We start from the raw sequence: 72,089 nt of genomic DNA, 5'->3' as shown, positions 1-72,089 counted from the left end.
ACAACCGCCTATGAAAATTTGTTTAAAAGCGGTTCGAGACCGCAGGAGGCTCCTACCAACAGCTCAGCCGGTTTGTCATGTGAGCCGTCTGTAGAAAGCTACCATAAAAAATAGTTTTTTTATAGTGCAAGGAAGATAAGCCATATAGCACGGATTTATGTTGAATCAAATTGGACAAGCCCCTCTAGAAAATAGGTTAGGTACAATACGATGCGGTCACCTTACACTACGGTTAATGGAGCTAGAATACAATAGAGTTTTCCAAAGTCATCATATAATATGATGGGGTGACCATACAATACGATGAACACCGTGCATGTAATGCCCTGAAAAAAAATGTAAACATACTTAGCTCATGTTAATTACTCAAGTGTTATATCGATGGTTTCTAATAGCATAGTCATATTTTCTCTAATACATGCATCAATTTGTTCACTAAAACATTGCTTTGGCTACCCAGCATTATTTATTATTATTATTATTATTATTATTATTATTATTATTATTATTATATATGCATGCATGTGTGTGTTCAAACCTGTTAGTGTGAACGTTTACTACCACTATAAAAAACTATTTTTCAAGATACTTAGACTAACTTTTTACAGGTGGTTTTTCAAATAAACCGTCTGAATAATTGGCGAGGGCTTCCTACAGTTACGGACCGCCTGTGGAAATATATTTTCACAGGCGGTTCACATAAATAACCGCCTGTATAATAGATTATTATCACAAGCGGTTCATATAAGGAATCGCCTGTAAAAATGGTCATTTCCACAGGCGGTTCCTTATGTGAACCGTCTCTGGAAATGACTATCCATTAAAAAATTCATAACTTTTGTATATGAAGTTGGATGAGGAAAATATCTATATAAAAATTGTAGCTCTCGATGAGATCTACAACTTTGTAGTTGACATTTTTTTTATTTGAAGTCATTTAGATGCCCGAATAATTATTTGAAATTTAAAACAATTATTTAGGCATCTAAATGACATCAAATGAAAAACTTTTCAACCACAAAGTTGTAGATCTCGTTGAGGGCTACAATTTTCATATAAACTTTATCCTCATCCGACTTTGTATGAAAGAGTTATTAACTTTTGAAAATAAACTGTCACTTATTTTCACAGACAGTTTCTTATGTGAACCGCATGTAGAAATAACCATATTATTACAGGAACCGCCTGTAGAAATAAGTGACAGTTTATCTTCAAAAATTCATAACTATTTCATACGAAGTTGAATGGGGATAAAGTATATATGAAAATTGTAGCCCTCGACGAGATCTACAACTTTGTAGTTGAAAAGTTTTTCATTTAAAGTCATTTAGATGCCCAAATAATCATTTGAAGTTTCGGATTGTAGATATCAAAAGAATTACGTACGCTCATTTGTTCAGAAATCATTCTCTAGTGTGATGGTAGGGAGGGTTCGCGCGACCCTACAGGTTTCGAGTTCGAGTGCCAAAAATCGCGTAGCGCGTGTATTTCACGCGAAAAAACATGTGACTTGTGACTTCACGACCACGTGGGGTTTTTGGTCGGTCAAAATTTTTTTTTTGCTTTTTTCGGTTAAAAAAATATCGATTGATGGACCGATTATCGCAGGCGGTCCGCTTAAAGAACCACCTGTGAAAATCAATTTCCACAGGCGGTCCGCTTAAGGCACCGCCTTTTCACAGGCGGTTCCTTAAGCGGATCGCCTGTGGTAATAGATTTCTACAGGCGATCACTTTTGCGCCTGTATAAATCATTCATTTCTACAGACCTTTGATCGCAGACAGATGCACTAAACGCCTATAAAAATGAATTACCACCCATCTTTAAAAATATTTTTTTTAGTAGTGAACAAAGTCGTAGCTAGCCTGATACATACATATTGCTTAGCAGCTGACAACTGCAAGCATGCTAGCTGTCCTACGTTTCCCGCTGCAACAGAGTGCTTGCAAGGAAATCGGTAGACAACAATTAGTACGGTAAGGTTAAAAAAATTAGTGAATAAATGAACGGATAATATAGACCCTGGTCGACGCTCCCACGCATTTCTACACTGTTCTCAGCAGGGAGACATGGCATCGTCTGGCCCACTAGTCCAACGTTTCACTGCCCGTAGAGCCCTAAAGCACTGGAGCGACCGCCTTCGACACACTATAAATAGCGCTGGTCCGCCAGTGAGCCGTACACTCGAGCAAGCAACAACAAGGAGCACTAGACGGTGCTGCGGCTGGTGGCTCGTATTGCAGAGAGAATATTGATAGGAAATCAATCGAAGTTTGCGGGTTGCTCGTGATAAATAATAAGGCAAGCGAGCTATATGCTGCTATTGGCATGCCTTTTCTTTTAAGTTGTTGTATTGCTTATTTTTTACATATATTTTGCGTGCATTTTACTTTCAACAGCAGTGTTACTTACATTTCGCGTGCATTTTACTTTCAAGCGTGGGTGTTGCTTACATTCTGTGTGCATACTTTTTAAGAAGTATTGTTATCTGCATTCTGCGTGTGTTTTACTTTACAGTCGTGAGGTTGCCTACATTTCATGTGCGTCTTATATTTAATATTGTTATGCCACTTACATTCTGCATGCATTTCTATTTTCGGAAGTCATTGTATTGTCTCCATATTATTTTTAAACTGGTGTTACAATGACAACAATATTGTATCAGTCACGGTTCAATTATGGAACTGTCGGAGCTCTCCACCAGGAATGGCTCTTATTCTGAATAGGATAATGGGTGATGGATCTATAGGAACGACCAGTTGTAGCGAATATGACCATTTAGGGTATGTATGTGATTTTAGTGATTAGTGATAACATAGTCAATGGGACTAACATGTTTATCAAGTATATGCTTTAGTAGGCCTCACAGATACAATACGTCAAGAATACATTGGAGGTCTCACAGGAGGATTCTCCAGAAGGTTTTCAGAGGTGTGAAAAGTTATACGCACCAGATGATCCAATGATCAGAGAGGCTATACACACCATACCAATTGAATAGTAAGAAGTGGCTCGGTCAGACTCAAGCATACACATCGGATGGTCCGGTGATGGAGTTGAAGGTTACACCAGAATATCCAGTGTTCACAAATATATTTGAGTGGGGTTCTAAAGGCTAGTTTGTACTACTGTATACACCGAATGGTCCGGTGTTGGTACTGCTATTGACACCAGATCATCCGGTGTTCACAGTTTGTTTGAGCCATTAGGGCAACAGCTACTTCGCAGAATTGAGGCTATAAATACCCTCCACTCAACCATTTGAGTGTGCTAGAGTTCAAAGAAGCTCATATACACTTGAGAAGACATCTAAGCTACCAAAGTGCTTAAAGTGATCATCCAAGGCAATTAAGCACAACATTACTAAGTGATTAGTGCTATTATGCCTAGACAGAGTTGTTGCTAGGTGTTGCTGTTTAGAGAGTGGATCAAGAAGTGATCCTACATTGTACCAAGTGATACACCGACACCTTGGAGTCTTGGTGACTCTTCGGCACCATAAGCCTTGGTGGCTCATGCTTGTTGACCCTCCGACTTAGTGTGGAGTGGCGACAAGATGCTTGTACAAAGGCGCGGAGACCCTTGCCTTGCTGGCTCAAGCTCCAAAGTGATCAAGATAGCAAGTAACTGGAAGAGAGGCTTATGGTGAGCCTTACCTTTGTGGCTTGGTGGCTCAAGAGTCGTGATTGGGTGCCATCCAGGAGCAAGAGTTTTGATGGCTGCTCTAACATGGACTAGAGATGGAGTTTATATCATCGATACCACGAGATAAAAATCCCTTATACCGAGTTTGCTCTCTTTACCTCATTTACGTTTCCACATTTACATACTTGCAATCTACATTTGTGTATTTACCTTCCTAGAGTAGTTTGTTAGTATTGGCTATAGGTTGCAAACCTTTTGAACGGTAGAGTAGACACACTAAATAAACCAAGAGCACATTTAGATAGAAATTTACATAGATTTATCTTGTGAAGTTTTTAGAGCTAATTAGTTTTAAGTGTCCTAATTCACCCTCCCTCCTCTTAAGACGTCACCGATCCCTACAAGTAGTATCAGAGTCGGGGCTCATACCTTTCACAAGGATACACCAATTCAAGTGGTATTTAAGCCGTGTTCTCATTTTGATTGTTTAGGCTTCACCGCCTAGTGAGTTGTGTTGTTCAGGGTTGGGACGGATATGTAGTGCTCCACGTTTCGATGGCACTCACTTTTTCCTGTTGGAAAATTCTAATGACTTGTTATTTACAAAGTCAAAGGTTTAGATGTTTGGAGAGTCACCGAGGAGGGGATGAAGGAACGCGTCACAAACAAGGAGAGGCAAGTCAATGCTTTGGCGAAGAGTATCCTTTTATCATCTCTAAGCATTGATGCATTCAATTGAGTATATTCTCTCACTAATGCACATGATATTTGGACTAGTCTCATTGAAATAAATGAAGGCACAAAGGATGAGTGCAATGAGAAATATCATGTGCTAGTTATTAATCTCAATGGCATTAAACAACTTGCCCATAAAAATGCTAATGACATGTACTCACGTTTGAATATTATTGTCAATGAGATCAATGCACTAGATTTGATGCCAATCGGAGGTGATCAAGTGGTGAGAAGAATACTTCAAGATCTTCTTTCAAAGTATAAGTTGATAGTCTCCATTATCTACGACAACAATGACATTTTCAAGATGACTCTAAGTCAAGTTCTTGGCAAGATCATCGCCCATGAGATGACCATGAACATGGAGGTTGAAGATTCCTCCTCATTCGGTGCCAAGGACCTTACCCTCACAAGCAAGCAAGCTCCTTGCCACACTTGAAAGAGAACATGAGAAGGCAAAAACAAGAGTCGAGCTCAAATGAAGATGATAATGATAAAGATGAAGAGAGTGATGAAGAAGATGAGAAAAGCACATCAAGTGATGAAGAAATGGATCCCAAGATCACCAAGATGATCTCAAGATTGAAGAAGGACCTCAAGAGGATCAATGACAAGATTAATCACCCAATCTCTATGAAAGACTTGGTCAACACAATTGATCATATTAAGATTGAGAATAAGACCAAGAACAAGAACAAGAGGGAGACATGGGGAAGAGACAAAGTGTTTGCAAGCATAGGAAAATGGGTGAGTGAAGATGAAGATTCAAGCTCAAGTGATGAGAGCTTCACCATCCACTCCTCCAAAAGAAGCTCTTCCTCAAGGTCGTCATCACGCAAGTCATCATCACATAAGTACCTTATGGCAAAAGGTATAGAAAGAGATATAAGTGATGATGAATCCGTTGACGATTCACCCTCTCAAGAAGAACTTCTTAAAATGATCAACGAGCAACAAAGAGCCTTAAAGAAATAATCTAACGAACTTAAGAAATTCAATGTTCTTAATGACATTCATGCTTCCTTTGATTCTAATTATAAATAATTGTTGAGCAAATTCAAATTACTAAACAAGGAGCATGAAGAGCTTAAGGCAAAACTTGAGGGCATTGAATCTCAACCTAATGTTCCTTTAAAGTAATCTACCTCTCTTTGATTTTAATCCTAAGATAGATGCTTTCACTTATTGTGATGATGTGATTGATCTATCTAGCTCGCCACTTTGCAATGTGACATGTGTTAAGAATATTGTTGTAGAATCATATAATGATCTCATTGCACAAGAGAATGATGAGCTCAATAAACAAGTGGAGAAGCTCAAGAAGGACTTAGCAAGATTAAAGGGCAAGAATCATATCCAATCTCCTCAAAATAACCATGACATCATGGTGAACAAGCTTACAGAGGGGTCCACCATGGTATGCTTTAAGTGTCATCAAGAAAACCACAAGTTCTTCCAATGTAAGAAAGTCAAGAAGGAGGCAAATGAGAAGAAGAAGGTGATGAATCTCCTAAACAAGACCTCTAACATCAACATCAAGCCCAACTACAAGATCAAGACCAAGAACAAACACTACAAGCTTAAGAAGAAGGACAATAACAAGGTGATTGCATGGTTAGAGAAAAGGATCGGGGGTGGAACCAACCCATTTGGGTGCCCAAAGAAGTCATCACCAACATGAAGGGGCCCCAATCAGTTTGGGTTCCAAAGAAGACTTGAAGTGCATGGGTCGGCTCGAGGAATTTGGAGACTTGGCATACAAGATGAAGTGAAAGTTCAAGCAAAAAAGCCAAGTGAACAAGATTAGGCGTATTGATGAAGACCTTGATCATCATATACCCAAATTCTCCATCCAAAAGTAAAAGAGGTAATGGGTAGCTAGATTTTTGTTCTTATTTTTTTGTTTTGCATCTAATACCTTTGTCTTGTCTTGGATTGCATGTGCATATTTCATTTCTTTGCAATGCCTAGTGTTGGTTTTCATACGGTAAGTTGCTTGTGTTTCTCTTTAACACATGAGCAATCTACATGATTTATTAGTTGTAGATTTTTTTCATGGTATATTTCTACAATTGGTATCCTTATGTGCCATGAGTCCAATCTATAGGATAAATTCTCCATTGTTATCAATGACAAGTGCATGTCTCTCACAAGTATTCGACACTTGTATGTATACATTTAGGGGGAGTATATCCTATGTGTTGTGATTTTAAGACTAACATGTGTTTCAAGTGATATATTTTGTAGTCTCATGGAGTAATCTACAAGTCCTCAGAGGTATGCAATGCTTATTCGTCAATTAGTATTATAGTCCATTCATTTGATCATTTAAGCTACCTTCATACATAATATGGTTTAAACTTTCTATCTCTACATATTATTTAGTTGTGTATATATTGCTACATACCTACAAGTGATTCATCACAAGTGGACCTTATCATATGTGTGCACACATATAGGGGGAGTTTAGATCATATTATGTGATTTTCATGAATTGTGGTCCATGTGTTTACATTTCAAATGGTATCCACACAGCTCATATTGCATTTCTATAGTTGGTATCATACCTTTCAATTGAATTCCTACAAGTGGTATCATTTTATTGGATCATGGTTTATGAATATCTCTCCCATGTGCTCTAACACTTTTCCTTGAATTCAACATGTGTTTTAGTCTTTTTGAGATTGTTGACAAATGGGAAGAATTTTGACAATCAAAGCAAGATGGCATGCTTAGGGGAGAATAAACAAGGAAGTAAGATATCTAGGGATGCCAAGGTTGAGAAATAGGGACAAGATGATGCAAGAAGCGCGCAAGGATTTCAAGACATCCACAAGTGGTATCAAGGCCATAAGTAGTATCAAGGCTATACATGTGGTATCAAGAGTGCGTAAATCAAGGAGCTCTTGCATAGGTCGATCAAGTGAGATAGTGGCGATGGAGAAAGGAGGAGAAATGTTTCCATGGTAGCCACAACAAAAACGGGACAAAGTGAAGGTAAGAATAATGTATGACAAAGATGTGATCTTTCCCTTATAATTGGTATCATTTGTTGTTCTTACCATGCATCCAAGCAAGTAGGTAAGGTCTTGTGCCATTTACATTTGGCTTTCAATTGGTATATTCTAGTATTTGCCTCTTGCTTTGGTTGTGTTGTCACCAATCACTAAAAAGGGGGAGATTGTAGCGAACATGGCCATTTTACACCATGTATGTGATTTTAGTTATTAATGACAATATAGTTAATGAGACTAACATGTTTGTCAACTATATGCTTTAGTAGGTCTCATGGATGCAATATGAAGAATACACTGGAGGCCTCAATGGAGGATAGGTGTGAAAAGTTGTACACATCGGATGGTCTGGTGATCAGAGGGGTTATACACACCGGACAAAATGAAAAGTAAGAAGTGGCTCGGTCAGGCTCAAGTATACACACCCGATAGTCCGATGATAGAGTTGAAGGTTACATCAGAATATCTGGTGTTCACAAATGTGTTTTAGTGGGGTTCTAACGGCTAGTTTGTATTATTGTACATACCGGACCATCCGGTGTTGGTACTTCTGTAAACACCGAATCATTCGGTGTTCACAGTCTGTTTGAGCCGTTGGGGCAACAACTAGTTCACGAGGTTGAGGCTATAAATACCCCACATTCGGCCATTTGAGTATGCTGGAGTCCAGAAAAGCTCATATACACTTGAGAAGACATCCAAACTACCAAAATGCTTAAAGTGATCATTCAAGGTAATTAAGCACAAGATTAGTGAGTGATTAGTGCTATTAGATCTAGAGAGAGTTGTTGCTAGGTGTTGCTGCCTAGAGAATGGATTAAGGAGTGATCCTACATTGTACCAAATGGTACACCGACACCTTAGAGTCTTAGTGACTCGCTGACACCATGAGCCTTGGTGGCTCATGCTTGTTGACCATCCAACTTGGTGTGAAGCGACAGCAAGACGCTTGTACAGGGACATGGAGACACTTGCCTTGGTGACTCAAGCTCCGAAGTGATCACGACGGCAAGTGATCGGAAGAGAGGCTTACGGTAAGCTTTTTCTTTGTGGCTTGGGGTGTGATTAGTTGCCTGCAAAGGGGCACTCTGGCCCAGCGGATGCGTATAATCTCAGAGAGAAGCGTGTTTGGTTGCCCGCATGCACTATTCTAGCATAGTCGAGCGGATGCAAATGTATGCCCGCAACCTGGCTCGGGAGGCGAGCTTCCCTCCGCAGCCTGACCCAGTGGATGAAGAGCTTGTATGCGCTCATGCAGGCAGCCCCACTTATCAGTGTTACAAAATTATTTGCGTACGGGTAACCAATCACAGTCTCAACTCTTGCATCCGCTCATGTGGCCTCATATTCGGTCAACCAAACAGAATCTCTACTCAGCTTATCCAAACAGATACAACTAACAAAACACTCTTCTTCTCAACAAATATAACTCCACTCGATCTGCTTCCCCTCAACCTACATATACGGTCCATGCGGGCTACACCCATGCGGGCAACCAATCACACCATTGATGGCTCAAGAGTCGTGACCGAGCGTTGTCTGAGAGCAAGAGCCTTGGTGGTTGCTTCAATGTGGACTAAGGGTGGCATTTATGCCATCAATACCACGGGATAAAAATCCTTTGTGCTTAGTCTGCTCTCTCTACCTTATTTACGTTTCTGCATTTACATATTTGTAGTCTACCTTTGTGTATTAACTTCCTAGAGTAGTTTGCTAGGATATTCTATTGGTTGGAAACATATTCAATGGTAGAGTAGACACACTAGATAAATCTAGAACACATTTAGATAGAAATTGATATAGATTTATCTTGTGAAGTTTTTGGAGCCAATCAGTTTTAAGTGTCCTAATGCTCCGAAAATATAAATAAAGGAAAATTTTGGTTGTGATCCACTTCTCATCTGTGTTTAATTTAGCCTTACACGGTTATAAGTTAACGCTTAACTGTGTGGCGACTGTTGCGTCTGGGCCCTGGTCGGGGCGTGACAGTACAATTTTACAAAGAGTGTGTCAAATGGTGCCTCATCAGATTAGTCACCAAACAATAAGGTGAAGGTCACCGTACAATACGGAGAATACAAAGAAGACTCCAACAGTCGATTTTTTCACTGTTGGAAAAGGGTCACCATACCATACGGTGCTAACCATCATGCAATATGATGCCAATCACCATACAATGCGATGACTAGGAATTCTAGATAGATTTCTCCCAACGGCAAGATTTTGGGTAAGGCTACAAATACCCCTTGACCAGCTATTTGAATGTGCTGAAACTCTAGGGAAGACACAAACTCATCTTGGAGAATTTCGTAGCCACCTTTTGGTTGAAGTTAAAGATCAACACATTTAGCACAAGATTAAATACTTGACTAGTGCTAGTTTAGGCCTAGTGCGCATCTAGGTAGCCGAATAGCATAGAATTAGATATGGTTCTATATATATATATATATATATATATATATATATATATATATATATATATATATATATATATATATATATATATATATATATATGTTCATGTCAATGTGTGTGCGCATAAAAGTTTGTTCACAGTACTGACTATATGAATTCCTACCAAAAAATCCGTGAATTTTGTGATTTCCAAATGTACGAATGTTGTTTATTTACAAAAATAAAATTAAAGCACATGGTTTTTTTGTGCAGAACAGAAATTTTATTTTTGAATATAAAGTACAATGTGTGTGGTTGGAAAAGGTACACGTTCATTTGTACAAAGGAATACGAGAGTGTACATCTCAAAAAACAGGATGGTCATACTTCAATCTTCTTCAGAAAAAAATATGGTTTTAAAAAGCAGCCGACTATACCCATGAAAATTGAAAACAGTCAGATCGAGTACTGGTAGTGTGAGACTGGGGCGATCGATCAAACGCATCAATTGGTGCGAGTTCCTCAGACTTGTTGTGTCAATGCTGGCTATAAAATATAGACCTTTGGTCTGAACCCCTCCATTGAATGGATTGTCGTACTGAGGTCTGAGCTTGCCTCATTGCTGGTGCGGTTTGCTTGCTTGTCATCGGCAGCATATTGATAATCATATAATTGTCTATACTCTTATCGACCTGCCTCTCCGGCACGACCGTGGCAACCACCTTTTCCCACTAGTAAAAAATAGTCATAGATAACGGGTCATACACGTTATGGGTGATAGGTCCCGTACCCGTCACCCTAAACACATCACTGATGACTAGTTATTGGTGACGGAATCGGTGACTAGTCATAACCTTGACCCGTCACCTTTGAGTGTGTCCCATGTGCTTTGGTGATGGACATAAGTGACGAGTAATATTTTCACCCATCACTTATGTCCTAATATAAGTGATGGGTAACCTATGTCTGTCACCCATGTGCTGGGAGGAATACATAAGTGACAAGTAACCTGGGTTACCCTTCACTGATGTGTATATTGCCTGGCAGAAATATATTGCTTCCAGGCTGCATCCTGGAGCGTAGCCAGAATTTGGTAGCCATCTTTTCTCTGTAAACAACAACAATATATCCAAATCCATATCGACAAACACAGTTATATTAGAACTTGCTTCATCACAGAATCACAAAGGTTACAAAGTTCCAATCAATTCATTATAGAATCACAAATGTTACAAGTTCCGATCAACTCATATTACAAAAGAGCTAACAACCTAGGGGTTCTATAATAGAACTCGCCATGTGGATTCATGAATTCAGACACCAAGAACTCGACGATCCATCGTCAAATCTCTGGGAGTGTACCATCGTTGAAAAAAATAGCGTTAAATTTCTGCATAATTTGACGTGTAAGCAATATCATGTTATCATGAAATTAAACTAATTACTGAAATTAGTTATGAATAATCTTATATTGAACTTACATCGGGGGATTCAATATCTTTTGCTCGGATTGTGAGGATCATGTTCCACGCAACATAGAATCCGCATTAGATGCCCGGTGGTTGGTGGTGGCACTGCTAGAAAGAAAATTTAATGCTAGATCAAAAGGAAAAAAAATAACAACATAGAGTATTTAGTAATCTGTTTGGTAGCACTTACTGCGAAGCTGGTCTTGTGTGTCAGTCTGCGGTCGTCTTTCTCGTTGTAGTCAGGTTGAGCTCGAATGTACTTGTCAAAAGCCCTGCATAAATATGGATCGATTAGGGAGTATTTAAATGTTAGAAAAGTTAAATATGTAAACTAAATCAGGCAGAATTTACACGTCAAGGGGTCCTTTTACAGCGATGTAATCACGCTCTCCAAGTTTTCCTTTTCATCCTACGGGTCTTGACGAGTTGAGGTACCACACCAAGTTCCACTTGAGGAAAATGACCAGTAAGATCCAATGGCCACAGGTGTTGTAGGCACCCATCAGGTACTGTATTTTGGAATGTTGTTGCATTGCCCTAGTCACATAGTCCATAGCGTAGTCAATGTGAAGTTGGATGACCAATATTGAAATGGCCTCAGGTCAAGAAATGTGATGGGCTCCTCATTCTTCTTTGTTTCTTTCATCATGTGTCTACAGATAAGAACATAGTTAGATTCAAGACTTAGTGGTATTAATTAATGAATATTCAATTTCAAGGGACTTACAATGTCGCCCCTCTTTCACTAGATCCTTTGACGAAGCGCTTCACCCAGAGATGTGACTTCATCATTGGGTGGGAGCTCCAACACATGATTGGTGGTATTGTTATGTACCATGTCCACCGTAACCACGGCATAGCCTGTACGTATCGGGATTATATGTAAGATAGAGACTCCTGGAAGCACCTGGCCCCTTACAACCTCGATGTGATACCCACCATGCCTAATTACAAGGCTGCAGGGCGTGGGCCCTTCTAGCAGGTCAATCGTATCTGGCTCAGTCATGGCAGTAGCTACTTGTTGCTCGACCTCCTTGGAGGCGCAGCTACTCTTTCCTACAGCTTAAGGGTTAGCTTCCGCTGGCATGGAAATTTTTATTCCCTGTGATGTAAGCTGCTCCATGATGTTTTGTGTAAACTTTTCGAGTGATGTCCTTTGTTAATGCATCCACGTCCACTGCAGACCTCTTCCTCTTCTTGTACATCCCGAGGTCTTCGGGGAAGTCATATTTCCAGCCTTGAGAACTTGATACACCCCGCACTTGACCTAGCTACTCTGGGTTTCCTAGCGTGATGAGCTCATGGCTTCTTCGAGTACGATCAATACCGCCAATAATCCTCAAACCATACAAGGTCCAATTACAAGAGCACGTGCACAAAAATTAGACCACCAGGTGAACTCATTTCTCGCTGTTCGTGTTTCCTTGACTGATTACTACTAAATTCTTGTGATATTTTATTGCTTAGGAACGTGGGAGAAGCACTACAACCTTACCCAAACGTCACCCCTCGAAGGCCAAGTCTATTTGGACTCGAGGCTGAGCTCTAGTCAAAGTTGTGGTCGTGGTCGAGTCTCAATACAACACGTCACGCGTCGGTAAAACGGGCATAACTCTCTCATACGAAGTCCGTTTTAGGCGTTCTTGGACTTGCTGGAAATCTTATGTCGAGCCATTCCCAATGGATCTATGATAGACTAAATATTCCTTATAGTTTAGTTAGAATAGAAGGAATAAGGTGTTGCGTCACCATTTGTAACCCTTTCGGGTCTTGTAATCGTGTCGGAGTCAGAGTCCAGGTTGAGCACACCTCTTTCCATGGCTGCACAACCCTAGGTCAACCTCCTCACGTCCCCCATATAAATATACGGTAGCCATCAAAGTTTAGACTCAGGTTTAGCTTAGATTATTCTATTTTAGACAGCTTCGCCGTTTATCGGTTTGTTAAACCCCAACTCGAGCACTTCCTTGGTAATTTGCAATATTCAGATTCCATCTACCTGTTCTTGCTTGTGTTCTCAATTCGCTTGCAGGAAAAGCCTTCTTGGTGAGGTCAACTGCGTCTTTGCACGGTTGATAACCATGGAGTAGTGGTGTAGTGGTTGCGAGGGTTCTCGATCTGTTCTGGACAGGAGCCTTTGGATCATCAACGTCGAAACTCCACCAATCAACTTATCACATTAACTTTCGGAAGATTAGGCAAACACGCATCACAGCGCCGCTGAGAGAACATCATGTTCCCTAACCCCAGTGAAAGAACATTGGCTGGCTTTGGCTGCCTTTTCTTTAACTTTTTCTGCGACTACCTAGGTTTCGCTGTTTCTGAATGTGATTTCCCCGCTTTTGGAAAGCTCACCTCTTGCACGCAAATATGACCATGATCGTCCCGGGAATTGCAACCAAGGATTCTCGCGGCCTTCTCTAGCTAATTTTCCGTCCTCTGCTTGCCATTTTGGCCTTTTCCCAACATACCCGGTTGCGCTGGTCCTATGGTTGTGCTTGTTCCTACCCCGAAGCTGCTTCTTCTCCTCGCTCTCCTCTTTGAACTACTCTGATTTCTTCATCTGTACAAAAGCATCACAATCTTCCTCTTTCAAGTGCTTATAGCTCTCGAAGGGTGCCACCCCCTTTAGCCAAGTACCGATTCACAAGCTTGCTCTTAAAGCTTTGGTGAAGTTTCGCGATGGCTTTCATTACTGCATTAACCATGGTGATCGTTTGACGCTCGCTCATGTTGCCAGGGTACTATAGATACTCCTTGACGATATTATCGAACAACTCCCTCTTTGCTTCGTCACTGAGGTCATCGAACTTAGTCGTTATCGGCACCCTTTCCCGAGCAATGAGCCATGCGATCCTCCAAAATCTATTCAGAGCCTTTTCATCTGTAGGCAACCCATCAGCATCGATTCTTGTGACGGTAACCTTGTCTATCAGCCACTGTGTTTGTAACCTTGCCTTTCGAGCTCGTGCACCACTACCAGCTGTCTGGCTTGGAGACTGCACTTCCGCCATTTAGAGAGAAAACAAGGGGAGTTGACATAAATTTAATATTCCTCCATTCAACAAGTATAAAATGCATCGACTCATATAAATACCTCTCTGGCGGGATTGTACTCTTCGTCACTTGCTCAATGTCGGTTCTCCTGCATCGGTGACGGGTTAGGGTTAGGGCTGCGATACTGGCTTTCGCTGTTGCCGAAGGAAGATGATGCGTGCAGGCTTGGGCTCCTATCTGGCCCATCTTGTATTGGGACGGCTTCTAGTGCTAGCATCCTTTATGCTTTTGATTTCTCAGAAGTGGTAGTCCTCTTCTTCCCCATGGAAATCAAGTGTAGTATATTCTGTTCTCAATAGATGAAAGAAAAGGAATCAACGTTAAGAAATATATATTGAAATGAGTGTTCTCTAGATAGTGGTAGATGTGATAACCTACTAAAATAAACAGACCAATCTGCTCATGTTACTACAAACTCTCCGGACAGCCCACCTTCCGATTTCACATACTAAAGGTGGCAATGAGTCCAAGTATGCCAAAGAAAAGTGTTCTCAAACTCTGCATCTCCTTCAAGATAAGAAAAGTGTGTATATTCAAGTGCTTCAGGATTTGTGTAACTCCTGTTTAAGGCATAGAGCCACTAATTCCTTTTACATATGCTTCGAGGTCAATAGTTTTGTTCATTATCTTTGGTTAGTTCAAGAACAAGTGTATGAACAAGCATGCATACACCTCACAGGTTAGTTCAAGAACAAGTGTATGAATAAGCATTTCCCAAGTAATGATGCATACTTCAACTATAGTCCATTCAATACAGATAAATCCAATTTGAGACATATCACAAATAGCTTTTGACCAAAAGTTTATGACTGACCTCGTGGGGAAGGGAAGAAGGACAGGAGGAGCTGGCGGCGGCGTTGCCTTGTCTTGGGCTCGGACTCGGGCTTTGGAAGGAGCTACACGTCAACAACGGCCGAGTGCTCAGAGAGGGCTCGTGGCAATGGCGGCTGGGTGCTCAGAGAAGGCTCGTGGCAACAGCGGTGGGCTCAGAGGCGACGGCGGTGCTCCAAGTGCGGTGAGCCTTCGACGGGGGCGGAGAGGTCGTCGTTGGTGGGGGCAGCGACGGGCTAGGGGCGATGGTGGCGACAACGATGGGCGACGGGGCGACAGAGACGGGTCGGGGGCGACGGCTTGTGGCGACGGTGATGGGTGGAGGGCGACGGTGGGTGGGTGGAGGGTTCATAGCGATGGCACGTGGTGGTGGGTGGAGGGTGACGGCGACGGCGAACCCTAGCGCGCGCAGGCAAAAAGACTTAGGCAAAATGAGAGTGCGCACGTGCGGGGACTAGCTAGGGTTATATACAAACAAGTCATAGGTGACGGGTTATAAATTTCACCCATCACTTATTGTAAGTAATAGGTGACGGGTTAAGAATATCACCCGTCACCTTTTACTTCGACTCGGCCCTTACATATAAGTCATAGGTGACTGGTTAAGAATATCACCCGTCACCTTTTTACTTTGACTCGGCCCTTACGTATAAGTCATAGGTGACGGGTTAAGAATATAACCCGTCACCTTTTACTTCGACTCAGCCCTTACATATAAGTAAGGGCGACAGCAACGGTGAACCCTAGCATGCGCAAGCAAAAGGACTTAGGCAAAACGACAGTGCACACATGTGGGAACTATCTAGGGTTATATACAAACAAGTCATAGGTGACGGGTTATAAATGTCACCCGTCACTTATTGTAAGTAATAGGTGATAGGTTAAGAATATCACCCGTCACCTTTTACTTCAACTCAGCCCTTACGTATAAGTCAAAGGTGACGGGTTAAAGAATATCACATGTCACCTTTCACTTTGACTCGGCCCTTACGTATAAGTCATAGGTGACGGGTTAAGAATATTACCCGTCACTTTTTACTTCGACTCGGCCCTTACATATAAGTCATAGGTGACGGGTTATGTTATTTAGCCGTCACCTATTAGTTATAGAAGTGACGGGTTAATAATATCACCCGTCACAATTTATAAATTCAAATAACTTGAAACCTAAAATCAAATTTTAAATTAATATTACAAATTCAAATAACTTGAAACCAAAAATTCAAATTTGGCATTAATATTCAAAATTTCAAATTACTTGAGACCAAACATTCAAATTTGACATTAATATTTCACATTAAAATTCAAATTCGATGTTTTCGTGCTTTCTTGACATGGATCCCTTCATTATGGTCGAAGCGCAGGTATGGAGTTTTCTCGATTAGCGAAAGGCGTGGCACGATTGCAGTAGCAAAAGGGGGATTTCATCGAATTAATTGAACTCCTGCTCATCAATGAAGTTTGCAACTCCAACGATGCGTCTTTTCCCAGTGAGAACCACATGGCGTTTCTTCTTTGTTGTGTCAGTCACATAAAAGACTTGGCAAACATCTTTAGCGAGTATGAAGGGTTCAGACTTGTATCCGAGATGTTTGAGATCAATGCTAGTGAATCCATACTTGTCATTAGTGACGCCCTTTGCCCCTATGTACCCAACGGCACTGAAATAGGGCTACCTTGAATCCCAAGTAGTTCAACTCCCAGATCTCCTCTATTTGACCGTAGTATGTGCCCCTCTACATGTCGTTGTCATAAGTATCTATACGGATACCACTGTTCTGGTATATACTCTTCTCATCTTGGGCAACCGTGTAAAAAGTATATCCCTTTGTATCGTATCCTTGATATGTCATAATTATGTATATAGAATCCGATGCCAGTTTTTTTATCAGAGCACTTGTAGGAGTACTCGGTTGTTTGATTCAATCTCGGAACCAAGTCATGAACCTTTGCATATGTTGCCTTGCAACATAAGCTTTGATCTTACCTGGATTCTCTTCAAGTAGAATCTGCTTGTGCTCATCGACATATGGGCACACTTCGCTCAATTGTTGCAATACGAGGAAATGATCTTGGTCGTATGCCTTCTGATCAGGAGTTATTGCCATCTTCCCCAAGACCCCTACACCTGCGAGCCTCCCCTCATGGTGAGACTTAGGCACGCCTCCTTTGTCGCGTAACCTTGCACGATGCAACCCTCGGGAAAGGCTCGATTCCTTAGGTACGACTTGAGAACGCCCATATATCTCTCATATGGAAACATGTGATGCAGGAACACGGAACCAAGGTAGTGTATCTCCTTCACAAGGTGAGCAGTGAGATATACCATGATATCGAAAGGATGGTGAGAAATATACCTTAAGAATACATAGAGTCTCAAAGTGTCTTTTTTCTAGCTCCTCCAGTGAGTCTGGATCGAGCACCTTTTGTTCAATTGCATTCAAGAAAAAGCACCGGCTCAGGAGAGTCTTGCAAACCTTAATTGGGAGGATGTTCCTAATAGCTACCACAAGCAGTGACGTCATCATTACATGGCAATCATGAGACTTCATCAAGGCGAAATTCATTTTCAGCTCTTTCACCGAAACAAGTCTTGCGATATTGGATGAGTAACTAGATGGAACTTTTACACTGTGCAAGAACTCGTAGAATTCTTTTTTATCCTTCTTGGAGAGAGTGATAGATTCTGAGGGTAGGTGTTTTCCTTTGTCCGTATCATGTGTATGGAGCTTCGATCTTAAGCCTATTTCTTCAAGGTCAGCTCATGCGTTCTCATGATCCTTTCCTTTTCCCTTCATTTGGAGTAATGTACCGATTAGACTCTCACAGATATTCTTCTTTACATGCATGTTGTCGATAGAGTGGCAAACATCTAATTTTTCCCAATACTCTAGCTCAAATAGTATTGATTTCTTGTTCCATATTCCTAATTGTTCAAAATCCTTGGAGGATTGTTTTCGCTTGCCAAGGACATATTGATATTCTTAACCTGATTGTGGACATCTTTCCCGCTGAAATGCCTCGGAGGTAACGCTTTCTCCCTTGTTCCATCGAACTGCTTGTCCATGTTTCGGTACAGGTGCTTCCTCGGAAGGAAACGTCGATGTTGTATGTACACTATTTTCGTTGAGTTGTTCAACCTCAAACTGCATGTGTTGTCTAAGCAATGTGTGCAAGATTCACCTTTTCTTTTGCTCTGACCTGACAAGTTACGAAGTGCTGATAGATCATTGATGGTGATGAGCAACATGGCATGCAAGGTAAAGTACTCTTGCTTGTCCTAATCCCAAACCTCGACGCCTTCTGACCAGAGTTTCTTAAGATCATCGGTTAAAGACCTGAGGTACACATCGATATCGTTGCCAGGTTATTTTGGTCCTGATATCAAGATCAACAACATAATGTATTTCCGCTTCTTACAAAGCCAGGATGGAAGGTTGTAGATCGACAATACAACCTACCAAGTGATATGTGAGGTACTCATATTACCGAATGGATTCATGTCATCTGTGCTCATAGCAACCTAATATTTTTCAATTCTTCAGCAAACCAACCAAATGTGGAATCAATGATTTTCCACTGAGCAAAATCCGCCGGGTGTCGTATCATTGCATCATTCTTATGACCTTCCTTATGCCAACGCACCAATTGTGCTTCATTTCTGTTGGCAAACAGACGCTTCAGACGGGTAATTATAGAAAAATATCACACCACCTTCCTAGGACCACCTTTACTTTTCTTCCCTCCATCCTCGTCACCACCGTCATTTCTACGCTTATATCGATGGGTTCCACAAATGGGGCATTGATCCAGCTCGGCATACTCTCCACGAAATAAGATACAATCTTGCTTACATGCATGTATTTTTTCTATTTCCAATCCTAAAGGACAAATTATCTTCTTTGCGTCATAGACGCCCTCGGGCACCAAGTTCCCCTCCGGTAGCATATCCCTTAGCAGATCCAGCAATACTTCGAAACTCTTATCAGTCCAACCATGGGTTGCCTTCAACTATAAAAGCTTTAGGTTCCCAAATATCAGCGTGTACTTCTCCTTACAGTTGGGATAAAAGGACGTCTTTTTTTCCCGCACAAAGTCCTAGAATTTAGAAAACTCACCATTGTTATACTCGTCGTGCCGCTCGACATCCCGCACCAGATGGTCCACATTCTCCACAAAATTCTCAAGATCATTATCATTGAAACCTAATATGTCATCATCCCTAAGATCATGATCCATTGCACCGGGTGTAAGTCCTTGATCCACACTGTCAGCATGGAGGATCCGATCCAACTCTCCCTCGTTAAGGCCTTTCTCACCATGATTGTTCCAACATGTATAATTCTCTTTAAATCCACGCATGATCAAGTGTGCATGGATATTGTCTGATTTTCGAAACTTTTTATCATTCTTGCAGTCGCAACATGGATAATACATTGCCGTTTTACCACGATCTTTCATATCTGCTAAGGCAACACTCATGAAATGCTTCACCCCGCTCAGGTAATCCGAATAAGTCCAGGTCTCAAGGTACATTCAACTTCTGTCCGTCATCTACAATTAATATAAAAATATTCATTCTTCACTAACAATTACCTTAATTTCATGGTTAGGTATGCGATTAAAAATTCCATACAAATACACTAGATCTGTGACATCTCGTGGTAGATCGGGCAAATCTAGTATCAAATCTAACATAAATACAACTCACTTGTACTAAGATTTTGGATAAAGATACAAAATAGCCGATTACAACTCAAAGCGCAACAAATCTACCAAATAGGGATTAGAGAAGGAAAGGATGAGAAAAGGGGAGATGCAAACCTTGAAAGACCTCACACCAATTCAAACTTCAAATCAACAAAATATTAGAAAATCTCTACCAGAGCCGGTGAAAATTGCCAACACTGTGCGGGCGGAACTGATGAGTAACTGTTCGCCCACACAGTGGCTAACCAACTCTTTAAACAAAGCTAAGTAATATGTGACGGGTGATAATATTACCCATCACTTATTAGTTGTTATAAGTAATGGATCATGTTACGACCCGTCATTTATAATTGGCTCAGAGAGACCCGTCACCTTTGCCAAGTCATAGGTGACGGATCATAACATAACATGTCACTTATGACTGGTACAGGATGATCCATCACTTATGACTGGGTTTAGTTATTACCTGTCACTCATGTTATAGGTGATGGGTAGTATTACGACTCATCACCTATTATTTGTTATCTGTAACGGAGAAATATCTGGTTCTAACCTGATACGATATAAGTGACGGGTCTTTGTCCGTTTTCCATGTAATGTCCAGTGCTCACAGCTTGCTTAGATCCGGTCAATGTAGACATGCTGCTGGCTCTTCGTTCGAATGTTTGTATTTCATGCCCCTCTGGTGAAAACCAAGATGAAATTTGGATAAAATTCAAGTTAATGTTGAGGGCATGTTGGTGTTTATCCATCAGTCAATGTTCTTTGATTTCACAGGGACAAAACCCAAGCAGGCTTTTGTATTTCGACAGCAACAGACCAATAAACCAAAAAAAATATGGCAAAGTTCAATAGAGTTTGGGAAGTGATGGCATAGAACCAATAAGCGACAGGGGCACAACTGAGGAGCTAACGATGGAAGCATTCGCGGCTAGGGATAGTTTGCTGCTAGCAGTGGCGCTTGGCTACAGCACAACATCCTTCTCGAGTTGGATTGGATACTCTTTCTCTGGCAAACCTCCTCCAATCGGATGATTTCTTTGTATACTGTGTGTTTTGTAGTAGATCAACGATCGCGATAATTTGGCAAAGAAAAGGGGAAGCCGGCAAGCAATTGTGGTGCGGACAACTATTGCATGCGGCCACAAGGAGACCTTGACTTCACTGTCCTCGGGATTGTAAAAAAGTCGCACATATCCTTTCATCTCCTATGGCTGGACATGCAGCGAATCAGGTGTGGACTTGGTGTACTGAAACAATACGTTCCATAAAATATATAGCAGATCCGGAAGGAAAGGAAAATGGAAGGAGAAACGGGTAGTGAGAGCACAGTCTCCAGACACATGTCCTCTTCCAGCTTTCACACAACCAGCATGATGCGTGCGGAGAAACATAGTGCATCCTCGAATAAGAAGTATAGTGCAACACAGACGTGAAGGCAATCGGAAATAGCTTCTCTACTCCTATAGTAACCGATCTAAGGGTATAGATATATATCTAGACAAGTTTTTTTATAGTACATGGTAAAGGATCCGTAAGGAATTTTTTTTTTAAGTAGGATAGGATTAATTTTTATTTTATCTCTAGAATTATTTAAGACGTAAGCTATCATATATTTTACGTGAGGGAAGTGTTAAAGTATAAGTGAATTACCTATTTTTTTTCATCACCTTAGACTTTTAGGTGAGCTGATTGGTGCATCTAACTCAATATAGTATCAAAGCCAGAGGTCTGGAGTTCGAGTCCTGGTGAACGCAATTAAACAAAAAATATAGTCAACACCTATTTCCACATCTAAAGCCTAAGAAAGCCTCCAATGAGGAGAGTGTTGAAATATAATCATTACTACAGTTTGTCTTATATGCTATCCCATCACTGTCAGTTTCTTACGAGCCAGCAGTGATGGAGTATTACTATTGGTTCGTATCAAGGACCGGCACTAAAAGTCCATTTAAAAAAATCCAGTAGTGATAATTGACTATCACTACCGGTTCTAACGACGAATCGACTGCAAAACTATCACTGTCGGTCTTTCTTATAAACTAGCAATGAAACTTGACTATCACTGTCGGTTCTAGCTACGAACTGGTAGTGATAATGGATAATAATTTATCTTAACTTATTCATACAAATTTGAATGGGGGATAAACTTTATATAAAAATTGTAGCTCTTGACGAGATCTACAACTTTATAGTTGAAAACTTTTTAATTTGAGATCATTTAAATACTTAAATAATTATAACAAAGTTTTAGAAAATAAAGATCAAAAGGAAAGTATATCTTATTATTATCACTGATACTTATATAGTGGGATGGTAAAGACGTATCGCGCGAGCTAAGAGGTTCTTGGGTTCGAGTGCTATGAAAAATCTTGTGACGTGACAGTGTGGCCGTGAGGGGTGCCTGGTCGGTTCAAAATATATTTTTTTTCGCGTCAAAAAATATTGATTCGGGGACTGATTATCATTATCGGCTGAAGCTTTCAGCCAGGAGTGATAACCCCCTTCACTGTCGGTCCCTAGACTGACAGTGATAGTCCCTTAGACTGACAGTGATAATTGGGGACTATCACTGTCCACTACCGACTCTGAAACCAACAATGAATATGGTTTTGAGAGCCGACAGTGAAAGCAGTTTCTGTAATAGTATAAATGAATTGCTTATATTTTCTCATTAGCTTAGGTTTTTGTTGAACTGGTTAATGTATGCCGCTCTAAAGTTCATATTTTGTTGTTTGATATTAAAAAAAAGCTGCCTAGTTCCTCCTTAGGTTACTATAGTAGGGTTTTTTTTTTCTAGATCTCTACGTTTTCAAATAGTGCCCTTTTTCCAATAATGCCCAAAGAGCATATCAGGGAAATACTATCGCAAAGGAGCTCCTTTCAGAGAATACCGTCGCAAAATGCCTGAGTTAGTAAATACCATCGCAAAAGGAAAGAATATTGGAAAATGCTAACACCATTCAGGTTGCCGTCCACCTGATAATGGCAATTGTGCCCCTGCCTTCGACCAGATGCAACTCCACCAAGAGCAGCCAAGCTCTAGCCGGCGAACCACCGCTTGCCGCCTCCTCCCGGCTCTTCCACTGCCAATCTGCCATTTGGTGCTATGTTTGGTCTTGTGAACCATATGATCTGTTGTATTTTCTTGGCGTTGTGCAAAGAGCTCAATTTGATCAGATGTACAAATTACTTTACTTAAATAGCTCCATCCATGATGTCAAATTATTCCTTACAACACATCTCTGCCCTTTTTGTGTCCCTTACGGGCCAGGCAGAACCGCGTTAGCATTTTCGAACACTCCTCCCATTTACATGGTTTTGCAACGGCATTCTCCAAAAGCTCCTTTGCGATGGCATTCTCCAAACACAGCTCTTTTGCTATGGTATTTTCCTAATTTACTCTACACCGGTCTATATTTTGCCCATATCCTGTAAATAACTACGTGCAACTCCTAAAAACAAATCTGTTACGGCTAAGATATGGACTCAGAAGATCAGAGCTGAACGAGTAGACGAGTGATGGAAGGAATGCCCATTTTGAAGTTCCTAGATTCCAAAACAAGCCCTAAACGAGGCAACTGCAAAGATATATCATGAGAAGCAAAGCAATGAGATAAACAAAACAGCATTCTTACAAGAAAAAAAGGGTTTACAAATCTGCAGCCAATCAAAGTGCAAGAATTCATGAGCTTATTTCTCTCTGGTAGCAACACATCTCAATATCGATTTGTGCAACATGCTACATATGGAAAGGGCAACAAAAAAAAACAGTACTCTAAATGCAAATCCATGGCTTGCAAACAAGCTCAAGGCAAAAATACATTATATTACAAACATGTGCCATTAAAGTGTTCAAGTGAAACAACACTCAGACCTTATTAAGAGTATTAAACTATTTGATAGTTAGCAGTGAGCAAACGAGCCCGCTGTGAAAACTTTGGTGGGTTACTTTCCTTCAGAGGAAGGATTCCACTAACCTGAAAAGTTTGCAATAAACAAAATTAAAAAAAGGATGAATACAGAGATCACAAAATATAATTGGACTCAATCGACAAATATGTGGGAACTAACCTTCAAATCACTGAAAGTATTTGATGCAGAAAATCCAACAGATATGGGGAAAAATGTTGATGGGTCAGCTGGGGGAACAATGAATTCCATGGAACCACTGCAAAGGGTGAAGAAAGAAAGAGTCAGCCACAATAGATCAAACAACAAAATAGAACAAACATGATTTTAAATATTCAAATATTTCATGGACCTGCGGTTCGACTGGTCAATAAGAAGTATGGACCATTCCAATACAGAGTTTCTTGAGTCAAACCTGTATGCACAAGGAAAAGTGAAATAGCTGAGACAACAAACATATGCAACTCAATTCTATAGAAGGAAGAAAGGTGCATCATGCAGTGGTATGAGGAAATGAGACTAATCCAGTAAACACCAAAGCTTTTTCAGTACTATTTAGTGCACTACCATCAAGGTGAGATTTGTGATATGCAAGTTAAGCTCTGCACAACAGGTTGGTATACCAGTTATAACAACAAAAGTCTAGAATTCCATTTATCAAGTTTTATTTGTTAAGACTCATTACATAGGAGGGCCATGCACTCTTGACAAAGAATTTTCACAACATTCTTTTAGTAAAATATAACAGAAGAGTAAGCAGAAGAGGAAAGGAAACATTACTTCCACTCTCCATCTATCTGTTTGACACTTGGAGCCTCCCGAAGTGCTGGTAGAGGTATAGATATGACAACATTGTGCAGATCAAACATCTCAGAAGCTTCATATTCAATATTGACATAGGTTTCATTTCCAGATACCGATGGCCAGCAGTTGACTGCATAGAGCAAAAGCAAGGTAGTTACTCAAAAGTCCAAACTATTAGACAGAAGAAAGTAAAGCGATTTTGCACCTGACAGAGGTAAAGATGACTCATCCATCCCCTGGATTCTCCATTTCACTAGAGGAGTTTCGTTTTGACCACTTGGAAAAGGCCTGTTTGGATCTTTTGCTCCCAAAGTTTGCTGACTGTTAAATAATTCCTTGTTGATATTTGGGTGAGTTTTGAAGCTAAGTCCAGGTATATCTTGGTTTTCAATCTGTAAAACACAATATATTAGAAAAATCAGCTCACAAACAAATTCATATGATTATGTAGTACTGTGTGTTTATTGGCAATAAACACATGGCACAAGGAGAAATGAATGAGAATGTTATAACATAATAATGATTTTTTCCAGGTCAAAAACATTATAATGATTCCATCTTTCCATGGGACAAGAAAAAAGAAATGAGCTGTACAGAAATAATTTTATTTGGAAGGTAACCACAAACAAAGAGGACATTCTACTTAAATTGAATACAATATCATTATAGGTTCACATGGCAAGGCAAATAATAAGTTGTATTTTCTACTGCTTCACAGTTAAAGACTTGAGTTTTCCATACACAAATAGAAACCACAAAAAATTGCTACGAGTTAGGAAAGGACATTACCTGCAACTGGATGAATCCATCAGCATCATTAAGAACCTGAAGAGCAAGGGTTCCTTGAACATCGAAGTTATTAATACCTCCATCTCTTTTAACAATAACATTGAGCTTCTCTTCAATAGTCACTGTGACAGGATCACTTGGTGGAAGAGCTGACGATCTTGAAGGAACTGAACTTGGTTGAACATCCTCCAAAATGACTTCTCCTTCAGCTTTCAATGATTCTAGGAACTGATTTGTTTTCTGTGTCTTGCCTAACTTCATACCAAAACCTTTACCAGGTGCGGTAGCAGCTGCAGACGGACGACCTGTAGAAATCTCACTTGCCGTTAGAATAATGGTAGTACGTCAGCCAGTACTGTCTCTAGAATTTACAACAGGAACAAGGTAATGTAGCTGTGCCAAATCTCCACAAGCAAGGATATTGACATGAGAAACTGTTATCAGAACATTGAGACGAGAGAGATCTGAATAAAACTTAAGTACAGGATGGGAAAAAGAAAATCTAGATTGATCTATCAGTAATAAAAAATGGAACAAACAAACAGGAGATAGGGATGCAAACAAAGTTGTATTTGTTTTTACTATATGACACATCCACTTTTGATTAAAGTGCCTTGAATCCAACCCACTAAATGATTAAATTAAATAACTTCAGATAATAAGATCACAAATAACCATGAACAAGAGACATGGTAATGTGGTAGGTAAGCCGGTTTATATACTATCCATATTCAATATTATTATTAACTCGTCTTTAATTTTTTTTTCTAAAATATAGTAGAGATTAGAGTTAGAGGGATTGATAAGCAACAAGCTAGGAGAATGCATGCTCCCTAGGTATGATGAAAACACAATGATGAAAAAATCGGCCGATTACTCGGCCGTGATCGGTGATTGGCAGGGCAATGAGTGGATTAGCATGTTATCGTCTCTAAAATCGGCCGGCCGATTAATCGGTCTGACAACCTAATTACTCAGTCTGACAGACCGATTAATCCCCTGACTCACTTGGTTGCAAAACGAATCGCCCAACCCTTCGTTGCTCGTCGCCCCTCACGCTCCAGCCCTCGCGCCACCGCCACTCGGTGCACCGTGTCGCCTCTAGCAGCAGGCCGCCCAACAGAGCGCCGCCCCTCCTGAAGCCGGCACCCCCTCCTCATCCCGCCGCCTCCTAAAGCCGCCGCCGCCCCTCCAACAAACCGCCGCCCCTCCTCAAGCCGCAGCCGCCTCTGTCGCCTCCTCAGGTTGTCGCCCCTCCAACAAGCCGACACCTCTGCTGAAGCCGGCGCCGCCTCCTCAGGTGTCGCCTAAGTTGCCTCCTCAGGTCGCCGCCCTCTCCTCAAGGCGGTATGATAGCAGTAGCAGCGTGGCCTCCCATCAAAATTGAGATGTGCTTTGCGTTATCTATCACATGTTCTTGGATGCAATCAGATGTTTCTATATTAGAGCAAAGTTCGTCATGATTTGCATGATGTCTCTTTCATCGGATTTAGGGGTGTGATTGTATCTTGTGTTACTTATTGCATATCTTATGAATTCATCTCGCTGTTATCTTTATTCAAGTGTTTAATGTATGTTCCATGTTTCCCTTGCCTGTCAGCACTGCCAGCAGACTGTACATGGCAACTAATACTTAATTTGGCTGCTATGATGTCTGATAGAAGGGTGAAGAACAGTCACTCATTCATTTTAAGCTGTTATAAATATACAGCCTTACATTGATGTGAGTGGCAACCTATAGGGCAAGCCTCATTTAACATTTGTGAAAGCCTGCTTAAATTTCTTGTGAGTCTAGTACTCTAGTTCTAGGTGGCCAGATTCTTGTGTTCTTGAATTCTGTTCTGAATCTTCAAATCAGCAGGACTTGTGTTTGCTCTTTACAATTTGTCTGGTTTAATCCAGGGAATACACTAAACTGCAAGGCCATCAGTACTGACTAGACCGGCTGGGTGATGAACTGAGCCTCCCTTTTTTGTTGAACGGAGCCTCCCTTTTTTGTTTTTGAAAACAGGAAGCAACTAAGAATGACAAGCACCAGTGAAAGTGCAAATGCTAGAGTCCTTAAGAGAAATTCAGATGATATAGGATGGGAATTTGGATGGTTGATTGATGCAAATAATTAACAAAGAGTACAATGCAAATTGTGTGGAAAGCAAATGGGTGGAGGGATTTTTAGGCTCAAGTGTCATATTGCTCAATTCAAAGGGCAGGTGCCAAGTTTTGGCAAGGCCACAAAAGAGCAGCAAGAGAAGTGTAAGAAATCTCTTGACGAAGCAAAGGCTAAGAAGGTGGCTAAGGTTCAACGTGAGCAAAAGCTAAGAGAGGACGTCACCATTGAAAAAAGATGGAGCCGAGGTAGAAGAGATTGATGAAACTAGTTTTAGTGTTAGTGCACCGAAGAAGGCAGGGCCTATGGATAATTTTGTGAATCCAATTGATCCGTCCATCTCTATGACAAAGAGGCAACAAAATATAAATGACGCTATTGACAAGGAGAGAACTTATAAGGTGAGGCGATATTTGGGAAGATGGTTGTACAAGAGAAATGTTCCTTTCAATAGTGTCAATGATGATACTTCAAGCAATTTTGTGAGGCTCTTGGTCAGTATGGTCCAGATTGGAAGCAACCTTCCCAATATATGTTGAAGGGAAAGATATTGGAGGTACAAAGAACTAAGGATTTGTTGAAGCCACATGAACTAGAGAGGGTGCAAACAGGGTGCTCTATCATGACCGATGCTTGGACGGACAAGAAAAGGAGCATTATGAACTTGTGTGCATTGCAAGTTGGGGACTTCCTTTATAGAATCAAAAGAGGCTTCAGCTGATGCACACAAGTGCATACATATTTAGTTATGTGGATGAGTGCATTGAGAAAATAGGTCCCGAAAATGTTGTGCAAGTAGTCACGGATAATGCTTCCAATAACATGGGAGCAAACGAGATGTTAAAGGAGAAAAGGCCAAACGTATCCTGGACCTCATGTGGAACTCACACCCTCAACTTAATGGTACAAGCAATCCGCAAGTTGAAACAATTCTCTCCTACAATCACTAAAGCCAAGGAAATGATATTTTTTATATATATGCATCATGCTACATTGTCCTTGATGAGAATTAATACTAAAAAGAGAGATTGTTAGGCCGGGTGTGACAAGATTCGCTTCCGCATTTCTTACCATGCAAAGTTTGCTTGCTAAGAAAAAGCAACTAAGAGAAATGTCTTGTATTGAGGCTTGGGAACAATGCAAGCACACAAGGTCAAGGAAAGGAAAGTCAGCATATGCCACAATAATGAGTAGTGGCTTTTGGAACAGTGTTGCTCTTTGCATCAAGGTTTTTGAGCCATTGGTGGAATTGCTACGCTTGGCCGATAGTGATGGTACATCTATGGCCTCTATGTATGGAGACTTTTAGAGGCAAAGAAAGCCATCAAGCTTGCTGTGGTAAATTCAGAAAGAGACTATAATGCGATCATTGGAGCTATGGAAAGCAAGATGCGTGGAAGGCTTGATTCTCCAATGCACATGGCGGCATACGTCTTGAATCCCCGTTATAGCTATGTTGATACGTCAATCTTTGGGGATGTAGAAATCATGAATGGCTTCATGGATGTTATTGAAATGTTTTATCATGGAGATGATGATAAGCAAAATCTTGTCCTTAATGTAGACTTGCCTATGTTTAGATATCAACAAGGCATGTTTGGGAAGGTGGCGGACACAAAGCAATTCACAATGATAATTTTGTTGCCGATAAGCTTGTGTTGCAAAATTATCATACATATACAAACTTGTGCATTTTTGCTTAATTGTAGGGTTGTGGTGGTCAACTTACGGATTGCAAGCTCCTATGTTGCAAAAAATGGTTGTCCGGATACTTACCTTGACCTCAAGTGCATCCGGATGTGAAAGAAATTCGAGCGCATTTGAAATGGTAACTCTCATAATCCCACTATTGAAATATTTAGCTTGCTAAATCCTCACCAAATTTTCCTAACTAGTTTTTATTTTGCAATTTGAAGGTAGATGCAAAGAGGAGAAACAAACTAGATGTTCGTCGTGTGAGCAACCTAGTCTTTGTTCAATTCAATGGAAGAATGATGGACAAAAGAAAGAAGTGTTCTATCTATAGTGATGACCTTCTAGGTGAAGATGCTTCCCCTACAACAGTGTTGTCGTATGATGTAATTGATGAAGCAATGGAGCCTCGTAGGATCCAAAGAGTGAGAACTCTATGAAGAAGAATTTATTTCTAACGATGATTCCGAGCAAGAGTTCAATATGGAGGAAGAGATTGAATTTGAGTCCGATGATGGTGGGGTGGTTTCAACCAAAGAGAATGAAGAGGATGAACCAATGGATATTTGAGCCTACAACTTATACATTTTGCTGCATAGAACTTATTTGAGTTAGATGAACTATGTGTGAATTCTAATTGTGTGAACTGCTGTCATGTGTGCTGGATTGTTGTCCTTTTTATTTGTATTTGAGACTTTTGAGTCTATTTTTTATGTTTTGGTTGAATGAGAATGATTGCTGCCATGTTTTTGGAATTTATAGTTTATATTTGAATCACATACTCATAGATTGTTATTTATTTTGCAGATTTATCACCTTCCAATCGAGCATTCAGTCATCAAAACTACAATATCAAGCCATCAGGGTAACACCTTGTTGTCCTAGTTAGTTCTTAGCATCTTATACATGTTTACATAAGTACTTTATACCAACCGATTAATGGTCGACGGATTAGTTCCGATTAACCGATTAATCCCTACTCCTCGGCCAGCCGAGTAGCTACCAAGCACCGATTTATTTAACAATGTGAAAACATGAAGCCAAAATGGAAATACAGGGACAAAATAAAAAGAAAAATTGTTAATATATCCCATATATGATGAAAATATCAGGATATAATAGAACTTCTGAGAAAAGTAAAAAGAAATATCTTAATACATTTACAAGAGACAATGAGAACATCATGACATAATACAGGCAAATCAAAAGAAGGGTAATAGGCCAGGATATCCATAATGATATAGTACATGCTAGATACGTGGAGAACGTCAGGATGAAACAGAACTAGAGGCAAATCAAAAAGGAAAAAAAAATCATCCCGTCAACATAAAATGGCACATTAAGTTTGGCCATTATTTCTCAAAAACAATTTATCGAGAAAGCAAAAGAGGCGTTACCACCTTTGGGCTTGCTAGCAAATGAGTCCATGTCAGTGCTCAGTCCACCTAATCCAGAACCACTTCCAAAGCCAGTGCCGGAAATACTCATGTCACTGAAGGTTTTTTCAATCACGCGCGGACCAGATATTGATGAGTATCCTCCTTTGTCAAGTTTGCCTCTTTCCATCTGAAGGAACACCAATCATAAAACAAATAACTTCTTAGACATTAACAATTAATACCCAGAAATAGCATGGCAATACAATTGAAATCAATAAAATGTGTACCTGTTCAAAACAAATATTTCATTTATACACTTTGTGATATACTTCCACTGTTCTTTCATTATCACACCTACTCTATTCATTGGGCTATATGACAGGTCTGTTTGCCTACATATCCTCTTCATTTTTCTAAATAGTCGAGTCCAACTCTCTTCTGATGTAAATTTTCATTAGGCAAATCCTAACCAAAATTTCAGTAATGCATCATTTGTGTATGTAGTGCTTACAGATGCCAAAGCCTGACTAGTTATTACTTGAGAAAATAAGGTTGCCACAATATGTTTTAAACAAAATGTAAGATGTAAGTATGTAAAACAACCAACGAGACCATAAAAATCGATATCGGCTGAAATAGAGTTTAAATAAGGCCAACTTGACAGCAAAATACCAAGATAACCCATAAAAACTAACAATAAACTACAATGTACATATAATCTGGTGAAAAGAGTAGCGCAGACCCTCATTTTGTCAAGTTCATTAGCTTTCTTCTTCATGACATCTTTGGTTTCATTGATTTTGGCTTGCATCATCAGCTTGTGTGCCTTCTCTTCATGGCTCTCCATCTCACAATATTGCTTGACTTGTTGCACTGTGACATTTTCCTTATTTCCAAGAGAGATGGCTTCATCAAAAGCAAATATAAGCTCAAATGCTGTTTTACAGATACCTTCCTCATCCAGAGAAGGCGAGTATTCAGGGACCTTCCAATGTTAAGGAGACCATGGTACTGGATAATTGCCATGAAAGAACATGATGCAGAATAGTAGCATATATAAGAATGCATACCCAGCTCTCAAAAATGATATTCATATTTGTAAAGGTTGAACGTAGGCTCCACCTAGTATGAATAGTGTGGTTGCTTTTATGTTATTTTCTTTCCTCAGCAATACTTAAAACCATCTCAGCGTGGTTATAACCTTATAAAGTTTCATTTCGGCCACAAGAACATACATTAGCCAGTACGATTATATGCTATTTAATTATTATTATTATTATTATTAAGAAAAAAGGCTGTTATGTTAAACCCACCCCCAAGCTGGGTTCTGTTTGTTTCATTGAATAAATTAGATCATATCAATAAGGTAGATTTCGAAGAATCAAAGGATTGAATATATGGAAGTAGGATACAAGCTTGGAGAGCAGCCTCAAAGTGTCCAGATCTTCAAGAATATTGCTCTGCTTGTTTGTGATAAGTAGCAGATATAATCCTTCAATAGGTTGATAAACATAACGCACATTTTCAGTTTCAACATAAGTGTGCTGCTTCCCAGTTCCAACCAGTTTTGGGAATGCTGCCAGCAATCCGTCAAGTCTTATGCGAGACATGTCAACAAACTGTCTTGAAACAAGTGCTGCAATTAGAAAATTAAAAAAACAGCCTTCAGCTGAGTCCTCTGACTTCTTATAGAGAAACACTAACAGCTAGAGAGAAAATATATATACAATTGTCAAATGCATAGCGGATTCATATCATGTGAACCCACAGACTATATAAGTTATGAACATACTAGTTAGCAACATGATAACTGCTAGTTCACAATTGATGCTTCAAATTTATAGGCCGCTATCATTCCCATGTAGCACAAGGTAACCAGAATGAACAAAAAATTTATATAAGATAAGAATTCAGTTTCTTTGGGAATTGGCAATAATGAAGGATCTGATAAAATTTTGAAAACACCACACCTTTTCCTGACTTTGAAATGATGGAAGATGCAAGAACCACCTGGGGGTACACAAAAAACAATTAGCTCTTCTGGCAACAAATTGTAATTACTTAATAGCAGCTAATAGGCACAATGGAATAAATCTCACAATATTCCTTCAAATCAGAAAATACAAGTCACTTTATAAGCACTAAATAAAGAGAAAATCAAAAGTAAATTACAAAATTAAAAGTAAGCGACAAAATTAAAAGTAAAAGACAGAATCAAAAGTAAATAAGTAATACCATTTTTAATAGCTTTGTTGATCACTGGAATTATTTAAACCAATCCCAGAAACTATGCACCTGCCAAAGGAAAAACAAAAAAATCACAGATAATCCAACATGACTAATAATTGTCAGCACCGGAAAAATAAGGGGTAACTGCATCGCTTGAAGCTCCTTATTTCAACAATTAAAAGTATCTCTCGAGAGCGAGAAAAGCACTACCCAGTTTCAAGGACCTCAGTTAAATAGGCCCTACTCCAATAAGATTCCACAAGCAATGAACAGTATTAATAAGGTGTAAATCAGTTGTATCACATATCACAGAGAACAAGATTCAAGGACCATGTAGAATTTCAACTTAAATGCCTAACTACATGGATAAAGAAACAAAATAAAGCGTTCGAACAACCATTGGCATGGAACTACAGGCAACCCCTTTAGCTCAATTAAGTTGCTGGCACATCATCACGATTCACACCCATATAGCTACTACTATTGGCATAGAGCTGATGTGGTCACCAGCAAGACCGCATTGCATTAGAACAGAAGTATATGGTGAGATGCATTGCACCTAATCTAAGCCTACAAAAATTTTGCAAGATTCGAACCAGATCGGGATGAGGAAAACCACGGAACTACCCATGATGTCGCAACAAATTGGTGCTCAGGACAATTGATATAGTACTCACGGGCGGATCCACTACCCCGGCGAGCTCTGGCGACCCCCAGAGGTGGCCGGCGGAGCACCACCCCCACCCTGGGGCTCTGGTGACCGCCAGAGGTGGCCGGCGTAGCAACCCCCCCCCCCCCACACACACACACACGTACAGGGGCGGATCCACCACTGAGGCGACGTCGGGCGGCCGCCCGAGGTGTCCCGGCGGCGGAACGAGCAGAGGAACGCGCTGGCGCCTGTCGGGGTTGGAAACGAGGTGAACCGCGACGGGATCGAGCTGGACAAGGAGAAGAGTGGGGACGGGGAAGGTGAGGTTGCAGATTGGGTACAGAGAGGAGAGCTCCGTTTTTAAGCCTACCGCTAAAATGGGCTGCTCGCATTGCCTGGAGTAGCCCATTAAGGGCCTGTTTGTTTCAGCTAGGGATTCTGAAAAGCAGCTTATAAAAGCTGGATTGTTAAAAGCTGGATTGTGAAAAGCTGGATTGTGAAAAGCTTTTAGACTGTAGATTCTAAAAAAATTTAATGGACAGTTTAGTAAAATGGACTTTCACAATCTATCAAAAGCTGAGGAAAACCAGCTTCTCAGATTCTCACAATCCAACCAGCAGATTTTAAAAAGCTATAACCAAAAGCTGCCTGTTTGTTTCAGCTTCGGATTATAAAAGCTGAAAGCCAGAATCCGAAGCTGAAACAAACAGGGCCTAAGCCAACCGCTGCCCTGTTTCCTTTCTTTTCTTTTTTCCTTTTTTACCATGAAAATTCCACATTTCAAATTTGGCTGCAAAGTCAAATTCGGAATTATGGAAAACCTACTAAATTTTCCAACAGTTCTTAATGAAAGATTAAGGAGTGACCCATTGTGTGTTGTCATTGAAATATTACACTCAGATATTAAATATTCAATATATCTATGGAATCATGTTTAAACATTTAGTTCAAAAACACACTATACCATATTGTACCTTGTTGAAAATATATCAAATTTGTTTTAAGTTTTATGCATACTCTAATTTGTAATATGGTATAACCATTAGCAACGATATTTATTATACCGTAGTTAAGATTTTATTGTTTCCTCACCAATTCATCTATATTTACCTTTACTTAATTTATAGGTTTATATTTTTCTGTTGTCTTTTGTTGGGGAATTAATATGTTCTCTTCACTATTGAGGTATTCTTTTTTATTTAGACTCTGTGACTCTGCGTCACAGTGAGCAAGGTAAGGGTAGGAGGCGGGGCTATCCAAACCATAGATCGTGGAGGTAATTGATGGAGAGTTGCCGAGAGGAAGAAAGGATGACACAGTCGCAACCCGTGAGGCCAATGCGCATCGGGAGGAGGGCACAGGGGTTCTCTCTAGAATTTCTAGATATCATGAGGGTAGGGGTAGGCGGTGAAAGGCAAATCCATCTACATCTATTATCTCCATTACAGATCTAACGGCTCTCATTGCAGCGATTTGGTTGCTTTCTATTCATTTTTGCTTTCGGAGTTCTTAGAAGATTTATTTCAATTTTTTATAAAAAAAAATACAACCAATATTGGACTATGCGCTACAGTTTTGAACTCAATGTCCATACTTTGACTAATGGACTAACGTTCATATCATTGGGGCACACGCACTTGGAATGCAAAAGATTTTGTATTCTCATTGCAAAAGTCCAACAAAAAACTGCATAGTTCCCTCATTGCAAGAAGAGCGATCATATGTTCGTGCGGCTTTTCATTACAACATCATACTCTGCTCCACATCGTCAGGCTCATTACTTAAGCACACAACCTGATAGATGCAACATACAACGCGTGCTATACCAGCCATATGGCTTCCACAATAACTTTTCATTATAACTGCAATCAAGTTTATATTCAATTAAGGATTGTTGAATTAGCAATAAATATATGAAATCCTTTAAAATAGTTTGAAGACTACATAAGACTAGAGTTGCCATGCTTCATGGCAAAGTAAAGAGATATGTAAAACATAGATATTTCTTACCAGATATTTTAGATATAAGAAATATCTAGATTTTAGATAAAAATGAAAATACCTAGATTTTAGATATTTTGTAAGAAATGTGTGGATGTTCCACGTACCAACATTCCAAATGCCTTGCATCACAGGACAATATTAATATGGGTGACCTCCGCCCCCACTAGCACTAAGTAACTAGAAATTACAATAGGAATCTAAGTCTAGATAGTGTCACCGTATATTGCTAAAATGTAACATGTCATAAATGTACTAGATACAAAACTTATTTAAGTTATGATCTCATAGGGTCATTCCACATTACATGGACAAAAGTATATAATCTCACCATGTATTCTTCCTTACTTAGACTCCGTGTCTCCACCCTAGCTCAAAATTGTTCCTGGGTCCGTCATTGATAGTACTCCACCACGCAGCAAACAAAATCAGCAGCAACCATGGACGAATCGGAGTACCCATATAGACAAAAAATGAAAAAAAAAAGAAAGAAAAAGAATTGGTCTTGCAGTCTCACTGGCAAAGAAAGCAAAAGATCCTGCAGAATAGAGCCAACAATCCTTCCAAGAAGGTTAATGAAGGAATCAATGAATCAAAGCGTGGATGGATCTACAGTGTCACGAATACAAGCGAAGGAAGAGACTCTGTGCTGCGGTAGAAGAACACTCAGATCTGAACCACGAGTGCTCAGCGTAGCAGGCAGTGGGCAGCGGGCCAGTCCGTGAACACGGTTAGTATCAGAAAGATTTGGATCCCATCACAGAAGAATCGAACAAATTGCAGGATGGGTAGATAAAATAGCGCGAGATCAATCTAAGAGAGTAAAGTTGGGAGGAGCCCTTACCAGCGGAACCAGGCGCAGATGGATCTCCACTCCAATCCACGCCACATGTGTGGATCCAGTCGGGAGTGCGAGGAGGAAGACAATGGCTTCGGTGGGAGGAGGAGGTTTGAGATCCGGGGATCTGAATGGTGTGATGATAGTTAGGGATTGGGGTGGAGGGGGCGGATTCAGATCCCCTGACGTCAAAACTGTAGCAATGGTAATGTAGCACTAAATCTTATCCATCTATTCATGATCCAACGGCTCACAGTGAAATCAAGTCACAGTGACTTCACACGACTTCACTCGACATGAAGTCAAATCCAATGACTCGCAGCAGAGTGAAGTCACAATGAATTCATGCGACTTCACTCTGTGTGAAGTCAAGAGATCTGGGTTCAGAGGGGCCAACTTTTTGGATCATGAATGTGAACATTGATTTGTAACACTTTGCATTTTCTCCAAGGATTCGCTTAGAAAAGTTAGGATTTTGCATTAAAAATAGTAAGAATTTTCTCCAAGCATTAGGCATTTGTCATGTCCATCGGGTTTCAATGGAGGAAATTCTCGAAACGAGTCGTCTCTCAAGCTCTTAGCACTTTTCCTCCCAACTTGAAAGGCGACATAACCTCTAATCGCTTGTATCATCCCCACAACACAAATGCATATTCTATTGATGTTGTCCTTTGATCTCCCTCGCAACACTCACCCCATAGTTGCCGCCTACCGGTTTCTCCAATGTGTGAAACTCCACATGCCGCCCTTCTCTCTAAACCCTTTTTTCGCATGACAAAAAGGGTCAGTGGTGCCAATCTACGGCCGTCTACCCTAATTTTAGTGATTAAAGCATAATCGATATGTCTTAGGAGAAGCCTTAACCGGGAACCCTTAAGATACATTGTGACGGTGCTTTATGTTCTGCAACACATTATGGGGGATGGGCTTCATATCCTTGATTACATAAACAAACAACTACGAAATTATCTTACTCGGCAAGAACAAATAGGACCTCATTCGAGGCCTCTTACCCAGCGAATTGAATAATTCGCAGCATGAGCTCAAGGGTTATCTCGAGCCCCTACTCCCTCTCTTCTTCCCCTTTTCTTCTTTCTATTTCCTTCTATAGGGATCGGTGACGTCCTAAGAGAGCAGATGTCGGAGGATGAACTCCTGTCGCAGGGATCCCGAGAGACCCCTTTTTAAAGATTCGGCCGGGGGAATGATCCTGAACGAGCTTGTCTGGGAAATAAATGGGAACGAAAATAAATGCAGTGGCTGGTGGTGGGAGATGATCGACCTAGTGCAAGAAAGATGGGTGCACCGGGGTTTAGACAGGTTCGGGCCGCACGGGGGCGTAACACCCTACTCCTGTGTGAGTGTTATATCTCTCCTTGAAGGGAATTCTTCAAGGATGTATCTGGTTACAGGGGTGAGCTGTCTACAGAGAGCTTGAGGCTCTCGTGTTCTAGCTTGGCTTGAGCTTGTTTGTGATGTTCTTCGCCTTTTGATCTGGGCTTCGGGTGCTTCTTGAGGGTTGTCGGGGCTTTCTTGCCTTGTTCACCTTGTTTTCGGTCTGTCTACCGAGAGCTTCGGGTGCTTCTTGAGGGTTGTCGGGGCTTTCTTTTTATAGGCGCGTCGACCTCGACTTATCCAGAATGGGAAAGAGGGGGTGCGAATGCCAAGGCGCCACGGAGAAAGGCGTCATCATTCCGTCTTGGCGAAGTGACAGGGGCGGTGGAAAATTGCGGCGTGCATCCGACCACCCGCCACTGTGGATGTCCTCCGGCGCCATTAAGAGGGCCCACCGGGCAGCCACAGAGGTGCCCGGTGCGCCCACCCTGTCTTGTTCTTCTGCCAGGGCAGGGTGGCAGGCGGAGCGCCTCGATTTTGGCAACGTTATCCCGAGGCACCCGGGTGAAACGGGACGGGACCCGTGCATTTAATGGACCCACGCCCCCCTGCCAGAGCATGGCAGGGTCTGACACTAGGGCGTGGGTAGCTGAGAATGTCAGGATGTCAGGCCGCGCGTGCCTATTAAATACGGCATTGGGCCTTTGACTGGCTGACACCCCGACGATGGGACCCTTCGGGTCGTCAGACGATCTTGCGCGAACCTTCGGGAAACCGAGTCCTCGGGGGCTGCCACGTACAGCCCCGAGCATTCTCTCCCGAGCACTCCGGTGAGACCTTCGGGGAACCGAGTCCTCGGGAGCTGCCACATGGAGCCCCGAGCACTCTCTCCCGAGCACTTGGGTGAGACCTTCGGGGAACCGAGTCCTCGGGGGCTGCCACGTGCAGCCCCGAGCACTCTCTCCTGAGCACTTGGGGGAGACCTTCGGGGAACCGAGTCCTCGGGGGCTGCCACGTGCAGCCCCGAGCACTCTCTCCCGAGCACTTGGGGGAGACCTTCGGGGAACCGAGTCCTCGGGGGCTGCCACATGCAGCCCCAAGCACTCTCTCCCGAGTACTTGGCTGTTTGGATCATCGGGGGACTACAGTACTCGGGTGTAGGCGAGAACCCTTCCAAGCACTTCCTTCCCGGTACTTGGACTCTGCGGATCATCGGGGAACTGGGGTGCTCGGGAACCAGAGGCGGCGGCCCCGAGCACCTTCTCCCGGGACTTAGCTTCTTCTTATCTTGCAGGGTGGACCTCGCGGGATGGTGACGCGTGGCGGATGGCCGGCCCAGTCTCGGGACTCAGGGACCCCTGGTTCCTGATACACCGACAGCAGATGAATTATGAAACTTAAAACTATTTCGGCTCTAAACAACACAAGATAAATCTATATCATTTTCCAGCACTTGAATTCTTCTCTGTAGGAAATGCTCAGGTGAACATATTTGCTGATCACCGGACTATCCGGTGAGGTCTTCTGCCTTCCCCTTTGCCAACAATACTCCAGTGCTTCCACCCATTTGACACCAGACCATCCGGTGAGGCAAAACTACCTCGGGTCACATTGCTCTGGTGTGTTGAACTCCTCTTCACCGGACCTTCCAATGAGGCAAAACACCCTCGGACTTTTCCAATTCAATCCAATTTTATCCCAGCTGCAATAACTTCTTCATGTATTGCATCTATGAGACCTACTAACATATATTCTTGACAAATATGTTAGTCTCATTGACTATATTGTCATTAATCACTAAAATCACAATCTCTTTCTTTTTGGTGATTGATGACAACACAACCAAAGTAAGAGGCAAAAGATACCAATTGAAATATACATGAATTCAAGAAGTTTTCAAAACCATAACTCTTTGCTTGGATGCATATTCTTACCACTTTGTCCTCCTTATGTTGTGACTCCCCTTTCTCCTATTGCCACTATTTCCCTTAATTGACCTAAGCAAGAGCTTCTCCCCCTTTGTTAACCTTCATGTATCTTACATTTGCAACAATCTCCCCACATTGTTCATCTAAAATTTCTTGGTTTGATCATCAAACTTCTCCCCTTTTGTCAACAATCTCCCGAAAAGAACTATTTGCACATGTTGAACTCAAAAGAAGAACATTAGAGCATATGAGAGAGAGCTTCACAAATCATGATCCAATTGTAAGGATACTAATTGAATGGATATCATTATAAATGAATGATACCAATTGAAGGCTATGAAACCAAATGTAAGCTGTGAAAGCACATGGATCATAATTTATGAAACTCATATAATATAGTCTAAACTCCCCCTATATGTGTGCAAACATATGATGAGAATAAAGCATATACACAACTAGATAATTATGATAAGATAGGAAGTTTAAGCTATATTATGTGTGGAGGTAGCTTAAATGAATAAAACATTTGACAATGATACCAATTGAAGCGTTTAAGTATTGCATATCTCTGGGGACATATTGATTTATTCATTAGACTACAAGAGATACAACTTGCAATACATGTTAGTCTCAAAATCACAACGTATAGGATATGCTCCCCTAAATGTGTGTATACAAGTGTTGCATACTTGTGAGATATATGCACTTGTTATTGCTAACAATGGGGACTTATCCTATACATTAGATTATGGCACATAAAAGATACCAAATGAAAAATTAGTGCCATGTAAAGGACCTACAACTAATGAACCATATAGGTTGCTCATGGGTTAGAGATAAACACAAGCAACCTACCATATGAAAATATACACTAGGCATTGCAATAAATTAAAATAAGCTCATGCAATCCTAGACAAAGGAAATGTGCTAGATGCAAAAAGAAATGTATGAGCATAATTCTAGCTACCATTTACCTCTTTTTACCTTTGTATGGGGATTTGGGTATGTGATGATCATGATCTTCATCAATGTGCCCATCTTGTATGTTTGGCTTCATTTCTTAAATCTTCACTTCATCTTGTGAGCCAAGCCTCCAAATCCCCCGAGCCGCTTCGAGCTTCAAGTCTTCTTTAGAATCCAAATCGATTGGGACCCCTTCATGTTGGTGATGACTTCTTTGGGCACCCAAATAGGTTGATTCTACCTCCGTTCTTTTCTCCCAACCATGTGTGCAACCACCTTGCCATTGTCCTTCTTCTTGAGCTTGTAGTGGTTGCTCTTGATCTTATTCTTGTAGTTGGGCTTGGTGTAGAGGTTGGAGGTCTTGTTGGAGAGGTTCGACCTCTTCTTGTTCTCCTTCTTGACTTGCTTGCATTGGAAGGACTTGTGGCCTTCTTGATGGCATTTGAAGCATGTCACAGTTGACCCCTCCACAAGCTTCTTCACCATAAAAGTACGGTTATCTTGAGGATGTTGGACATGTCATTTGCCCTTCAATTTCGCCAAGTCTTCCTCGAGCTTATCCACTTCTTACTTGAGCTCATCATTTTCTTGTGCAATAAGGTTGTTATATGATTTTACAACAATATTCTTAACACAAATCTTATTGCAAAAGGGTGAGCTAGATAAAGCAATTAAATCATCACAAGAAGTGGAAGCATCTACCTTAGGATTGTAATTAAAAAGTGAGGTAGATTGCTTCAAATGGACCTTAGTTTGAGATTCAATGCACTCAAATTTAGACTTATATTCTTCATGCTCCTTGTTTAGCAAATTGAATTTGTACAATAATTGTTCATAATTAGAAACAAAGGTAGCATGAATATTATTAAGTGCATTGAATTCCTTAAGCTCTTTGGATTGTTTCTTAAGGCCCCTTTATTGCTCATTGATCAAATGAAGGAGTTCATCATAGGAAGGAAAATCCTCATCGGATTCATCATCACTTACATCGCTATCTATACCTTTGACCATAAGACACTTGTAAGATGACTTGTGCGATGACAACTTGTGTGATAACGATCTTGAGGGAGAGCTTTTCTTGGAGGGGAGGATGGTGAGGCTTTCATCACTTGAGCTTGACTCTTCATCATCGCTCACCCATATTCCTATGCTTGTGAATGCCTTGGCTCCTCCCCTTGTCCCCCTCTTGTTCTTGATCTTCTTCTTCTCATTCTTGATATGATCAATTGTATTGACCAATTCTTCAATTGAGATTAGATAACTAATCTTGGCATTAATCTTCTTCATGTTCTTCTCTAACTTTGAGAAGAGCTTGGCCATCTTAGGATCAATTTCTTCATCACTTGATGTGCTTTGATCATCCTCTTCATAGCTCTCTTCATCTTGATCACCATCATCTTCGCTTGAGCTTGACTCTTGCTATTGTCTCCTCATCCTTGCTTTTATGTGTTGGTATTGAGCTTGGTTGCTTGTGAGAGCAAGGTTCTTGATATCGGATGAGGAAGAAGCTTCCACCCCCATGTTCATTGTCATCTCATGGGCGGTTATCTTGCCGAGCACTTGACTTGGAGTCATCTTCTTGATGTTATTGTTGTCATAGATGATGGAGACTATCAACTTGTACTTTGGAAGAATATCTTGAATACTAGTATTCTTCTCACCACTTGATCATCCTCAATTGGCGTCAAACCTAACCCATTGATCTCATTGACAAGAATGTTCAAACGAGAATACATATCATTAGCACTTTCCTGGGGTAGTTGCTTGATGCCATTGAGCTTAGTAACAAGCACATAATATTTCTCATTGCGCACATCTTTTGTGCCTTCATGTATTTCAATGAGACTATTCCAAATATCATTTGCATTAGTGAGAGAATAAACACGATTAAATACATCAACATATATAGATGATAAAAGGATACTCTTGGCCAATGCATCTAATTATCTCTCCTTGTTGGTGATGCAGGTTTCATCCCTTCCTTGGTGACTCTCCAAACATCCAACTCTCGAGCTTGTAAATAACAAGACATTAGAATTTTTCAACGTGGGAAATTCGTGCCATCGAAAAATGGAGCACTATAAGAATTCATCCCAACCCCGAATATCACAACTCACTAGGCGGTGAAGTCTAACCGATCACAATGAGACTAAGGCTCAAATGCCACTTGAATTGGCGAAACCTTATGAAAGTTGTGAAGCTCTAACACAAATTGAAGTGCTAGATGTGAGCCCTAGCTCTGATACCAATTGTAGGGATCTGTGATGTTCTAAGAGGGGAGATGAATTAGGACACTTAAAACTATTTTGGCTGCAAACAACACAAGATAAACCTATATCAATTTCTATCTAAATGTGCTCTAGATTTATCTAGCGTGTCTACTCTACCGATCAAAGCGCTTGCAACCTATCTAAGAAGGTAAATTGCAAGTAAGTAAATGAGAAAACGTAAATAAGGTAGAGAAAGCAAACTTGGCACAAGGATTTTTTTCTCGTGGTATCAATGGCATGAATACCACCCCTAGTCCACGTTAGAGCTCCACAAAGAATATGCTCCCGGTCGGCACTCGGTCACGGCTTTTGAGTCACCAAGTCATAAAGACAAAGCCTCCACCTGGATGAGCCACCAAGCCACTAAGACAAGATCTCACCACTTGATGCGCGTTTGTCCGATCTTCCGAAGGTAATATGATAAGTCGATTAGTGGAGTTTCGACGTTGATGATCCAAAGGCTCCGATCAGAACAGATGAAGAACTCTCACAACTACTACACCACTACTCCGTGGTTATCAACCGTGCCAAGACGCAGTTAACCTCGCCAAGAAGGCTTTTCCTGCAAGAGAATCGAGAACACAAGCAAGAACAGGTAGATGCAATCTGAATATTGCTAATTACCAACGAAGCACTCGAGTTTAGGGTTCAATAAACCGATAAACGGTGAAATTGTATTAAATAGAATAATCTAAGCTAAACCCAAGTCTAAACTATGATGACTACTGTATATATATAGAGGGCGTGAGTAGGTTGACCCAGGGTTGTGCAACCGTTGAGAGAGACATGCACAATCTGGACTCCGACTCCGACACGATTACAAAACCCGGTAAGGTTCAAAACGGTGACGCAGCATCTTATTCCTTTGACTCTGACTAAACTATAAGGAATATCTGGTCGAGCTCATATCCATTGGAAATGGCTCGTCGTAGCTTTCCAGAATGTCCAAGATTGCCTTAAACAGACTTTGTATGAGAGAGTTATGCCCGTTTTACTGACGTGCTATCCTGGAACTCGACTTCGACCACAACCACGACTTCGACCACAACCATGACCACAACTAGAGCTCAGCCTTGATTCCGTGTAGACTTGGCCTTTGAGGAGTGACGTCCGAGTAAGGTTGTGGTACTTCTCTCACGTTTCTATGCAATAAAATATCACAAGAATTTAGTAGTAATCCATCCAACGAACGAGTTTACCTGTGGTCTAATTCTCGTGCACGTGCTCTTGTAATTGGATCTTGTATGATTTGAGAATTATTGGTGATATTGATCGTATCCAAAGGAACCATGGGCTCATCATCCTCCCCCTCTTGAATTGGAGTCGTCCTCGACGCAAAAAAAAATAATCAACCAAGGCATCCCAACACAGGGACCATCACCACTTGTCATGGGTTACTTGCTATTTTTAACACTGTTTTATACTCTATGTTCCATGAAAATCAAACCCACGACCTCCTCTCGCACGTATAGCCCCTTACCACCTCACCCTCGCGTGTGTTCTAAAGAAAGCAGGATATTTTATCCTTTTAACTTTTTTTACCAAAAGTCATTAGTGACGGATCATAACCGTGACCCATCACTAATGACTACACAATAGTGATGGGTCGTAATTTTGACCCGTTACTAATGACAAGTTGTACATATAAAATTTTATGAATATCTCAACGACAAGTTAGAATTTAGATATTAAAATTTTCTTCCCAACCATATGAATTTTTGAATTTTTCTTCTCAACTATATGAATTTCATTCAAAGTTGTACAAAATATTTTATGAATTTTTGAATATCTCGTGCCAACGACCGCAATTTGATAGGTGCTCCGGAGTGCCTTCGGTAAAATAGACATAACTTTTGCACACGGACTTTGATTTTGATGTTTTTTACTCTACGGATATTTACAGAAAAAGTTACATCAATTTCTCCCCTATTTTGTCGGGTTTGACAAATTTTTTGATACCAAATTTGACTTAGAAGATTGAGTTCTCGCCCCCCTGAAGTTTCTGTACCATTTCGGAACATACGTTTGTGTCTATAACCGCCACCTTTATATCAAACTTGAGCAGAAATGTACAATAGTTCATATTCTAGTACTGCTAAGGTGAGAAAAAAATAAGAAAAATAAAAAAAACTTGTGCCTAATACGTTGTCGTACCTCGTGTGAATGGAAATTCATGAAATAGACTAAACATAAGTTATAACTTGTTGATGTATTTTCTATAAATGTTTGTAGTCTTATACCTCTTTGTTTGAATCTTAGCTATAGCATGGTTATAAGTTTAGTGTTTATATTTATATTTGTGGCTTTTATGTGTAAATGTTCAGCTATAGTATGGTTGTAAGCTTTGTGCATAATATCTTTTCATATCTGCATAATACATTTAGTTTGGGCAAATTAAGTAAGAAAAGAGTAGTTCTCACTTGGTCAGTAACTGGTTAGCTTTAATAACAGAGCTGACTCATCAATGATGGATCATAACATGACTTGTTACTTATGACTTTTATCATGACAGGTTGTAATATCACCCATCACTTATGATAAGCCCAGAAAGATCCGTCACTGATAACGAATCATAAGTAATAGGTCGTAACATGACCTGCCACTGATGACTGGCCTAAGACAACTCGTCACTGATGAGTTGGTCATTTGTGACGGGTCACAACTTGACCCGTTACTTGTTGTGACCCGTCACTAATGTCATAAGTGACGGATCATAAATCGGTCCCGACCTACGGCGTGATGGGTCCTGGCAACCCGTCATTTATGTAGTATCTCATTTATCTGTTTTTTACGTAGTGAGCTTGCTGAGCAGAAAGAACCCTAACAACTAGAATTATCTAGAAGAAGCTATAGAATGATTTCTTGATACCTCTTGCTTCCAACCACTCCATTTAATCCTCTTACAATTTAGTTTTACAGTCTTCAAATGAAATTAGTAAGCGGTAAAAGAAAATAACATGACGGCGACAGTGTTCCTCCCCACCAGTGCTTCCCGCCTCCACATCTGTCATTGTATTTGAAGTGCACGCAAATGCCAGCTGCCTTCTGTTGCGTACCAGTTCGCTTCACAGACTAAAGTTCAACAAGTTAACTGACGAAGCTGAAAATTGAGTTCCTGACACTAGCCGTCAACGGAGAGGATGCGGGAGGCAGCGCATGGCCCAGACGACGGAGGAGGAGGCGGGAGCGGATGCGGGTCGAGGAGCGGCGGCTTGGCTTCTAGCCAGCCGTTGTCGGAACGGATGCGGAGGCTGGCGCACTTTGCGATTTGAGCGAACCGGCTGCGGCGGCGTGTGTGTTCTGAAGCCTTCCCAAACCCACGAGGACAGCTCATCAACGCACGATCGCAATCCGAGGGCTGGCACTTTCTGGAGAGTTTGGCTCAGGAGCAGGGCACCCTGCACTGCACATAGCTACGAGCAGGGCCAATCACCCCCTACCACGTGTCCTATTAACACATGCAGTTAACTCATGATTAATTACCAAGAATTTGTGGTGTTGTTAAGTGATACAGAAGGCAGTCATTCTTCCCAAAAGCTCGCGCTCTTCCTCTCAGCTCTCTTTTTCTATCCCGTTCCTTTTTCCCCACATGAAGATTGGGAGTTCGCTGATGCAAAATAATGAATCCAATATTTATAATTCAATTTTTGAGATGTTAATCACTGAGTTCACTGTGCTAATTGTTCATTCGATTACTTTTCCACCAAATCAGTTTCCTTCTAGATGTTTGACCAATCACTAATGCAGTCACAAGGTTCAAAAGTCACAATACCTTTCGTGTTCCATCGCATCAATCCAGCAGCAAAACTTGTTTTTGGCTCATTTTGCCATCTGATTACTCCGTCTTGCCCCTGACCTTCTCATCGAGGAGCTCCACGGCGTCCTACCTTTGAAGGCATGGTGGCTCCATTACTTGTCCTACGAACTCAAGAAAGCATAGGCGGGGTACCACGCTCAATCTAGAGAAGGTCGTGCGTCTGAGGCGTGCACAGAGGTGGCTCAGGTAGATGTTGCGTGAGTGACCGGGCACCTGCGGAAATAATATATACCATGCGCGTGATGAATATTACCCGCCTCTCACACCGTCCTGGCATGCCGTCATCGCTTGGTTCACTTCGCATTGTGTAGAACCTGAGGACCGTAGGCTGTAATTGCATGACTGCTTTTTTTTGGGACATCAGGACAAATAATTGTCTTTCCATGTACCGTCTAGCTTAGGGCGTTTGACTTTTCCATGATTGTTTTCTTCTTCGAGAGGAAACATCAGCTTTTTGGTTTTGTTATTGCCTTCTTTTCTAAATTTTTTTGGGACTTCCTGTTCTTTTTTTATCTTTCTGTTAGCTTCTTACTTCTTTTTGTTAATTCTATTGTTTCTTTTGTTGCCTTTCTTTTTTCCCACAATATGCCTTCTTTCTAATTCATAATTCATTTGAATTTTTTGTAAGTCACATTGGGTATACTTAAATTTTGTTCTGCACTAGCGATGCACCATCCTTCAAATGAACCAATGGAGCACTGGATTTGAAGTAGTAGAAAATATCCATCACTACTCCCCCTGTCACACCAAAAAACAAATATCATTTTGGATATCGACACCATCAACAATACACTTCTTTCACCACTAGATATTGCAAGTTGTGATATTTCAATACTACTTTATGAGACAAATTAATCTAGCTATACCAATTTCAAATGTTCAATCAGAATATTCAAAATGATACTAACGGTCAAAGTTTAAACGAGCTGACTATATGTAATCCAAAATGATACCTTTTTTTACTAGAGAGAGTACCACAAATAAAATGCAAAAAAGATGATGGTTTTGATTAGGGATCTTAGCACAGTAAAAAACTTTCATAGATGCTTCTATAGCAAAACCACATGTAATATAGGTCTATTCATGCCTTTTCAACTTTTATATTTGAAACTCATAACTTATTCATACGAAGTCGGATTAGATCTACAACTATGTAGTTGATAGTTTATTCATTTGAAGTTATATGTAGCTGCCAAAATCTGGTTGACATCCTATTTAGCTTTTGTAAACTATTGGGTTCAACTCCTTATGTCGTGGTTAATCCATAAGAGTACCTAGCACCCCTAAACTATATGAAAAAGGATAAAACTAGAAATAATGTGATGAGATAAAAATATATACAATGCTCAATTAAGAATGATTAACATGTTTTATGACTTTCATGTGGGCCACCTCAGTTTCAAGTTGGACAAAACATGAAATGATACAAAAATATGGGTTAGATAAATGATAAGCTATAATGATTGTAATTACATGGTGAAATGATAATATATGCAATGTTTATTTTGGATCATGATGAAGCCATGTAAACAAGTGTCGGTTTTCAAGTTTGTAGTCTGATAGTCAGAAATTCATAACATATTCATACGGAGTCGGATGTATAAAATATTTATATGAAAATTGAACTTCTTGAAGAGAGGTTCAACTTTGTAGTGTTAATCACTTAAACTCATCTTAGATCACCATTAGCTCTAAAACAGACACATCTTAATTGCGGATGCATGAGTACATACCGGCGTTCGGAGATGCCATTAGATGAAGGTGTAGGGTGTGATCGTGTCGGTGTAGTTGTGGATGAGATTGATGTAGACCGTTGGTGGTGCTCGCGTGCAGTTGATGTAGTGGTGGCTGGCTCGGTGAAGACGAAGGCGATGTAGAGGAGCTCGGTGTAGTTGTAGTGGCGCTGTGGTGTGGACGACGATAGCAGCCTTCACTCCACTGCAGCCCCCAGACGATCGGTCTAGGGTTTAGGCGTGTAGAGGTGTGCGTTAGCTGCGTGAGATAGATCACCCACGAGCCCCAGCATACCCCCCCCCCCTTATATTATAGCATTGTGTGAATGGTACCGCAACCAATAGGTTGGTTGGCCCCAATCAGGGCACATGAGAGGAAATGGACTCCCCCACTTTCTCGATCACGTTAGGGAAGACGTCAAAATATAAGGCCGAGATCAATTCCAACATTATCTCCCTTGATCGTAAGGCTAACATCATAAGCCCACTATCAATGAAATAGCATACCAAGGCAAGGCATTACATCAACTAGTTAAGTACCATTGAAACTCAAGTACCAATAGTACACCACTCCATCTTGAATTGAAAATTCATTATGCTTAATGAGAGTTGGTTTGCTTAATGGTCCTCTTAATCTAGAATCATAGGCTTTCCAATAACCCCATGCCGACAACATGATCACGAAAGATATAGGGTGGTAAGCCTTTAGTGAGCAGATCCGTAAGCATTGACTTAGTACGTATATGCTTGACACTTATTGTTTGATCCTGGATTCTATCTTTCACAATATGATACTTGATGTCAATTTGTTTGGCAGCACCACTCGACTCGTTGTTACTTGTATAGAAAACTGCGGGTTGATTATCACAGTATAATGTAAGTGATTTTGTAATACTATCGACCACTCTTAATCCCGGGATAAAGTTCTTTAGCCATACAGCCTACCCGGTAGCCTTATAACATGCCACAAACTCTTCTTGCATCGTTGATGATGCCGTAAGGGTCTGTTTGGAGATTTTTCACGAGATAGCTCCTCCAGTGAGGGTGAATATAGAGCATAACGTGGATTTCTTAGTATCCACACACCCTGCAAAGTCTGCATCCGAATAACCAACAACTTCGAGATTATCGGATTTTCTAAATATGGGCATGTAATTCTTAGTGCCTTGCAAATAGCAATAGACTTTTTTAACAGCTTTCCAATGGTTTGGTCCTAGATTTGACTGATATCTGCCAAGCATCCCGATAACAAAAGCTAAATCAGGGCGCATACATACTTGAGCATACATAATGCTTCCGACAGCTGAAGCATAAGAAACCAACTTTATCTGATCAGTTTCATATTGGTTCCCTGGATAATGAAATGTCCCAAACTTCTCACCCTTAACAATAGGAGCAGGCGTGGCAGAGCACTTATGCATATTGTATTTCTTCAGTACTCTATCAATGTATGCCTTTTGAGATAAACCTAACACTCCTTGGACCGATCTTGGTGAATTTCAATGCCAAGAACGTAAGAAGCTTCACCGAGATCCGTCATATTGAAATTAGAGGAAATAAATTTCTTGGTCTCAAACAACATATCCTTATCACTGCTAGCCAATAAGATATCATCCACATAAAGAACTAAGATGGTGAAATTTTCCCCTTTAAACTTTGCATACATGCAGTTATCAACTTCATTTTTCTTAAAGTCAAATTTTCTAATGACTTTATCAAACTTAAGATACCATTGTCTAGAAGCTTGCTCTAGACCATAAATTGATTCTTAAGGCGACGTCCCAAATGTTCCTTGCATTCCATGACAAAACCTCCCACTTGAGCCATGAAAATATTTTCTTCCAAGTCACCATTAAGGAATGACATCTTCACATCCATCTAATGCAGCTCTAAATCATAATGGGCTACAAGCGCCATAATTATTCTGAAGGAATCTTTACTTGATGCAGGAGAGAAAATTTCATTATAATCAATCCTTTCTCTTTGCAAGAAACCTTTAGCTATGAGCCTCGCTTTGAACCTTTCAAAGTTTCCCTTAGAGCATGCTTGGTTTTGTAGACATTTTTACAGCCTATTGTGTTGTCTCTATCAAAAATTTCAACTAGGTCTCACACATCATTATCACTCATAGACTTTAATTAGTCCTTCATGGCATTAAGCCACTTAGGTGAATGCTCACTCATCATGGCCTTTTTATACAAGTTGGAATCTTCTGCCTTCCCTATATTGTTACCATCTTCATTCATATAGACAACGTAATCATTCGAGATGGCGTGTCTCATGTCACGCTGTGATCTCCTGATCGGTTCATTAGGCACTGCAGGACCAGAATTGGGTACTGCAGGGGACTGCTGAGGCTCATTGTTAGGTGTATCATTAGAAATTTCAAAGACCTCAAGAGGGGGTGCATTGGTATTAGTTTCTATTGAAGGTGCAACCACCTAGGGCACAGGGATGTAGCGTTCTTCGATTAGCGGTGCAGAAACGTAAACCTACTTCTTCTCGAGATCAACTATCTTGAGCTTAGATTCCCGTTCTCAAGAAAAACAGCATGTCTTGTTTCTACGAACTTAGTGATCCTATCTGGATAGTAAAAGCGATACCCCTTTGACATGTCAGGATACCCGATAAAGTGACAACTAATTGTCTTAGGATCTAACTTCCCACTATGTGGATTAAAAACTTTAGCTTCACCTGCATAGCCTCACACTCGTAAATACTTTAAAGAGGGTTTTTTCACAGTCCATAATTCGTAAGGTGTTTTTGGAACTGATTTACTGGGAACCCGATTAAGAATATGTGTGGCTGTCTTAAGTGCCTCTATTCACAATTCAACTGGTAAACTAGAATAGTTGAGCATATTTCGTACCATGTCCATAAGCGTATGGTTGGGTTTCTCAACTACCCCGTTCTGCTGAGGTTTGCCAAGTGTAGAATATTATGCTACTATGCTATTTTCCTGAAAGAATCTGGTAAAGGGACCAGGGATTTGCCTGTAAAGGGCATGTCTCCCATAATACTCTCCCCGCAATCCGATCTCACTACTTTAATCTTTAGGTTGCGATGATTTTCTACCTCAGCCTTAAATATCTTAAATTTATCAAGAGACTCGGATCAAATCCTTAATGGGGTAGATATAGCTGTAATAGGAGAAATCATCAATGAAGGTAATGAATGAATCAAAATCATCCACCGATGTCACGAGAAAAGGACTGTATATGTTCGTATGAATTAATTCTAATAATCATATGCTCTGAGTGGCTCCCTTCTTTATTTGCTTAATATTTTACTTTAATGCAATCTATGCAGTGGTCAAAATCAGAGAAATCAAAGGGTTGGAGAATTTCTTCCATAATGAGACGCTCCATTCTCCCCTCGAAATGTGGCATAAACGACAATACCACAGTTTTGAAGAAGTGTATTAATTGTACTTCTCTTTTTCTTATGGCTTACATCACAGATATTCGTAGACACAGAGGATTCGTTAAGAGGAAGCATATAAAGTTTATCTTGTCGGATGACAAGACCAATAACATCTAAATTAAATTTAAGGATGCACTTATTATCTCCAAAATTACAATGAAAACTATCATCATCTAACATCGAAACTGAAATGAGATTCCTCCTTATGGAAGGAAGTAAATTACATTATTCGGTCTAAGAGTGAAGTCACTATTAAAAACTAATAGAAGGGATCTGATAGCTTCAACTTCAGCTTCCTTCCCATTGGCCAACCTAAGACTTCGCTCCCCCTTTCCTAATGCTCTCGTGGTAAGGAATCTCTATAAGGACTTGGTAACATGCATAGTGGCACCTGAATCAATCCACCAGGAATTAAGGGAGAAATCAACATAAAGAGATTCATCAATGAACGTTATTAAATCATTACCCTTCTTTGCGAGCCACTTTAGGAAACCAACATAGTCTTTCTGGTAGTGGTCCTTCTTGTGACAGAAGTGGCATCCGTCATCCTTAGGTTCTTGAGAGGTAGGAGCAGAAGGAGCATGTGACTTGGGTGCCTTCTGTGCTGCCTTGTCGTGCTTAGCGAAAAAATAAAACTTCTTCTTAGAGTTGAAATTTCCATGGAATTTACTTTTGTTCTTAGAGCTACTAACTTGATTAACAAAATCTTTCTTTTCAGCCCTTAGCCTCTCCTCCTCTTGGACACCTTTCGCGATTAAGTCGCTCATGGTCTATTTCTCCTTCTGAGTATTATAGTTAATCTTAAAGGGAGAAAATTCATGAGGGAGAGAGGTCATAATGAAATGGACGAGAAAAACATAAGAGATTTTCATTTCCATGCTCTTGAGTTTGGCAACCATGCCTATCATCATCATAATGTGTTCTCTTATGCCACCAGACCCATAATTTTACTTAGTGTTGAGAGGTTTCTAAATCAATATACTGGCATAAACCTTAGATGTGCCTTTGAATTGCTCCTCCACGGATGCCAAATACGTTTTAGTTTTTTCTGAGGTTGCGATTGCTCCCCTTATAACTTCTGATATTGAGTTCCTCATTATCATAAGAGACATGCGGTTAGACCGCTCCCACTTCTCAGAAGGAGCATCATAAGTTTTCTTTAGTTCATCATAATTCTCCACGTCAATGGCGAGAGCAATAGGAGCGTCAACCCTAAGTGCATAGCAAGGTCCAAAACTCCAAGAACAACAGTCACTTTAGCTATCCAAGTGGGAAAGTTATTCCCCATAAATTGCTCTATGCCGTCAATTGTACCGGCAACAGAGGAAGCATTAAGAGCTGGAGAGAAAAGTTGGGCCACATTAGAAAATTTATCATGAAGAAATAATTTGCACAAAAATAACCTTACGTTGGTCTAATTAAAGTCATGCAAAAATTAAAAACACTAATCTGCATCACCATTGGACATATAACAGAAAAGAATTTGAATGAACACATCAAATGGTGCATAATTACAGTCAACGTTTGTCAAAAGTAATTATTGAACCTACATAAATTGACTGTAAAAATTCTCCAGGGAAAATCGTCCTGTTGGTTCCAATTCATCTAGAGAATTAATCATAATTTTATGCATTAAAAATTATTTAATTGGACTATTAACATTATGAATTCCAGTGCATAAGGAAAAAATGATTAAAAGTCACTCGAAGAATCTTTAAAAGATAAAGCCTAGAGAAAGCGGCCTTTTGTCCAAAATTGGGCACCAACCTCTTTCGGCCGCTTGGCCCACACGAGCACGCACTCACCCATGCGGCCCAGCCAAAACAGTGGCTTCCCAACATGCGCACGCAAGCCCGCAATCACGAGCCCGACTACTTTCGGCCGCCCGATCATCATCGATGACTCACCGATGTTTCCGTCGGATCAAAACTGCTACTCGGCCCCTGCAACCCTAACCATAACCTCACTCCTCTGTCTCTCCTTTGAAACAAACATGGCCGTGCGAGAGCGAGAGAGAGAGAGAAATGGCGACCGCCGTGAGAGGGGAGAGAGCGTTGTAGTCAGCTCCAGTGAGAGAGAAGAGGAGCAAGCCAACAGAGCGCCGCCATGGGTCGGCTCATCGGAGCACGCGTGCGACAACGGTTGCACGCGGCTCTGTCGAGCCAGTCTTTGGTGGTCTCATGAAGGCAACGTGGATGTGCGACAGAGAGGAGACGTGCTCCGGCTGATCTTCGATGCGCGCAAGGAGTCGGCGACGGCACTAGGAGGTCCAAGCCGGAGGATCTGCGCATGACTGAGGGATAGGAGGGGAGATCCCACCGGAGAAGAAGCTCTAACAGGCGTGATAGAGACAAGGTGTTCCAAAAAACCATAAGCCCCCCTTCCCTTCCATTCTTTCTTGATTTAGGGGTCCGATTTGAGGATTTTTAGGGTTAGGGTTCTTGATTTGGGGGACAAGGCCATATACGGTTTTGGGGATTTCGAATTGATGGGGATTGAGGAATTTATAGGGTTTTGCCTTAGGATTTCTTGATTTCCCCAATTCCTCTCCTTCTTACTTGCTTACCCGAGCTTGATCTTCCCAAACCGAGCCCAATTAGCACACAAGCATACACATAAATGCATAAACATGATTAATTGGCTCTATTCCCAGGCATAAAACATTAATTCACATTAATCCTAGCCTAATTGGATCTTGAAAACACATAATTGAATATTAAAAGATCTAAGCTAAAGCTAATTGGGCCCAATTTCATCTGATCCGAAACAAAAACACTTAAACCGAGAACAATTAGATCCAATTTACCACTAATTAACATGATTAAGTCTAATTATTCATAAATTGGCATCATTCGAAACTAATTAAGCCTAATTGGGTTTGAGTTGGGGCTAATTTGGCTTTGATACCATTGTTAATTACTTAAACTTATCTTAGATCACCATTAGCCCTAAAACAGACACATCTTAATTGTGGAAGCGTGAGTTACATACCGACGTTTGGAGACACCATCAGATGAAGGTGTAGGATGTGATCGTGTCAGTGTAGTCGTGGATGAGATTGATGTAGACCATTGGTAGAGCTCGCGTGTAGTTGATGTAGTGGTGGCCAGCTCGGTGAAGACGAAGGTGATGCGGAGGAGTTCAGTGTAGTTGCAGCGGCATTTTGGTGTGGACGACAGCACCAGCCTTCACTCCACTGCAACACCCAGTCGATCAGTCTATGATTTAGGTGTGTAGGGATGCATGTTAGCTGCGTGAGATAAATCACCCATGAGCCCCAGCATACCCACTTTATAGTATAGCGCTGTATAAAATGGGACCGCAACCAATAGGTTAGTTGGCCACCGATCAGGGCGCATAAGAGGAAACGGACTTCCCCTCTTTCTTGGTCACGTTAGGGAATATGTCAAATCATAATGCCGAGATTAATTCCAATATGTAGTTGACAGCTTGTTTTAACTGAAGATATAAATATTTATAAATTCATAAAGAGTTGGATAAAAAAAATTATACAAAAATTATAGCTCTCGATGAGATCTACAAATTTGTAGTAGACAATAGTTTTATTTGAAGTCATTTTTGTTCCCAAATAATAATTAAAAGTTTCAGACAACTAGGATCTGAAAAGGGGAAAAAATCCTATTGGGCTGCTCTTAGCAATCAGTAAGTAAACTCAGCAGGTGTTTTAGTACATAACTAAACTAATAAGTTGGTTTCGAGAAAATAAACCATTCAAAGAAATCCTACATATATATGTACGAATACAGAATCTGGTCTCATATGACTTTTTGGGCTGTTTCGGCCTAACTTGGCAAATTTCTGTCGAAGGAACCCGTTCCGCTTGGTATGTTGCAATTTTTGTAAACTGTTCATGTCTTATAGAATAAAAAAAAAGATATAAAAATTGGGGAATCTTGAGAATTTTTTAAAATAATATTATTTTATTAGAAAATTGCAAAAAATATTATTTAAAATGAGAAATCTGCATAAATAGGTGTCAACCAGCACTCTAATTTGCGACTAGTCACCTATCGGCAATTGAAGTACCGACATCCCTTTTAGCACACACGTGGAGGCCTGTCGGCACACTAACTACCGACATGTACTATGTCCCGTAGATAATATTCAAAAAACTTTCATAATTTTTCATATTATCTCATCTGGAGATGATCTATATATGAAAATTGTACATATCGATAATATCTACAACTTTGCTGGTGAGCACTTTTCCATTTAAAATGTATTTATACGCCCAAAAAGTGGCTAAAAATTCTAGATTAGTTTTCAAATCTGACATTTGTAATCACTTTTTGGATATCTAAACAGATTTAAATGAAAAAATGTTCAAGTATAAAGTTGCAGATATCATTGTTAGATACACTAGATGAAAAAGTTACGAATTTTCTTTTAACATCGTTTGCGGGACACATAGCCTATCGACACTTGGTGTGCGGATAAGTCCCTGAAGAATTACATGTTGACTATCTGGTTACCGATAAGGAACTGGTCAGCACTTCGATTATTGATAGGTGGCTAGTCGGTAATTAGAGTGCCGACTAGCGCCTATTTCTGTGACTTTTCTAGTTTAAATATTATTATTGCAAATTTTTAATAAAATAATATTATTTCAAAAAAAGTTTCGAATCTTGACACTACAAACATTATAGATTGGAGGACATATATTATGGAGCTAATATGTTCTACATAAATCAAAACCAACACTTCAATACATATTGTACTATGTGATGGAAAATATAAAGGTAACACTACTGAAAAAATCATTTTTACATACAGTTCGGAAATCCCATGCGAGACAGTTTTTTAACCGTTTGTGGAAAAGAGGCTATATAAATCATATTTGTATAGAAAAATTGTGAACTGTCTGTACAAAACTTTTGTACAGACGACTCTAATCACTAACCGTGTGTACTATGCAATATCACAGATGGCTCGAAGTCACGAGCCGTCTGTAATATAATAATAATACAGACAGCTCCAAACAAGAGCCATCTGTACTATGTAATATCACAGACAGCTCGAAACTTCGAGCTGTCTGTGATATAGTAACAGTACAAACGGCTTATTATTGGAGTCGTCTCTACTATGTGACAATACATATGATTCCAAATTTCAGCCGTTTATACTATATAACATAGGTAGTTATAAAAAGCATTTTTACAAATGGTTGTATTCCTAAAACCGTCTGTACGGTTATATATATAGTACAGAATCCATATATTATTGAATATAACTGATATATCCATAATAAAATACACACAGCAGTATGTCATACACATAGTATATCATTTGCATTCAAACTCCATACACTTTGTAGATCGAACATCTTCATTCAATATCACAAAGTCAATATTACAAAGCCTCGCAACATTACAAAATCATAAAGTCACACATAAATAGAAGTAAAATGTCTATATTATAAAGGCTCACAACATTTGCAAAGCATTCTTCATTCTTAAGTCAACCTCGTGCCTAACAATATATAAACCAACAAATTAGCTTTAGCAAGCTGGATTAAAAGGAAGTAATAGGTTCATTTGCTTCATTTTCTATATCATTTGCCATAAAGGTATAATACATGAATAGGCTGCAAGATACAAGCATTTTCAATATATTGAAATGACCTGTTTCTGTTGAGATTACAAACCTTGGCTCCTAAAATTTTTGGGATCATAAAATTCGCCGCTCTCCTTTATGATCTCCACCAGTATGAAATGGATGAGTCATTAGACTGTCCTTCACGAGATTACATGTAGGAAATCTATACGTCTGTAGAAGAAAATTTAGGTAGTTAGGCACAACGATAAAAAATATATTTTAATATACTATAATTACACTAACCGACGGATATACTGATAGACTAGAGCCAACGATTTGCAACATATACTGGGCAACATAGAACCGATGGAGGTTGGTGCCCTGCGGTTGTTTGTGACACTGCAGAAATTTATGCATGGTACATTTAGTTCTATAAAATGCATATTATAACGGTAAATTGATGTGCGATGGAGGAAATATTACCGGGAACTTATGTTGGTGGGTCACTGAGGGTTTATCTCTCCGTACAATCCCGCCCATCAAAACATACTTCGCGAATGCCCTTATCAACAAATCTATCAGATCTGAATACCTCTATGGGTCGTATTACATCGAGTCAAAGTATATGCAGTGTTGATTGTGTGTATAGATACAAACTAGAATCCAATGATCTCGGTAGTTGTACGGTAGAATAATAAGGTCCTTGGATCCACAGAGAGCGACCATAGCCTCTGCGATGTATTTCTCGACCTCCCCTGAAGACCAAGTGATAGTTGACGTGAGTTATGGTGTAGTGACCCGTGGGCATTTGGTTTTTGCCTCGGCCACCTCGCTTTCGCTTTAGCGACTGAGTTCCTTCTGTTTGCTTCTGATAAGTGGCCTCTGCATCTTGTTGAGCAGTGACCCCCTCTTGTTATTGAGGGGAAGAGGCCGAAGGCAGTTTAAGTTCATCTACCAGGAAAATGGTAGAAGATTATTCACAGAAATAGAGAAAATAAAAGAAATCAAAGTATGTGTTTTAAACTTTCAATTAAATTTAACTTTGATGTAAAGTCATCTTATCTCAAAAGATTAACAAATCCATAACTTAAGCTCTAGACTTTGAATGGTGCAAATGAATTCCCTAGCAGATTTGCTCAAAAGGAAAGATTTTTCTAAACATTTAGTTAAGAGACATGTCATACATACAGAAGCATACATCACAAATGCGACAATTTTATATGCATAGTTGAAAAGAAATTTAGACCAAGATCACTTTATATCACTGTATTACTCAAGTCCTTTTCTTAATCTCTTGCTTTATTTTTGCCATTCAAAGAAGATAAAAGAATCATCTTAGCAGAGATTTTGTGTCAATCCATCTAGTGACATAAATATACATGATCATTGATATTATTCCATATATATAAAAACAAGAGCATAATACCCAAATCCAAATATACATGATCTTTGAAGGAAACAACAAGAATGCAGGACCAGTAGCATTCAACATCATATATATTTCAAATGCAGGACAACAGGTATATAAAATGAATAAATGTGCTCTCAGAATTAGTATAACAATTGGCCCCAAGACTTTCATGGTCCTGCTTCCTAATTGTCTTAGTAAGAATATCATTAATTGGGCAATGTTCCTAAGACCTCAACTAGCAAAATAACATGTATTTGATTCTCAAGTTCTAGAGGCTAATTAAAACAATAACAGTGTAATGCACTTGTATATCAGGGTCACATAACTAGCACAGAGAACAAAATAGCTGAAACAAAGATGAAAGTGAACTGTAAGTTGCAATGACAGAAATTGCAACTTGAACTAGCCATCCATCTAGAGCATATATGTGAAATACTATTAGATATCACTGCAACACTTGAACAAATATAAGGCTAATCAATCAGCAAGCTGGTGACCCAATTCCACAAGAGGGTCACAATCAGATTCAACCAAAACACACTGACTAACCTCCAGAATCATCAAGATTCAACCAACAACATGAGAATCTACAGGTATATGTTATTGTATTCAATGAACACGCCCAAACACATCATCGAGCAACATGTATGAATACCTGCTATCTAGATCACAGAAAGGGAAATACTCACAGAGAGAGCATATGTGCAGTCACAGGAAGGGAAACATGTTCCCTTTCTTTAAAAAAAACAGAAATAGAGCCAAATATGCTTCAATCAACTAGCAATTGGAATGCTATCAAAATACCGATATGATATGAAGATAACAGTATCAGTTAAGCAGGAATATCATACATCATGTCTAAACAATAATTGAGCAGTAGTTTGATATTGCAGAAGGTATTGCTCTCAGATACACAACAACAGCTAGCCCCAGGACATTGAGATCCTGCTCCCTAGTTGTTCCATGAACATATCATTGACTGGGCATGTATCTAAGTTCTCATCTAGTATTAGAACCTGCACATAACTCTCTAGAAATAAACCATTATGGACAGAGCAAGCAGAGTGTTGAAAATTCAAGTATTCATCATCGAGAGCTAAATCAAGAACTGGGAAGTGATATCAGCTACTAAATCAAGAATCAAAATTAATATTCACACTCTGAGCTAGCTGCCACAACAAACTAGGGATCAAAACATTGACAGTCCTCAAGAGAAACAACTCAACAGGATATTCTCAATATACAGACACATATCAAGAGAATAACAGTTGATCTCTAGGGACTGTCAAAACCAATTGAAAAGCCAGAGAGTAAATAGGCCTAAACCATTGTACTTAGTAAAATATGCCCAATCTCATATCAAGTGTTCATCATCGAGTATCACAGCATAACCAACCTGACTCATCATCGGGTGTTCATCATCGAGTATCACAGCATAACCAATCTCATACTCACAAAGTAACCCTCGCAAGTATACTACCATCATCATCACAGGGCCATCACACACGGCCCACAAAGCATCTCATCACAGAGCCATTAGGGAGGAGGTCATACCAATGGCTGGCCGGGGAGGGAGGTCGCCAAGGATGGAGGAGCCGCCGGGGAGGGACGACGGCCACTGGGGAGGGAGGTCACTGGGGAGGGACGAGGGCCGTTGGGGAGGTCGTCTGCCATATGGTTTTTAGTAAAAGCCAATTGTATAAATGGTATATACGGTTTTTAGTAAAGAACCTTCTATACTATTGATTTTCCAACAAAACATTAAAACTTGCAAAATTCATAAATAATCCATACAAACTCCAAATGAGATGAAATTTGTAAAGAAATTTATGATAAAATCTGTACTATCACATGATGTGGGTATCATTAAACAAAAATATTAAATTGAACTAAAACTAGCAAATTCATAACTAATTCATTTTAACATATTACATTGCAATATATAGGTACATAACAATCGAGTAACATCATACAGCTTTAACAATCATCCCTTCTTGATGATCAACGCGCAGATAGCAAGCGATCCCGGTCGGAAGTTGTTCTTCGTTAAGGGCGATGCCATCTCCAAGAAGGTACTCATCAAATTGATTGTACTCTTCTTCGTCCACGACATTCTCAACTCTGGCAATCCTTCTTTTTCCCTAAAGGACTACGTGAAGCTTTTAATTTGCTGGGTCTTGAACATAAAAGACCTGGACAACTTGCTTGGTGAGTACAAATGGTTATGTGGCACGTTCGAGGTCGACAGTAGTCATTCCGGACTTGTCTACCTTAACACTTTAGAGTGCAACCCAATGGCACCGAAAGAGGGGGATCTTAAAATGTACATAGTCGAGTTCTCAAATCTCCTCTATGTACCCATAGTACGCACAGACCCCACATTTGTCCTGGAAAGCATATATGAACACACCGTTGTTCTGTACCGTGCCCTTACTATCCCGTGCTCTAGTATAAAAGGTGTACCCATTTATGTCGTATGCTTCAAATATCACTAATGTGTGACTTGGCTATCTTGCCAACTAGCCAATATTGTCCTCTGTTGAACTATTATTACTGACTCGTGCTGCCAACCAGTTGTTGAAGATGCGATTGTGCTGTTTTGTGATACAAGCCTTCGTATGGCCTGGATTCTCTCTGCGTAGCACGTCCTTATGCATGTCGATATACAGAGATACTTCAGTCATATGTTGCAAGACCGTGAAATGGGATTTAGATAACGTGGCAAAGTCAGCAATGATTGATTCTCTACCTATGGTCCCCTTCCCATCCAACCTCCCCTCATGGCGAGACATGGGCACACCTATTGGTTTGAGCTACTCCATGTAATCGATGCAGAACTTAACTACCTCTTCGGTTGTGTAACCTTGGACGATGCTGCCCTCTGGAAGAGATCTATTCTGAACATACTTCTTGAGAATTCCCATATATCTCTCAAACGGGTACATCTGACGTAGGAATACTAGGCTACATATCTTTATCTCTCTCATGAGGTGAATGATAACATGTATCATGATATCGAAAAACGATGGAGGAAAGTACATCTCAAGATGATATAGTGTCTTCACCACATCGGCCTGTAAAACAGCAAGTACTCCGGGATTGATGATCTTTTGAGAAATTGTATTAAAGAAGTAACACAGCTTGGTGATTGTATCTCAGATATAGCTCAATTGGATATTTTGGATTGCAACAGGAAGCATCTGTGTCATCAACACTTGACAATCATGGGACTTCATGCCAACTAATTTCAAATCTTGCATCGAAATAAGTTTCGAGATGTTGGTGGAGTAACCGGACAGGCCTTTCACACCATGCAAGAACTGGCACAGTTCGGTTCTCTTGGCCTTTCTCAGATTATAATAGGCAGAAAGAAGCCACGTTCTACCTTTTTCGGAGGGCTCATGTGCCAACCCGGGCCTGATCTTGAAATCAACCTGGTCATGCCTTGCGTTGAAGCTGTCCTTTGTCTTTCCTGGAATATTAAGTGAAAGACCAACCAAGCTTTCACACACGTTCTTCTCTACATGCATGATATCGATGCAGTGGTGAACTTCAAGGTGCTTCCAATACGGTAGCTCCCACAATATCGATCTCTTCCTCCACATTCCACCGGTATCCTTAGATTTTTTTTTCCTCCCCTTTCCAAACACACTCATCAAGATCTTTAACCATATTGTGCACCTCTTGACCACTGTAGTATCTTGGACATAAATCTCTCTCCCTCATTCCGTCGAATTGTTCCTTCATGTTACGGTACGGGTGATACCTATTAAGGAACCTACGGTGGCGCATGAACACCGTTTTGTGCGAGTGGGGCAGCCACATACTCGCAGTACCATCTAAGCAATGAGGGTACGTCGTGTCTACTTGTTTACTCTGGCCTGAAAGGTTACGTAGTGCAGGCAAATCATTGATCGTGCAGAATAGTAGGGCGTGTAGCGTGAAATTCTCCCTTTTGTACGCATCTCATACTTGCGCCCTTTTGTTCCACAATGTTTTTAGATCTTCCATCAATGGTCTTAGGTATACATCAATATCGTTCCCAGGTTGTTTTGGGCCTTGGATAAGCAACGACATCATCAAGTACTTTCGTTTCATACACAGCCATGGAGGTAGGTTGTAAATACTGAGAATAAATAGCCAAGTGTTGTGCCTGCTGCTCATGTTCCCAAAAGGATTCATCTCGTTTGTGCTCAAAGGAAACCTTATATTCCTCGGTTCTACACTAAAGTCATAGAAGATCGTGTCGATGTTTCTCCACTAGGGAGAATCGGCAGGGTGTCTTAGCTTTCCATCTTGCTTGTGGCCCTCCGAATGCCAGCACAATAATTTGGCCTCTTTTTGATTCACAAGCAAACGCTTAAGACGCGGAATTATAGGCAGATACCACACCACCTTAGCAGGAATTCCTTTATTCACCTCGCCGTCGTTTGATTGACTCTTACGTTTGTATCGAGATGCTTTGCACACTGGACATAAATGCAAGTATGATAGATCTTTACGGTAGAGGATACAGTCGTTCAGATATGCATGTATCCTTTGTACATCCATCCCCAATGGACCAAGAACCTGCTTTGCTTCGTATGTGCTTTTAGGCAGCTCGTTTCCATCTGGAAGCATGTCCGATAAGAGTTCTAATAGCGCTGTGAAACTCTTGTTCGACCAACCATCGCTTGCTTTCAATTTAAGAAGTTCAAGCACAGATGACACCTTTGTGTATTTCGGTTTGCATCCAGGGAACAACGGCTTCTATGAGTCCTCGATCAAGCACATGAGTTTGTTAAAGTCTCTCTGAGTACTCAAGTTCACGTCTGCATCACATAGCATCTGATCCAACCTATCATCGTCGCCTGCAACACCACAGTCATCATCATCTACACCAAATTCCTCATCATCTTCCCTTTTTACTTTGACTTCGGGTTTTTCGACGATACCAATGTCTTCATGTAACACATTCTGCTCTTCACCATGTTTGGTCCAACACATGTAGTCCGGTTTGAAGTCCGTGATAATCAAGTGCACTTGGATCTATAGAGCTGCGTTCTGTCTAAGAAAGAATCTTTCGTTTCTACAATCACAACCGTACATCCAGTCACAATCCATCTACAATGTATGAGGTAAATTAATGTCAAATCAACCTAATAAAAGAGAACAACCAACCTTTTCGTCGAAAAAAATGGAGCTGCCATCCATGCATGCATGAATGAACCATACAAATGACAATTAATTCAAAAATAATTAATGATTACCGTTATATTATATACATGAATACCTAAAAAATAAGGGCAAACATTAATTCAAAACTTGTCATTAAATACTATAGTTATTGATAATTTTATATTTATATACCAAAAATCCAAAATTTATCTACAATACTAGATTAAAGCTAGTCATTTATAGTATCACATAATTAAACCTTCATATATACTTCGAGCTTCATATATACCTAGAACAACTAATATATTCTAGACCATCATGAAAAAAATTTAAGTCTAAATGTAGATATAGTTGATCTCTCAAGATTAAATTAGAACACAAATCTACATCATCTAATGAATAAAACAAAACTATGTCATTACAGAAAAAATCTAGATCTAGATCTAGCTAGCTCTCCAAATCAAAATCTAGACCATCTAAATTAAAATAGAACATAATACTTACCTTGGAGAAACAAATACCAATGAATCTTCAATATTTCACCGAAATCTAACAAATTTTTTGATCAAAATCGCCCTCTCCATCCAAAAGCTGCGCGCTGTTGTACTATTCGGCGCCACTTCTCTGCTTTGATTTGGAGGTAGGGGATGATGTACTATTCTAATAATACAGACGGCTTCATGTTTGGAGCCATCTGTAATAAAGTATCCCACCTCCCCCAGCCATTTTCTCATATGGCTCGTATTTGTAGCCATCTGTATTAATTATACGAACGGTTCCTATTTGGAGCCGTCTGTAATATACTTTTTATTATAGACGGCTTCAAATACGAGCTGTATGTATTAATATTACAGACGGCTATACTGGTTTTACTACAGATGGCTCGTAATTAGAGCCATCTGTAATATTAATACAGATGGTTCCCAATAAAAACCGTTTATAATAAATGTGTCCCACCACTTTCAAAGGGATCTTGTCATTATCACAGACGATTCTTGTTTAGAGCCGTCTATGATAATTTTTGCACAGACGGCTCCACAGAACTGTCTATATATGGGCATTCCACTAAATTATTTTTGTAGTAGTGTAATTAGATGTGTAAAATCCTTTTGTTTTGCACATTTAAAATCATTAGTTCCCAGAGCAATATGTTGACAACCAAGGATCTCTTTGAAACTCAGAATCGGAAAAACAAAGGAATTTAAGAATTGCAAAATGTTGGCGAGAATACAGGTATGAAACTAAGGAACTAGAAGAATATTTGGACAAGATTGTAATCATCGATTTTGTGCAGCTTGGTGAGTATATGAGATCATGCCACACATAGGCTCATCTCCTCAAAAAATCTCATCTCACACAGTTTTGGAATCATCACAGTTATATCATTAGATATTATCACCCACGAGTAAGTAGTCGTGTTAGATAATCGCTATCTTATATGGGTTTGTAGATGCACACCCTATGACCCAACCCTCGTATAGCTAAGGGTCTGTTTGTTTGGACTTCTACTTTTGGCTTTTCTGCAGTCAGAAGCCAGAAGCTCAAACAAACGAGATTGTTGAAAAGTGATTTTTAGATAAGTCAAAAGTCTGCTTCTGAGGAAATGAACTAGAAGCTGAGAAGCTAGCTGATAGTAGCTTTTCTGATAAGTTAACAATTTGTTGTGAAAGATACCAGCTAAAATACAAAAGCAGTTTTTCAGAAAAACCAAAAGCACAGCTTTTCATCGAAGCCTAAACAAATAGGCCCTAAGCTAGTTTGTGTTTCTTGCCTGAATTCTAGAATATATTTCTTTAACATGTGGCCACATTCAGGTGGCACCACAATTCAAACACAAGAACAAATTTAAACCATACATTAACTTAGAAATCTAAATAATACATTAACACAAGAACACAAGGTAATTTAAACATAAGTGAATTTAGTTTAATTTTTTATTATACACAAAATAAGATCAGATTATTTTAGTCGTCCATCCTAGCTATGTGATCCTAGCCTTCTTTGTCAACGCAATTGGAACATCTGCGCACTAAGTGATATTTTCATAAATTTACAAAAAAAAATAGTTTCTACAAAATATTCAGACTTACACAAAATCATACAATCTGAATCATCGTCACCTACACCTAATTAATCCTAAAAGATCATACACCTCTTGCTAGGCCCGCCATCGAGGGCGGCATTGTGGCTAATGGTGAAGATGGGGTCCACCACCATTGGGGACATTCCTCAACCTCCTCCTCACCATTGGCCTCCTCCTCATCGCTTGCCTCTACCTCTGAGGGTGAGCTGCTACCGTCGGAGGCGCCGGTGGCCTCCTCCTCTCCCTCTTCCTTTTCTTTATCCTCTTCATCCTCCTCGTTGGAGTGGAGCGGCATAGCTTCCTCGTCCGAGCCTGTAGTGGCTAAATTCCCTCACACCACATATCAAAGCAGTCATCATTGCGGCCTCCTCTAGCTCAATGGAGAGGTTAGAGTTGGCATCTTCAGACGAGACCTACGTGGCATCCTCCTCCACCACCTTCAACTCTAACAAGCTCAGCAAATAATGGTGGTGGAGCAGGCACCAATAGTGGCAGAGGTGAAGGAGCGGCCTTTAGAAGGCGCAGTGGAAGAGCAACAATGGTCAGAGCGGTGAAGGTGAGAGGAAAATGAGGATGGGTATTGGGATTTTTTGGGAAATAGAGGTAGCTAGTTGGTGGGGATTTAAATGCCCGCCGGCATGGGAGACGAAGTGCATTTATTTCTCATAGGCGAGAGAGAGTAACTGTATGAGAGAAACTTGGCTCTTTGGAACCCCCTCACCCACCCCACCAACTATTATAAAGTATCTCGCACGGTTTGGTATTAGCTATCTCGCATGATTACAACTATGTAGCTTATCTCACACGGCTTCCAAATAGGAGTGTGTGAGTTAAGAGATCTCATATGAGCATTTTCTGTGATAGTAAAAACAACCAAGAAGACACAGAGGATGTTTGGTTGTTGAATTGATTGGAAGTGGAGAAGGGAAGGGTTATGTGAGTAGAACATACTGGTTCCACACTAAGAAAATAATTAAAAGGGAAATTGTAAAAATCAACCTGCAACTTTAAAGGTTTGTCAATAATCCCCTACAACTTATTTTTTGCCGGTCTACCCCTTATAACTCTTAAATTGTGTCAATAACACTGTTTGATCAAATGATATGGTACTTGCAGCTTCCAAAATGGCACGGTGGATTCTAGAATGAATTTCATAGTCTTTTGAACTATTAAATTAGATCTGTCACTTGGATTTTACACTCGTAAACAGGATGAATACTCAAAGTATGTGATTAGGGAGCCAAAATAATGAAATATTATATCAGCTTAAATGGTCCCTGAGATATCACAAGGGAAGCTAGATATCATTGCCAGACCCTATAAACCCCAGGAAGTTAAGTAGACATCACATGGTGCAGTCAATGTTCATTGGAGGGTATTGGACAAAAAGAAGTTATGGAGCGTTTTTGAGAAACCCCAAACTTGTAGGTGGGTTTTTATAATTTTTCCAAAATTAAATGGGACAAAGTACTGGCTACATAATCGATCAACAGAGAATTCAAGGTGAAAGCTCAACCTACCTGCTTGTGCATAGTCCATGTACACTAACAAAACATTTTATCACCATCACCTCAGTGAGCACAAACAGTGAGTGGCTTTCATTACTTTTGAGTTTGGGCTGCACAGTAAAGTTTAGTACCTACCTCTCTGCACTCCCCTGCTTCTCACTTATTATTATTATTTCTCTTCTGATTCAAAAAAGTTCATTGGCTCGAGTAATTTGGATTTGAGCAAAATTAAATCATTTTTTGCTTCCTCAGTAAAAGTAGCCATAGTTCAGTCGGCAATAAGATGAAGAGAAAACAAAACCAGAGGATAATAACCAGAGGATAATGAAAGTTCTCAATCTTGTTAAGCGCCATCACTACAATTACACAAAACTGATATTCACTTTTTGTCCCTCTGCTGCAAAACTCTTCGGTCCAAGTTTGGGTTATGGATTTGTGTTGCATAACTACGTGTTTGTGCTGTTTATTAACTAGTTTTTCATTATTGTAATGTGACAATTTTAATTTACACACAACCATCATTCCACTAGCATTGTAGGATTAGCTCCAGGTGAATCTAGACGAGCAAATGCTTGTTTAAGTATTATGTGATCATCATGTAAGGAGTAGACTAGTATCACAACCCAGAACAGACACATATAGACTTATGGAGTCTCTTCTACGGATTCTTGTGAGATGAGTTGCAAGTTCTTCTTCCTTCTCTTCTCTCTCCCCTGCTCTTGCTTCTTTCTCTTTGGTCTCGTTCCCTGGTCACACCGCACAAGGACAGAGCCCGACACCTAATCAAAACAGCAGCAGACAGCGCCAAACAGAACACAGCAATCAGACCGGTGAGTGATCCGACAGTGCCACCTCCAGCGACAGAGGCCTCGAGCAATGACGATTCAGGCACTAGGCGGCGTCTAGGGCACGGGCGACTCAGTGCCATGGGTGCCCTATTTTAGATGGCCATGTCGGACCGAGTTAGATTCGTGCTCAAATGGATCAACACCCTCTCCTTTTTTATTTACAATGCAACTATCTAAATTTAGTGGACCTACTACGGATTCACTCCATTTTCAAATGAGACATTTTAATAGCCAAACATATTCGTTTCGACAAGCTCTACGTGTTTGTGGTCTGACTGTCCATCCAAGCTATATATCAAAAAGTTGAATTGTCGCCCAATCTGTAGTTAATCCTTTATAATATTTAGGGTATTACACGAGCATTCATGTTTGACATGTAGTGATCGACGAGCATGCAGTGGCGATTAGCTCATTCACTTGTATACTAGCCATGAAGCAACCTTGCAGTTCTCAGACCATCCCCAACCATATTCCTTTCATTTCGTTCTCTTCCCGATTCCCTTCTCCGTTTCCATTCCCTTTATTTTCTCTCATCTCCAACAGCTTCCCTTCGAGGGGAATCGCGAAGAGAAAGGAGAGAGAATCCCGTCATGAAGGGAATGACCCTGAGAATCCCGTCGTGAAGGGAACCGTGAAGAGAAACCGTTGGAGCACTGAAGCGAACGAGAATCCCTTCACGATGAGAATCTCACCCGCGAAATGTATTATTCCAGTCATCTCTCTGAGCCTAAGGTAAACTGGTACCCCTCTCGTAAGCTGCTTTCCACAGTTGAGTACAACCTCAATCAGTAATCCGGCTCCAAGTTCTTGAATAAGAGCACATTGTTGCTCATTAAGTGGATGGATTTAGAAGATTCGGAAAAACAATTATCCCCGGTGCCTCCCAAACACAATTACCAAAGGCTTTCCTGTTCAAACAAATGAAAAATAATGTTATACTCAGGCGTGGCTGTATGTGACACCCACAAGTATAGGACGCTGAATTACCTCTTGGTTCGAACACTCCTACGTAGAATTGCAAGGCGACATGGATGCCCCGGTTCGGGTGCCGAACCGAGGGGAACCGGCGTGCAATGGCGCCGGGCGCGGCCGCAGCGGTGTGCGATGGGATCGAGTGCGGGCGTGCCGTAGCGGCGTGGATCGGAGCCGCGGGGCGAGCGCGCCGTCGGTGCGTGGATCGCGCGGGCGTGGCGTGGATGGGAGTCACAGGGCGGGCGCGCTGCAGCTGCGTAGATGGGGGGGGGGGGGGGGCAGGGTGACCGCCGCGCGGCGGCGGCAGGCGTCGTGGCCAGGTGCGCACGAGGTGATGCAGCCGCGTGAAGGCCGTGTGCAGGTGCGGCGTCGTGAAGCACGGGTTTGGCGGCCGCTTTAACCAGCGAGTTTTTTTAAAACAAATCAGGCCCTTATGCGGTAGCTGCTCTGCTAATCCTCTAACTTTATATTATCTCTAACTATATTTTCTTCATTTCGTTCCCTTTTTATTCCACTCTCCATGCTTACTTTTCTTATTTTCTCTCATCTCCAACAGTTTTCCTTCAAATATATTCATAAAGAAAAAGAAAAGAGAATCTCATCCTGAACTAAATGAACTTAGGAATCCTTTCGTGACGAAAACTATGAAAGAAAACTGTTGAAACGCTGAAAAAAACGAAAATCTCTTCGTAAAAAGATTTTGATACTTAGCGGGAATCCTTTGAATATGATATTATAGAGGAAAGTCACGCCGGGATTTTTTTAAAAACAAATCAGGTCCATAGGCGGTTGCATGAGGATGGTTGGGTGCTTTTTGAGCTGATTCATCATCAATGGAGGGACGCGGAGGTGGCATGGAGGAGAGCCAGACATTACATTCTTTCTTTGAGACAACACTGGAGAGAGACGAAAGAAAGTCTGATTCTTTGGGCTTGGGGCCTACGAAGCCAAGTCTGATTGTTTGAGTTTGTTTTTGTCGACTGTAGTGATGAAAAGTTCCTTCGATGCCCGATCAAAAACTGCAAAAACAATCACTTCACTGATCGGATTTCTATAATGGAGCATCTCATGGTTAATAGAATAATAAAAGAGTATAAAGTACGGGATCATCATGGAGAGACCATACCAGATTCAGAAATTTTAGATGACACTGTTCTAATGGTGTTGAGTTAATCTTACCAAACAATTGCAATACTATTCCTACTCATGTGTTCCAAACACCCGTTCCTGATGCTATTTAGTGGCGAAAAATTTATTTCAATGCTATTTATCAAATAAGTTGTGGCAAAATTATCATCACTAAAAAGTCTGTCACGGATAAAATCTTGTGCAGTGATGTCATATTTACTCACTAATGATATGAGAAATAATGACAAAAAAATATTCACCACTGAAAAGTTGTCACTATTATTATATGCCATGTCGACATAATATTATATCACTAATAAACTAGTAACAGTGAGGACAACAAGTTCAGCCACAATTAGCCCGTAAGTGATGACAAAATAATATGTCACAATTACTTTTTCATCACTAATATGATATCATGTGGCAAAATAATACTTTGTCACTGATAAATGCCACCACATTGAAAATAAATTGTTTAGTCACTAATAACCCGGTAAACAGTAGCAAAACAAAAGATCAAGTTAATTAGCACAAGATAAAGGACTTGATTAGTTATAGTTTAGGTCTAATATGCATCTAGCTAGGTGATTAGCTTAAAGTTGGATTAAGTGAGTGATCCAGACTTGTACTCTTGATATTTATCTACACCTAGATAGCTTGGTGGTGGTGAGTCTTGCGAGATCATACAACCAAGTTTGTAGATTGGCCCCCAACATTGTGAGCGGGAGGAATGGCCCGTGCAAGAGTGGTGAAGCACTACCATAATGAAGATGGCAGTGAGCATCCGGGTGCAACTTGTAGGAGACCACCAGTGTGTGGGGAGCTCAAATGGCAAGAACCTCGAAGTTATCTAACCAGAGAACTTGACCCTTGCAAGGAGCTCCAACGTAGACTAGTGGTGAGAGGTAAATCACCGATACCATAGGAAAATTCATCATGCCGAGTTTGTGCTGTCTATCTCATTTATATTTTGGTGATTTATATTGTATCATTTTATCTTCCAAATTTACCTTTCCTACAGTTGCATGTGTAGTTGCAAGAATTAGAACTTACGGTGCAAAACTTTGTTATGATAGAGTAGCCATACTAGATAAATTTAGAGCACATTTAGATAAAAATTAATTTAGGTTTATCTTGTTAATTTGAGCCAAATAGTTTTTAGAAACCTTAATTCACCCCAAGGGTGTCACTGGTCCTTACAACCATGACCTTTTCCTATGCATCCGACTCCATGGCTACTTTTACGGCTTCATTCTCTGCTTCCTTCATGAACCTCTTAATGGGGTTCATGAGACGAGTGATGTTCCTTCTCGCCTTTAATGTTGAAGACCTTGTACTTGTTCCCCTTCGTTCGTGGAAACTCGTGGAACCTCTTCTCTTTCCCACCTTCGGAGTTATGCTCTCGTGGAGCATCTCACTTGTGGTTGCTTCGATCTCCCTCCTTACATGGCTTGTTGCTTTTTGACTTGGATTGCACGGCTTCCTTCTCTCGAAGGTAATCGTCTTCCGCCCATGCGAACTCGTCCATTTTGTGAAGAAGTTCTTCAATATTTTTTGAGGGACTTCAGTTTAGATAGGCACAAAGTGTGCCTTTACTAAGGCCTTGCATCGTTGTCAATGATTGTGTCATCACAGGGAACCCTCGCTTGACACTTAATGTATAAATCGTTGCACATAGCTTCGAAGGCTTTCTTCATGA

The 72,089-nt window shown here is 40.4% G+C and overlaps 1 protein-coding gene across 4 annotated transcripts; it reads right to left on the bottom strand.

The window, feature by feature from the left end:
• Positions 1-23,454: 23,454 nt before the first annotated feature.
• LOC133895390 (coatomer subunit delta-1-like) lies at positions 23,455-33,759 on the bottom strand. Of its 4 annotated transcripts, none has more exons than XM_062335680.1 (12): positions 33,584-33,759; positions 32,774-32,833; positions 32,509-32,548; positions 31,951-32,174; positions 31,281-31,523; positions 30,560-30,725; positions 25,361-25,665; positions 24,777-24,963; positions 24,548-24,701; positions 24,120-24,182; positions 23,930-24,026; positions 23,455-23,835 (listed from the first exon to the last, which is right to left on the bottom strand). In XM_062335680.1, the coding sequence occupies exons 2-12, from the start codon at positions 32,774-32,776 to the stop codon at positions 23,746-23,748; spliced, it is 1,572 nt and encodes a 523-aa protein (XP_062191664.1). In that variant the 5' UTR covers positions 32,777-32,833; positions 33,584-33,759; the 3' UTR covers positions 23,455-23,745. The 4 variants fall into 4 exon arrangements, with proteins under 4 accessions (XP_062191664.1, XP_062191667.1, XP_062191665.1 ...); XM_062335683.1 differs by lacking the exon at positions 33,584-33,759 and adding an exon at positions 33,445-33,567; XM_062335681.1 differs by lacking the exon at positions 33,584-33,759 and adding an exon at positions 33,395-33,511.
• Positions 33,760-72,089: the final 38,330 nt, after the last annotated feature.

Source organism: Phragmites australis, chromosome 16 (genome assembly GCF_958298935.1).
Source record: "Phragmites australis chromosome 16, lpPhrAust1.1, whole genome shotgun sequence".
Lineage (NCBI taxonomy): Eukaryota > Viridiplantae > Streptophyta > Magnoliopsida > Poales > Poaceae > Phragmites > Phragmites australis.
This window is presented reverse-complemented; position numbering and strand designations above follow the sequence as displayed.

What these genes read in the sequence shown, in the direction of transcription:
- LOC133895390 (XM_062335680.1), bottom strand. An exon ending in TGAGGCTGCTCTCCAAGCTT is followed by an intron (nt 31,524 to 31,950) that starts GTATCCTACTTC and finishes TAACATTGGAAG; the next exon opens with GTCCCTGAATACTCGCCTTC. An exon ending in ATGGATTCATCCAGTTGCAG is followed by an intron (nt 24,964 to 25,360) that starts GTAATGTCCTTT and finishes TGTGTTTTACAG; the next exon opens with ATTGAAAACCAAGATATACC.